This window comes from Molossus molossus, unplaced genomic scaffold, assembly GCF_014108415.1.
Source record: "Molossus molossus isolate mMolMol1 unplaced genomic scaffold, mMolMol1.p scaffold_m16_p_6, whole genome shotgun sequence".
Classification (NCBI taxonomy): domain Eukaryota; kingdom Metazoa; phylum Chordata; class Mammalia; order Chiroptera; family Molossidae; genus Molossus; species Molossus molossus.
Genome location: NW_023425399.1, coordinates 91,795,886 through 91,867,974, shown reverse-complemented (window position 1 = coordinate 91,867,974; position 72,089 = coordinate 91,795,886).

The following is a 72,089-nucleotide window of genomic DNA, read 5'->3' as shown; positions in this document are numbered from 1 at the left end:
TCCTTCACCAAGTTTGGAAAGTTTTCTGTCATTGGTTCAAATGTTGGTATACTTGAAGTTGTCCCAGAGGCTCCTTATAATGTCCTCATTTTTTTTTTTTTTTTTTTGGATTCTTTTTGCTGTTCTGATTGGGTATTTTTTTGCTTCTTTTTATTTCAAATTACCTATTCTAGTATTGATTCCCTGTAAATTATTCTTTATTTCAGTTAGTGCATCCTTTATTTCTGACTGGTCCTTTTTTATGTTGTTGGTGTTCTCACTAAGTTCCTTGGAGTTCTGCTTAAGTTCCTTGAAGTTCTCATAAGTTCCTTGAAGGTTTCACTAAGTTCCTTGAGCATCCTTATAACCAGTGTTTTGAACTCTGCATCTGATTGATTGCTTATCTCTACTTTGTTTAGTTTTTTTCCTGGAATTTTGTTCTGTTCTTTCATTTGGGAAATGTTTCTTTGTCTCCTCAATTTGGCTGCTTCCCTGTGTTTGTTTCTATGTTCTATGTATTAGGTAGAGTTGCTATGTCTCTTAGGCTTCATAGAATGGCTTATTATAGTAGGTGTCCTGTATTGTCCAGTGGCACAGCCTCCATGATCACCCTAGCTGGGCCCTTGAGGTGTACCCCTAGTGTGGACTGTACACACTTCTGTTGTAATTGAGTCTTTTTTTTTTTTTAATCCTCATCCGAGGACATTTTTCCATTTTTTTGTACAGACAGAGTGGGAGGGAGAGAGAGGAAGAGAGAAAGAGGGAAACATCGATGTGAAAGGGACACATCGAGTGGCTGCCACCCGCACGACCATCCAGGGCCGGGGACAAACTGCAACTGAGGTACGTGCCCTTAGCGGGAACAAAACCCGGGTCTCTCCGGACCGCAGGCGGACGCTCTAACCGCTGAGCCAAACCGGCCAGGGCTGTAATTGAGTCTTGATTGCTCTTGGCACATCAATGGGAGGGATTTACTCAGGCAGATCAGTAGCAAGGACTGACTTTGCCCACTAATGTCTGGCCTCTGACTACCTTGGAGGATCAGTTGTGCAGGGGGCCAACACATAAAGAAGACTTATTTCAGCAGGGTTTTGGTATCCACTTAGTCTACTCATGGAGAGTGTCACTTGTGGACATGGTTAAGTAGTGGTGTTTTGATGTGGTCAGAAGCTGTCCACTGGGTGTCCTGGCTCTGGGGCAAGGTCAGCCACTGCCCGTGTTCTACCCCAGGCCACCCAGCATAAGCTACAAAGTGATCTGCAGATGGCTGCTTCTTGTGCTGGGCTTGGAGGTGCCCAGGAAAAGTCAAGTTGTGAACCAAAGCTAGCTGCTTCTAGTGCCAGGCCTTGGGCCACTGAACGAGAGGTATGGGGCTTGCTGAAATCAGATGCTGCTTGTTTGAGAGATTTTAGGAAAATCTGAAGCCAAGTCAAAATCTAAAGATCCAAGACAGGCCAATCCTATGGTAAAGCCATTGGAAACAGCTTGGGTAGGCCCGAAAGTTTGGTGGTACAAGGCCTCAAGCAATCACCAGGGCAGGGCAAACAGTGTGAGCCAGGTTGCTGGAGTCCCAGATATGGTGGCATCTACCACCCCAGGGAAGGGCTTACCGAAGGAACAATGGCCTCTCACAGCAAGTCTGTCCAGGAGAAAGTTGCCCTTTCAGCTCTCACCCCTATGCCAAACAATTCAGTTCTTCCCCATGTCTCTGGTGCCTTTCAAGCTGCCTCCCCAATGCTGGAGCCCAGAAGGAGCGGGTCCAAATAAGTCCATGCATGGGCCCTTTAAGAGGAGCTGCCTGGGGCTCTAGAAGCCTCAGCCTCCCTCAGCCTCAATTCTCGCTGGTTTTACAGCCAGGAGTTATGGGCACTTCTTTTCCTGGCACTGGAACCCTGAGCTGGGTGCCTGGTGAGGAACTGGGTCCCCTTACTCCTCGGGGAGGACCTTCCCAGACGAGGTGTCCCCCTGATTTTTGTCCGGCACACATGGGTGTGGGACCAGCCCGTCTGCGCCTCTGCCCCTCCGACCAGCCTCGATGTGGCTTCTTTAATTCCGTAGTTGTAGGACTTTCATTCAGCTCAATTTCAGGCAGTTCTGAATGATGGTTGTGCTATCGTTTACTTGTAATTTTGATGTGGTTGTGGGAGGATGCGAGTACCGCGTTTACCTATGCTCCGTCTTAACCGATTTAGTTTTTTCTAAAGCCTCTCTCCTTGGCCATAGAAGCAGAGGAAATTGGGACACAAAACACACCGGGGATCTGTACACACCTAGGAAAGATTCTGTGAGGACAGAGCAAGGAGGCCATCCCAAGACCAGGACAGGGGTCTCCAGGAAAGCCAAATAGACCAACACCTTGATCTTGGACTTTTAGCCACCAAAACTACAAGAAAATCAACGGCTGTTGTTTAAGCCGCACCGTGTGTGGTATTCTGTTATGGCAGTATTAATAAAAATAATAATAATAACAATAATAATGTCTCTGTCCCAGTCTTTTCTTTTTACAAGAATACCAGTCATATTGGATTAGCCCTCCCCATACTGCCTCATTTTACCTTCATTAACTCGTCACCGGCCATGTCTCCACATACAGTTAGTTACGTTTTGAAGTATTGGGGTTTGGACGTCAACATATGAATTTGGGGCTGGGGAGCACAGTTCAGTCCATAATACGTTCTTGTCACATCTCCTCATCCCTGCTCTTGTTCCCTAGGATCATTCTGTGAGAAACCAGTGGCAAGTTACTGTTTGTCTCAGGCCCTGCTTTGAGGAGTCTCAAACAAAGGCAAATAGTTAAAATGCCTAGAGAAGGAAAAGAGGAAGTTGAAAACATTCTAAAAAATTCACAGAAGAGAAGACCAGGAGAGAATGAGGGAGAGGTGTTTGAAAATATAGTGGTTTACAACTTTAATAAATTGAAGAACAATATGAATTTTCAAAATGAGGATTTCATCAATTTCTGAGTAGGATACATAAAAATAACCTATTTATAAATACATTTTATTAGTTAGGAAAAATTAAATTGCTCTATAAGCAGATGCTAAAGTATTATGGTTTAAAGTCTTTTGAAGCTTATTTCTCTGTCACAAAACCGTTCAGGGCAGGTGTTCTTGGTTCATGAGTGGCCCTCTTCCACGTAACAATTTATAGACCCCCGTTCCTACCATTTTGTAGCTCTACCTTAGGGAAGACTTGTTGCCATCCATAACTAGCCAATGAAATGGGAAAGGTCATGAAGAAGACATACATGCTTTCTTAAAGCTGTTTCATTGTAGAGAAATTTGTCCCTTGGCCACATTCAACTGCAAGGGAAGCTGGGAAATGTGGACTATTCAGGTGTCTGGCTATAGTATTATTGCTATAAAAGCAGGAAATAATAAATTTTGGTAGATACCAAGTGTTTTTGCCTCATGCTTCATATTGGCATTACAGCATGAAAATTACAAAGCCAAAAGCAAAATAAAAACCCCGAAAATATATTACACATCATAGAAAGAGACGATTTACAAAGAGACAGCAATTAAATGATAAAAGACCTTGCATTCCATTTAATCTTCAAAATTTTGAGTGAACTCACTTTGTGTTCTATACCTAAGTAATCAATATAGACAAGTGACAGTGAAGTAAAATATAGATACTAAGGAAGATATTATTGGATCAAACATACACTATTGAAAGCTAAAACGCAGTCATCACGACAAATTCGGGAGTGATTAAACAAGTTGTATCTGAAACAGTTGAAAACAGTAAATATCCTTTTACATGTGAAGAACTGGTTTCTTGCTATATTGAGGGATGTGTTGTGTTAAATGAAAATGTTTGGATTTTATCAAATGGTTTTCTGTATTTCTTGAAGCCATTTTAAAATCATTCTTCTTTAATCTGTTAGTGATTTGGATTATATCAATACATATTCTCATGTGAAATCATTTTTCACCTAATGTAATTCCTACGATATCTTTTAAATATATATCAAACCTAGAAATCCAAAAATAGTGAGTACACCTCCTTTTAGGTATATGCAAAAATGTTTACAAATAATATCTCCACTTATTAGACCACAAAGAAACATATCTTAATAAATTAAAAATGGAAACAAAAATTACAACAGAAAAAAATAGTAATTAATAGAAAAATTTAGATGTCCTTCTACTAGAATTGTAAAAAGTCTACTAAATCCTCTGGAATAATAAAAGACAAAGAGAAACAAAGTTTCATAATTTCTAGAAAAAATTGTTAATAAAACATGTTAAGATCTATGAGATATTGCTAGAGCAGTGCTTAGAAAAACATTTATAACATTAAATATCTGTATCAGTGAATGAATTAAATATCCAATTCAAAAATTTGAGAAAGAACAAAATTGTAAAACAAAAGGAAGAAGAAGGAACGCAGTAATTAAAACAAAAGCAGAAAGTTATGAGTAGGAAAATACAAAGTACATAAAAAGATGACATTTAAAAATCAGTCAAATATAAAACTCACGTTTAAATAATAGAAAAGAGGAGATGTAGCAATTAAATAAAATAGAGAAATTTCAAATAAATTGCAAAAGTGGAACTCTTTATAAAAAATTATCAGTCTTTTTTTTTTTTTTTTGGTACATGCGCCTAGCGGGAACCGAACCCAGGACTCTCTGGTCTGCTGGCCAACACTCCAACCACTGAGCCAAGCCAGCCAGGGCATCAGTCACTTTTTTGCACAACTGGTACATTTGAAAATCTAGATGATGTGGATACTTTATAAAAAAATATAATTAAGGAAAATTGGCAGTATAGATTATCCAAACCTACAAATAACCAGAAAACAATTTGAGGAATTATACTATCAAAGAGATTGCTCCCAAAGAAGTTCCAGAAAGTGTTTCTCAGGGCAATTCTGTCAATTCTATAAATATCAGATAATCCAGAAAGGAGAAGAGTAATGAAAACTTCTAAATTATTATATAAAGCAAATATGCTATGGATACAAAAACATGATTGATAACAAACACAAAACAAAACTTTTAACAAATTTCAAAAATGTTAAGGAAAATATAAGCAAAGAGAATGCAACACCCATGAATATATATGTTGACAAACTGAGATTGGTCCAGAAATGTAATACTTTTTCAATATTAAGAAACCAGTGATATAAGTTGATATAATAGGTTTATGGAGAAAAATAATATAATGATCATGATACATTATTACAAAGTACTTGACAAAGCTCAACATAGTTATAGATTTCAGCTTTAAAACATTTTAGTAAAATTTGTAGGAAAAAGTTAATAAGAAAGGTGCAAACTCATATAAAGAAAACTTTAAAACATTGTTAAAACAAACTAAATTATATTTGATAAAAATGAAATGAAAGTTTTTTTTTTTTATCCTCACCCGAGGATATTTTTCCATTTTTTGTACAGATAGAGTGGGAGGGAGAGAGAGGAAGGGAGAGAGAGAGAGAAACATCGACGTGAAGGGACACATCGAGTGGCTGCCACCCGCACGACCAACCAGGGCCGGGGACAAAATGCAACCGAAGTACATGCCCTTAGCGGGAACTGAACCCGGGTCTCTCCGGACTGCAGGCCGACGCTCTAACCGCTGAGCCAAACTGGCCAGGGCATGAAAGTTTTTTTTTGTATATTAAGTGCCTTTAATAATTTGGTATATAATAAAGTTGCCATCCCAAATCAACAGTTTAAATTTGCACAATTGAATAATCCTCTAAAATAAAATAAAATCATATTCAAATATGATACCATACACTAATATATATTTCAAATAAATCAGAAGTCTAAATGTAAAATTAAAAATATAGGAGATTTAGAAAAAAAGATGAAAGAAATCTATCGTTATCTGGTACAAAGGAAAACGTTATGACTCAAACAGAAAAAAAGGTGATAAAAATATATACTTCACTTCAGTTTTTAATGGAAAACTTTGTACGGCAAAAACATGACATACAAGTCCAAAAGAAAAAGACAAACAAGTAGAAGATATTTGCAACTTATATCGCAATGAGCTTATACCTTGATATATCAAAGCTTCTAAACATCAAATAAAAATATGGGCAACAATTTAATTTTGAAAAAATATATCAATAGTTCACTAAACAAGAAATAAAACTTATTACATGTGTGAAATAAACACTCAACTTCATGTATAATAAGACTAAAATTTATTAAGTCATGTTGATAATAATTCATATTAGCAAAATGGCCCAAATCTAAAAGATTGAGAAGTATTTTATTGACAAGACTATAGGGAAGTAAATATATATATAGTTTTTGAAAATATTAAAAAATTTTGACACATTTAACTAGAATAAATAGGGAAAAAAATTAAATTGCCCAAATTAGGAAAGAAAAATAGGACATCGTTACATACCCTATAGAAACTAAAAGCACTGTAAAGGAATACAATGACCAAGTTTATGTTAACAAAGTAGACAACTCAGATGAACAAATTCTGGGAAGAAACAAATTAAAAATTGACAAGAAGAATTAGAAAATCTGAACTGACTTAAACAATTAATGAAATTAAATAGTAATTTAAAATATTTTTACAAACAAAAACCCAAGTGCTGATGGCTTTGCTAATGAATTGTGCCAAACATTTAAAAGTGAAATAATAGCCATGTTTCTGAAACTCATCCAGAATTAAAAATTGCATTTCAAAAGACATTATTTAGAAATTAGAAACTTATGTTTGACTCAGAGAAAATATTTACAAGTCACAAATACAATAAAAGACTGTGTCCAGAATTTGAATTTGAATAAGAAAATGAATAAACACTTTGCAAAGAGGGACAAAAGGAAAAAAATGTTCCCTATAATTTGTTATTAGGAAATGCAAATTAAAATTACAATTATGGTACCATTTTGTGCCCCCTAGAATAGGTAAAATAAAGAAGACTGGCAACAAATATTGATGAGAAAGTGGAGAAATTGTAATCCTCAGATGTTCCTGGTAAAGCCACTTTGGAATAAAGGAATACAACTCTCTTAAAAAGTTAAATATAAATTTATCATATGACCACCAATTTTACTGGTAGGTATGTATTCAAGGAAATAAAAACATATATCTACAAAAAGGCACATATTCAAATACTTATAGCAGCATTATTCATAACAGCCAAGAAGTGGAAATAATACCATGAAATGGTGCATGGATAAAGAAAATGTGGTATGCTTGAATACTATCCAACAACAAGAATAAGAAGTACTGAAACATCCTCCATTGTGATAAACCTAAAGACAGGCCAAGTCTGGAATAAGCAAAACTTTCTCTCTGAAGGGATGGACCATAAATTGTTTAGATTTAGCAGTCTATAAAATTTCTGTTGCAATTACTCAGCTCTGACCTTGTAGGCAGAAAGTAGCCATAGATGTTATGTAAATAAATGAGCCAATACAGCTTTATACACAAAAGTAGGAGTTAGAAGAGATTTGTCTGTGGCCAGTTTGCTGATTTGTGTACTAAGACAAAAAGCCAAATACTGTACAAAAAGCTGCTTACTGTGTGGCTCCATAGGTGGATGTCCAGAAATAGCAAATCTGGAAATGGGGATTGGCTGCGAAAGGCAATGCAAGGGATCCTTTGGGGGTGATGAAGACAGTCTACACTTGAGTTATGGGGATGGTTACAGAACTCTGAAGACTTACTAAAAATATCTGAGTTGTGAAGTTACAACTGACCAATTTACGATGTACAGATTATGTAGCAAAAATTAGCATTTGTTAAATATGTGGAGTAGATATATGACTGTAATATCATTTGGTGCACTTTTCTATATTCTTGAAATATTTCATAATTAAAATGTTAAAGGGAAATTATGTTAGGTTCCAAACACACATACTGAACAGAATTAAAATAAGACTCAGAGAAGCTTACCTCATTCATTCAGAATTGTGTAACCAAGTAATACAGAGTCAAGACTCAGATTCAGGCCTCTTTACGTTCACTTCTCTCACAATGGATTTCATTGTTTTATTTACAAAAAAGGGAAAAGAAAAACATGGAGGCAACAGTGAGTATTGCGTTCTTTGTTCTTCGTCTCCCCCTCCCCCCAGGCCCCAACTAATTTCTCCATGTTGCTCTGCTAAGTAAGAAACTTACTCACAGACACAGAGTAGACTAGAAGTTTAGAGGGGCAAATTTAAACCTTAGATATGTAAATGCTACCTTTTGGTGGTATCTTTGGTCTCTGATAACTCTCTGTAAACATTGTTTTGTTAATCTAGTAAGATTTTGGAAGACATTTCAATAGCATCCTGAGTCTTTTTTATTTTTTAATCATTGTCCTTCAAACCTTTAATGTAGTTTAGGTACTAATTCAGTTAAATCAGTGAGGCACTAATTCAATGAATCAATCGAGGGTGTATGTTATTCAGAGGGTATGTGCGATTCTTTCATCTTTTAAACACCTGATCCCCCCAAATAGTTTTAATTTATCCCTGTTTGCATATGTTTTAAAAGTTTTAGAATTATTTAAATAGTACAATATGCCAGAATACTAAACCGAAATTTTGATGGAAAGTTCAGTACCCTTGATAGTTATTTATTACTAGTCATATGATTGCATTCCATTTATATGTTTGCCTTTGACATTTCTTTAAATTGGGAAAAGTCATTAATGAGATTTCTTTCTATGTTGATTTATATAGCTTGTTTCCGTGCTTGGTTCCAGGATACTGACTTTATTTCTCATGACGGATACTACAAATCATAAAATTTAGCAATCTGTATCCCAAAAGTTTTGTTCCCAAATCATTTTATTAAAAAAAAAAAAAAATTGTAAGAGGTTTGTTTGCCACATTTTCATATATTAGTCTTCAAAAAAGAAAAGAGGAAGGTTTAGGGAAAACACAAATCAATTTCTGTGGCCTCAGCAGCTGTTCCTCCCACTGAGCTGACCCAGAGCTATGCCGAGGGAATGAGACTTGGGCATGTTTGGAGCAATTTTCCACTTCATACTTTTCATCTCTCTCTATTAGAAAGTAAAAATACAAAATGAAATGAAACAAACAAACGAAAAACATTAAAACCAAATAAATGCAAATCAGGAAAATGCGTGCAGGTGGTCAGGGGGAAGTATTTAAAATTTTATAGAAAAACCCAAGTTTATTGAGTGCCAAGCTGAGTTAATTGGAATAAAATGCTGTTACTCATGCTATTCTATTAGGTAGGATTTGAAATTATTACCGCAGGAGATTAGGTTCGTGTGTACTTCAGTGCTAGCCAAATTTCATTTAAGTTGTTTATTTTTACTTCTCTCCTTTAACTGTGTATGTATATGTATATAAAATAACTGACTGCTTATGAGATTTTAAATTGGTTTTAAATTGCTCTTATTTGCTAAGGTTGTTTAGTAGCCTGGATAGCCGAAAATTTGTGATTTAGCCCTCTGTCCCAGCAATACCTTTTTACTTTTTTATTATTATTTTATTTTGTAATCCTCACCCGAAGATATTATTCTATTTGTCTTCAGATAGAGTGGGAGGGAGGGAGAAAGAGAGAAACATTGACATGAGAGGGACACATCCACTGGTTGCCTCCCGCACGACCTGGACCAGGGCCGGGGATGAACTGTAACCGAGGCACGTGCCCTCGACCGGAATCAAACCCGCGACTCTTTGGTCCACAGGCCGACGCTCTAACCACTGAGCAAACCGTCCAGGGCCCAGCAATACCTTTTTAAAGATGGAAGACATTCCTTTGACTTTTCTACACAAAATGGACACTGATTTGGGGTCCACTTTACATGGTAAATAAGCTTTAAAATATCGGGTCAGCTTAACTAGCAGTGACTTCTAAAGAAAAGCCAAAATAACCAAAAACCCCCAAACCAGAAAACCCCAAAGTTTTGTTTTCTCCTGAAGTTTAAGTTTATTATTGATTTACAGGGAGTGGGAAAACATCCTGAATTTTGGACACTCCGATAAGCTGTTTCCGGAAGGCATTTGAAGGGGGTAGCAGTGCATTTTCAAAGCTGGCGGGTACTTCTCCCTCCAGCCGGAGAAATGTTCACACTGTTGTAAGGAACGTCTGACAGAAAGGCCTCTGGGTAGGGCGGGAAGGTGGCAGGTGAGATCCTCGCCACGTAAGTGCCAAGTTTGTCTCATGACATGTTACCTGCTTTGCACCCACAAATGGACTGCTCAAGTTACTTGTCTGTATTTTCTAAGTCTCAATACTGGCTAATTTATAAAGAGTTTTACTTAGTATTTTGACTCTATCACAGACACTATTTAAAACCTTTACTGTACAGACATACCTTAGAGATAGTGCAGGTTTGGTTCCTCTCCACCACAATAAAGTAAGTTTCAAAACAAAGTGAGTCTCAGAGCGATTCAAAATCTTTTTTTAAAAATTTTTATTTATTGATCCTAGAGAAAGAGAGAGAGACAGAGATATCAATTTGTGTTCCACTTACTTATTCATTCATTGGTTGATTCTTATATGTGCCCTGACTGGGAATCGAACCTACGACCCTGGTGTATTGGGATGATGTTCTAAGGATCAGGTCATTTGAAATCTTTTAGCTGGTGGTGGGCTTTGCCTTCAGCTTGTAGAACGTGCAACATCTGTGAAGTGCAATAAAGCAAAGCGCAATAAAATGAGGTGTGCCTGTATGTCAGTTCGTTTAATTCTCCCAATGATTCTAGGAGGTAGGTACTATTTTTTTTTTTTTTTCTTTATTGATTTTACAGAGAAGGAAAGTGAGAGGGAGAGAGAGATAGAAACATTGATGCCTCCTGCATGCCCCCCACTGGGGATCAGGCCCACAACCTGAGCATGTGTCCTGACTGGGAATCAAACTGGTGACCTCTTGGTGCATGGGTCGATGCTCAACCACTGAGCCACACCGGCCTGACGGTAGGTAGTATTTTATTCAAATTTTACAGATCAGGAAATGAGGCATACAGAAGATAAGTGACTTGTCCAAGTTCATCCCAACCTTAAGAGACAGAGACAGGATAAATACAAACGTTTTCATTTTATTTTACTTTTTAAAAATGTTGAAACAATTTCATAATAAGGAATATTTGAAAGGCGAAACAATTTCATAGTAAGGAATATTTGAAAGGCAACATCCAGACGGGCCTTCCAGCTATGGTTGGAACAATGTAGGATATTCAGGAGTCTGTATCCTCTCAGGTTTGTATTTTCTAAGAACAACACTCCTCTGGAAGCCCAGGCCTCAGGTGCTTTCGAAAACAAAAGCTGCATCACCTTTGCCATCCCTCTGAACTTGTAAAGTGATTCTTTCACTGGGAAAGTACCCTTCACCAGACTGTCTCTTCACCCTCCAATCCCCAAACCACACCCACACTCCACTCCAATGCAAACTCCTTTGCTCTGGAAGACTTGTGTAAAGCATCTCACCTCATTCCAATCAGCAGATCTTGACCCTGCAATTTGTCACTGGACTTAAAGCCCACGAGGACACTGAGTGGAACTTTCTCTAACTTCGGTCTGAAGGCTGCTCTGCCCCTGCCATCCATGTCAGTAGGCCAGAGAGTCAGCATGTACAAGTCCAGATTCTTTGACCCCTGGCTAATCAGAAAGGAAGCCTGGATAATGAGAGCAGATTAATGCAGATCCGGAGACCAGCCTGCATGGACACTGAGCTTCCCACTCTGGTCAAAAAGCAATAAGACTCTTTCACGGGTGGTGGGGTCAGTACTTACTGCTGCTCTCTGTAGCCCTTAGCTTCCAGCTCAAACCCATCATATTATATAAACGCCATTATTCATGTAAAATCGCCAAGCACAGCTCTGCAGTGTTTGACTCGGTGACCTATTCTTAAAGTGACTCGCAGGGGTTGACTCCATGCTGTGTACAGAGAACAATTTTTTCCCCTGTATTTGTTAAACTTATTTCAGTCATTAACCTCTCGCTGTAACCCTTTGATCTCGCCTTTCCACTGGTTTCAGCATCCGAATGAGAAATAATTGACCTGTTTTCTGGAATCATCCTAATAGGAAACCTCACATGAAGCCTGCTTAGAAGCAATTTCCCTCGTTGGGCATAAGCTCTCCTGACCAAAACCTCGCCTTAATGTTCCCTTCACCAGGGGCCAATTTAAGTGCCCTTAGCTGTCCAGCTACTTGGCAAGTCGTTTCCCCGTTTACTCCAGGGAGGGAAATGCTCACACATCTGCGGTCCGAGTCACATTCTCAGCTCTTAACAGAGCTTTCTGACCAAGTTTTCTGAAATGAAAAGGAAGGACAATATTTTCAAACAGAAAGTTGAACAAAGCCTCTTTTGCCAGCCAAATTCCCTGCCTGAAGAGAAGGCATCCAAGAAAGGATATCCGGCCTGTGTGGCTCAGTGGATTGAGCATTGATTCATGTACCAAGAAGTTGCCGGTTCGATTCCTGGTAAGGGCACATGCCCAGGTTGTGGGCCCAATCCCCATTGGGGGGCGTGCAGGAGGCAGCCGGTTGATGTTCTCTCTCATTGATGTTCCTAACTCTCCCTTCAAAACTCAATAAAGAGCCCTGGCCGGTTTGGCTCAGCGGTTAGAGCGTCTGCCTGCGGTCCCGAGAGACCCGGGTTCGGTTCCCGCTAAGGGCACGTACCTCGGTTGCAGTTTGTCCCCGGCCTTGGTTGGTCGTGCGGGTGGCAGCCACTCGATGTGTCCCTTCACGTCGATGTTTCTCTCTCTCTCTCTCTTCCTCTCTCTCCCTCCCGCAAAAAATGGAAAAATGTCCTCGGATGAGGATTAAAAAAAAAAAAAAAAACTCAAAAAAGAAAAAAAAGAAAGGAGAACATACTAGAGATGGAGCAGGCAGAGCCCAGCCACATCTAAGGGCAGAAGGGTCAGTGGCAGGAGGCCAGGCTGCTGGGGTCAGGCACTGGGTGCCAGATCTTTCCTCCTTAACCTGAAAAAACATGCAAAAGCCCTCTGAAAGTGTCCATACAGAACACTTGGCAAAAGCACAACATCCTCTCAACCTTTGGCTGGTCATTGTGCTACATTCAGTTAGCGGGGGAGGCGGGAGGATCATCCCTTTGGCACCAGCGAGTAGTTGATTAATATTTGCAGTAAAAAAAAAATACTTTTATTCTGCAAATATTTAAGTCTTCTAATAAACTTTAAATTTATCTAGGCTTTTGTGACTTCATTTGTCAAATTGGGAAGATGGACCAGTGCCAGGGATTCTTAAAGGCTAGACCCAGAAAACAACAGCATCAATATCATCGGGACATTTGTTAGAAATGCCCATCTTCAGTTCTCACCCCAGATTTATTAAAACAGAAACTTAGGGGCTGCTTATTTCCTGACATGTTTCTGGAATCCATTTTCTACTGAAGAATGACTGGGTCTCACCCCCCTGCGCTAGCTCACTGTGTCTACACCTCAGCTACATTCAAAATAGCTCCCTGGTGATCTGTGGTTGATAAAGCTTTTAAACATCTCTAGAGCCAAATAAAAAAACTCCAGATTTCCAGGATTCCCAAGGGAACCATGGTATGATAATAAAGGTGTTGGGTTATGGGTATGTGTGGGTGTGAGTATGTAGCCTGTCCATGTGTCTGTGATGATGGTACAGTTGAATAATTTACTATACAGAATGTAGCACAAGTAATGGCCTATTCAGTTTCCTTATAAGTTCATCCCTTACCCGATTTGGGTTGTAAAAAATTTACTTTTCTACCTATCTATTGTCTTGAGTTAGCCTTGATAATCACCAAGTATTAGGTTATGAGGCCCACAAAAATACCTCTTACGTTCTCTGGGGTTCTGTAGCCCATCTGGCATCAGTGAACTAGGAAACCAAGATCTCACAACTACCTTTAAGGGCACTTTGGGGTAGGTGATGCAGTTGTAGACCATGAAACGGTCCATCCTTCTTGGCTTGGGACGAGTTTTCTGAGCCTGTTCCCATTCAGATTGTTGGTTGGTAATGACATCAAAGAACATAGGAATTTGGGGATTGAAGAAGTCTGGAAAACAACTTGGACATTTTCCCAATTTTCAGAACCTAGAGATTTTTAAATCCTGGCTTGGTGAGGACTGACTAACCATTCAACACTTAATGTTTAATATACATTAAATTACTTTTGCTGAAAAAACACAAACACAAAAGACTGCAGTTCTTCTTTGAGAAATCTTTAAATTTTAAAAACTTTAAAGGAAACTTTAAAACCCTTACAAGAAAGTTAGTGCTTTGTTCTCCTTCTCATGCTATTTCTTCTGACTTCTCACTTTTTATGCCTTTTTACACATCACGTATTTCTCCTTCAGGCTCCTGGGCTTCTAGGTTGTCTTCTTCTCACAGTAGTTAGTGCGTGGCCAGGCCCCCGACACCCAGCTCCTGACAATTCCATTCCCTAGATCTCCCTTCCCCCTTTCCGGACTGCTTTCTGTCAGAAGAATTAATTCTTTCTCTCCATGCTTTAGTGCCAGCTTTCTTAAACACTAGCAAATAATTTTCCTAATTGTATTAGTTTCTTTATTCAAATAGGGCGTATTGAACCCTACTTTGTATAGGGTGTTTTTCTCAGTGCCAGGGCTACTCAGAGAATCAGGCCATTGTAAGAATGATTGCAGGGAGAAGTCTACTTTTACCCAGGGTGGTCAGGGAAAGCCTTTTCTCTAGGACGACGTTTGAGATGAGACTGTGGTGTTGAGGAATCCTCCAAGGGGAGGTCTTGGGGAGAGAACTCTGGGAGGTGGGGGGGAGGAAGATGCAAGATCCAAGCTGCTGAGGTAGGACCAAGCTTCTCATGTTAAAGGAAAGTGAGTTATGTCCCATTGGAATGAGGTATAAAGGAGGACTCTTTATTTTATTTTTTTATCCTCCAGACCTCAGGCCGACGCTCTAACCGCTGAGACAAACTGGCCAGGGCTATTTTTTTATCCTCACCCGAGGATATTTTTCCATCTTTTGTACAGATAGAGTGGGAGGGAGAGAGAGGAAGGGAGAGAGAGAGAAACATTGATGGGCCGGGGAAAAAACTGCAACCGAAGTACGCGCCCCTAGCGGGAACCGAACCCGGGTCTCTCCGGACCTCAGGCCGACGCTCTATCCGCTGAACCAAACCGGCCAGGGCAAGGAGGACTCTTTAAACCTGAAATGCCTTAACTCCGATGAATGCATTGCCAATGGAACAATTCTCTTTAGGGGCACATTAGGGCAGGTGTCTTTTATAATCCCTCAAATAACACCCATAGATGGATCGAGTGCACTGTTTAATGCTCAGTGACTCACTTAACCAAATCCAGCCTTGTCCTCCTCGGCATGGCAAACAAAGCCTAATTATGCTTGCTAAATGACTGCAATTTACTGAGAAATAGATAACAAAAAGCCGAGTTACCAGGAAAAAAAAAAATTGGGGTAGAGAGAAATAAAAAAGAAAGTAAAAGTGCATCAAGTAGCCACATCCAGATTTAGGGCTTACAGGTCTCAGGTTCCTTGACCACCATGGTCTGCCCACAGTCTATGGTCTGCAGGCAGCTTGTCCAAATGACGCACAGACCCTGCAAATATCCTTTGACCTTCCTATCACTTTCAATACAACCACAATAACAACTGCAGTCACAGTAGCAGAAGCCATTTCTCCCCTCCCCACTTAGGGCAGTGAACACAAAGGACAAATCTGTCATTAACTATTTGCAAATGATCAGTTACCCAGTGCAGCTGTTTGCTCACCAGATAGCCATGCCAAGCACAGCTGCTCAGCCGCGCCGGCCCAGTTTGGCTGGGCCACTCACCATCCACCCCAACGGCCTCCCCCCAACTGTCTCAGGAAGAGCAGGGCAGGCCAAACCCCCAGTTGGCAGGATGCACTGTGGCTTTCCACTTCCAGTGGATCTCAGTATTTCCACGTCTCTGGGCCTTCTCAGACCGCGTGGCAAGACCGGCCGAGAGGTGCTTGGCTAGCAAGCGGTCTCACCTCCCACGATGCTGCTAGTCTGAAAACTGAGGGGTGATAACTCTTCAGAGGCTACCAGCCAGTTCCTAGGAAAGGCAGCCGAACTGCTGCCTGGGTCCTCCGGGCTGCATTTTTGAAAAGCAGGCAGCTTTGTGCTTTCACTTGTTAATTTTCGCCAGCTTCTAAAGGTCAACGACCTGGCAAGTGGAGATTCACAAATAACAGGTGCAGAGACTCTGCTGCCTGCCTCCGTGGGACATCGCTCTGTCACTTTTATTTACTGAATCAATCCACCAGTGTCCAGCAGGAGAACAACAGCTAAATGGCCATTAATTGTGGGCTGATGTACAGATGAAACAAATCTCCAAAGGGACTATAAACCTTTGTTCCTTCACCTCCCCCTGCTCTTTCTATGGGATCAGCAGTAAATCATTCAGCAGACTCATCTTCTTATTATAAATTTACCATTAGGGGCATCTTAGGGGAGCTGGTGCCAACCTCTCTCTTTCTCTCTCTCTCCTCCCCTATTCTCCCTTCCCTTCCTCTCCTTTTCCTCCCCTTTTTTTCTCTCTTTGTCTTAATCTTTGTGTGTGTGTGTGTGTGTGTGTATCCCGTCTTTCTGTTTCTCTATATTTTTTCTCTTACACACATATGCTCATCCCCAAACAGAATGGCCTTATTAAAGTTACTTCTTGCTCCAGGGAGCATTCTCTGCCCACGCCAACATCCGTCTCTGCCCTTTTCCTATGCGTATATATAGACACACAGGATGGATACAGCTGGGATTCCTGTGCAATAGGAAAAGGCAGAAAAACTTTTCTTCAAAAGGAATTTTTTTCTTCTCGCTTCTGTCATTCTTTAGAAAAGCTCTTTAACTCCTCAGAGTCCAAGAAAAGCTTAATTAACCTGTAAAAGGGAATTTGGAAGTAGGCAGTAGACAAAGAAGGAAAACAATGACTGCGAGCTCTGTCCAAGAGCCCAGGGAACGCGCCGTGAGATGTTCTACCAGCTCCAGGACGTGGACGGCGCTGCCGTGGGCCCTGGCGGCCAGCCACTGGTGCAGTTTGATTTGAGAGGCATTAGGGAGGCAACCCTGAGTCTCAAAATGAAACGGCAAACTGGTCTTCACACTGAGCACAGGTCCATAATAAATTTAGGTCCATTTTACATCTTTGTATTAAGCATCACCTTTTCCACGTGTCCTTTAAAAATACTGTATGTTTTATGTGAATCGGTCATCTATACCTTGACATAGAGATTTCTTTCTGCACGCATAGTGGGACTGAGAGAGCAAGTGAGTACAGAGAGAATGGTTGGGAACAGAGTGGTTTAGGACCCAGAGAAGACCTGTCCTCAACAGAGAAATTGTATGGAAAAACAGAGAGGGGGAGGGCTCAAAAAGGGTAAAATTTTCATACTCATAGCAAGGCTAAGAAATAGCTCTGGGAGTAAGTTCCAATAAATCCATTCTCTAGAGTTGGGGAAGAGGGTGTAAGTTACACTTGCTTAGTGATTGCTGCTATTAATAAAGTCCAATTACTGATGGACTGAGTGCATGCCTGGTGAGTTATTCAAGACACATTTCTTTTTTTTTAAATTAATTTATTTTTGTTACAGATGTTTCTCCTTTTTTCCCCATTGACACCCTCCTCCCCATCCCCTTCTACCCCATCCCATCTTCGTTGTCCATGTCCATCAGTTATGCATACATGCATATAAGTTCTGTGGTTTGTCTCTCCCTCCCTCCCACCCCCTCTTCTGAGGGTTCTCGGTTGGTACCCCACTTCCACGCAAGACACATTTTTATAGGTGCGGACATAGCATATTGCCTATACACAGGAGAAAGTGAAAGTAACTTGCACAGGTGTCTACGAAAGGCTGTCCATAGTCACAGAGGAAATTTTCTGGTTAGCCATCTTAAAAAAATTTGTACTGAAACTGTGTTTTATTGTTTTCCTAATAATGTTGATAAATGTTTTTGGAGAAGAAACACGGGATAGTTTTAAGAATATTGTTTCTAAATTGAGACATTCAAGTTTATATTCCACCTCCTCCATGTAGTCATTGTGGGACCCTGTGTATATGGGACTATCATTAATCTAGGCAACAAATACTAAGAATGTGTGGTTTCCAGAGCTAAACCAGGTAACAGAACAATGGTCCCGCCTCCATGAGACTAACAGCCTAAAGGGAAAACCCTGACTCTGTGACACGCCAAGAGGTACAAGGTGTAAGACAGGACAATTTGGTTTTCACCTATTAGAAAGGGGTGAATGATTAGTAGTATTTCCCACCTCTGCAGTGTGGGTACAATTTAGTTACAGTTGTGCCCAGAATTTGATCCCTTTGCTCTCAGCGTGACTCATTTTATTTCAGTGTTTTGTTTGTTTGTTCTTATCATTTTCTAGATATACCACATTATGAAAGTGGTTGGAAAGAATAAAGTGAATGGAATATTTTACTGAAAAATTGATTATTAGGCTAAAATCTAACTGATGACTAGACATTGAGTAGCTCAGAACAGGCATTGTGGGTGGGTTCTAAGCAGAGCATGTTTGCTGGTCTGGGAGAGAAATGATTAGGATTTCTCCAAAGACAGTGGAAAGCCCAGTGACAGGAATGCAAAATGAAGTGTAGCAAGGGTTCAAAGGAGGGTGAGCAGAGGTGGAGGCCTGAGGAAGCAGGGCCTTGTGGGGACCACATTGCAGATTTTGGCCTCAGTGCAAGAGGAAGCATTTAACACAAGGGCAACTGGCAAAGACTCACTGAGCTTTCCACAGCCTCGTAGCCATCGGATATCGTGGGACATTGAGTTCCAGTATCGGCTTAGCTAGAAGGAACTTTCTGAACGTTGTTCAGCTAGATAGCATCTTTGTTTCTCAGTTTGCTCACCTCTAAAATCAGAGATTTTAAATATATTTTCTCTAAATTGTTTCTAGATCTATAATTCTGATTATCAAGTCTATTGCTAGAAATTCAAAAAGGTGCAGAAGATCTATCTGGGAGATAATCCCAGAATGTATCACAAAATTTACCTTTCTTGATTTCTAAATACATACTGGCAATAAGTAATTGTGCTACTTAAATCAATACAACAACAAAAAAGTAGCATCTTCCTTTAGACATAAAATGCAATTATTAATGACCACAGAAAAAGGTCTAGGCTTTAGTGGAGGCTTTATCTCTAGATAAGAAAGTCTATACAATTTCTTAAACTTCTTAAAATACAGAAATAAAGACAGAAATTCCAAATATGGAGCTCTTTTTTAGTTTTAGTTTTTTGTTTGTTTTTAAATACCCTCAGTTAAAGCAATCACAGAATTGTGGGCAGACAAAAGACCCGGGGCCACTCAAAATCCTAGAAGAAAATTTTCAGCCTGCGTTCCATGGACACCAGCCAACCTTTGGAGCTATTTATGTGTTGAATACAGCTGAGTTTAGACCAGTGATGATATATGTGTGATTCCCAGTTAGACATGTATAAAGTTGAAGATATTTCAGTGTTCATATCATAAGAAACCATTGGCTAGACAAACCATTGAGCATTTTTAAGAATCAGATGTGGGAAAGAGAGAACACATGGTTAAGATGTAAATCATGTGATCATTCTGAACTGAAGACATCTCAGATACTGCATAGCTATGTCCAAAGTCACCTCAACATCCTTGGAGGTAATACAATTTTATTTTTATACTACAGAAGGAGAAAAACAACAACATGTTAGCAATCTTATTAGGGTTAAAAAAAAGTTCATCTCTCCTCTTACACCAATGTTAGAAATAGCTGCAGTTAATCAGAAAACCTACCTAGATAATTGTGGAAACCATTCATTTATTTAATACTTCATTCATCAAAGAAAATCTAAGTACTTATCACATTCCATGTGTGTGATGCTGACAGACAAGACAGACAAAGTGTCTGCCCTCATGAAGTTTATAATCTACCTGTGTACTCAGTGTGGACATTGGTGAACATAAGAGTGTGTAAAAAGGAGTCCTACCTTACTCTCAGAAGGCAGGAAAAACTCTGAAAAGCAATGTGTAAGGGTAAGAGTCCACAAACAATACTTGGAAACTTAGGAAAAGTTTCAACTTCCTTGCAATCGGGGAGCCAATCAGTCTTGAAGTTTTTTCTTCTTTCAAGATACCATCAAGACACAAACCAAGCTTTGACGAGGCAAACTTTACTTACAGCGCTTTTTAAAAGTCTCCTGGGTATCTCCACATGTATTTCAGCCTCAGCACTATTAAGGGATTGGGCATGAATATTCTTTAAACCTTTGATAATTTCAAGAGGGTAGGATGGGATAGGAGGAGTCTTTCATGTTGGAAATTCTTATGTCATTGTCCAATGTAATACATAACACACCTGTCATCTTCACAGGAAAAAGCCCAGTTGCCTTTTAAAAATTCAGCCCTAAGGGTCTCTCCTGTGATACGTGACCTAGAAGACAGATAACTAGGAGGATTCTTTGAGTGAAAGAATCCTGGGTTTTATTACTTTTGGATATAACACCTCCAGAGCTGTGGAAGGAGTTGCTATTTAATTAGAGAGATTAAACCAGAAATGTACTTTTCTCCCAACAAAAGAGAAAGACTGGGGCTCAGGGGACTTCTGGGTGTCTATACCCTGCCCAGAAGGCAGAATTTTTAAAAGGGACTCATCTATATGTCTGGATTTGGGCTCTCTATATTCACCTTGTTTTACTCATACTTAAGAATAACTATGCAGTATTCAGGAAAGAGTGGGCACATTTACTTATCTGTCCTCACTTATGTGGTTCAGTTTATAATAAAAGGTCTCTTGATTGTTCAATAGAAAAACCATGATAGAAGTCCCTGTTTACATAAATGAGGGTAGAAAAAAATATGACTACATATTTTTGTGAGATGCAAGAAGGATTTTGACTTGTGAAATATATTTTTCCTTGACACTTGTTTTTCATCATTGAGAAAAAAGCAATATACAGATTTAAGGTACACAGGGGATGCAGGTAAGAATGAGACATAAAGGGTTTGAATGAGAATAACTATGTCAAGGGATTTGCAATATACTCTGCAGGCTACAGAGATTATTCTCGATTTTGGTCAGGAGATGACCATATCCCAACGTTAGTTTACGTAAATTAACCATGTTAAGATCTGCAGCAAAATGCAATACAATGGATCTGAGGACACTTTCGTACTGATGAGATCTGTATGCTGATTGGAATTCCGGAGTAGCCCAGATGGTCTGGAGGAAACTCAAATAACAGAAAGTCTAGTTGTAATGGACACTATCTTGCTGCATTAGACACATTTAATCCCTGTTCCTTGTGACCAGTGCAGCTCCTGATCATGCAAATCATTCAGCACTTAATTCCAACGCAAATCCTATTTTCATACTGTTTGAGACCTCTCATCAAATAACCTCACTTTATCCCTTTAACCTCAGCGATTGCTTCTGCCCCAACTGCATCTCAGGATCCAGTTCTGATAAAATCTTTGCTTGTTTTAACTGTCATGTACTTTCAATTTTCCAGGCCTTTGCACATAGTGTTCCTTTTGCTCAGATTTCCTTTTTTTTTTTTTTTGTTTTGTTCTTCTTGTCTTCTGTTAGCAAACTCCAACGTGTCTTTAGAACTCTGTTCAAACACTGCTTCCGTTTTAAAGAACACTTCCAGTTCTCTCAGTTAAGGTTCGTATTTCCACTTCCGCAAGATCATGTGTGTCCCCATTTCAGCACTTCATTTATTTAGCAAATTTTGTTGAGTAACTATTATGTACCAGATACATTATTCCACTCACACTATTACGTTGAGCATGCAATACTCCAAGTGAATGTTTGGTATATGACTTCACTAGAATGAATATCTTGATGACAGCACCAGTTGTAATTATCTGTATATTCCAAGTACCTAGCATGCTTCCTTTAGTAAATACTTGATTTATTAATTGATAGAATAAGTATATTTTTATGATGTCCTGATTATGGGCACATTAATAGCATCTGCATCCCTTGTTATCACACTACTGACCTCTTCAGTACCTTATGTGTCAGGGAGTTTGTAAAAGTATTTATTCATCCACTGATCAAGTAAATTTTAAGCACATAATTCAGATCTATTTTTTTCTTGTTTCCTCCTAAAGCCTTGATTGTTCCTTGTTCTCTAGGCCATTTCCTTAGGGGTCAGCCACTGTGAACCATTTTTACCTCTGAAGTAATGAAGTAGTAATAAGAGGTTAAAGAGGGCATTTTAAAAGTATGTATTTTCACTGTACAATGGAACCAGGAGTGGTGAATCACATAACAGGACATTTCCATTTCAGGCTGAGCTAGCTAGAGTTTATAAAATTAGGGGGTTTTATATTTGAAGAGATTTTGCAGGTTACTTAATCCCATGCCCTACCAAAGGTTTCTAGTTTATCCCTCATAAGATATCCAGAGTCTATTTGAGTTCTTCCAATGAAGGAGAGCACACTGTGTCTTAAGACACATTAAGCATTTTAATGTTTTTATTTATTAATTTTTTTTCTTTTATTGATTTTTAAAGAGGAAGGGAGAGAGAGATGGAAACATTGATTGGCTGCCTCCTGCATGCCCCCCACTGGGGATTGGTCCCACAACCTGTGCACGTGCCCTGATCAGGAATTGAACTGGGACCTCCTGGTGCATGGGTTGATGCTCAACCAGTGAGCCACACTGGCCAGACCATTTTAATGTTTTTGAAGTCATTTCTGTTGTTGTTTTTATTAGATCAAAAGTCTGTCTTCTTATAATTTCCTGGTGCTGGAATGTCATTAGAATAAATAATAATTAATGTGTAATAAGTTACCAAATATTTTAGGAAAATTCCCTCACCTTAGAGAAAGGTTGTTGAGGTGAACTTCAAAGTCAGTATGCCAGTGTCTAGGCTGAACTCCTACCTAGTTTTGCTTCTACGTGACCCAAGTAAATGGCAAGGGCTAATCGTCTTCAAAGTAATCAGTGACTCTTTGCAAGTGTCTGCTCTAACTCACCCCCTCCGGGTAATTAACTTGCCTGTTGGATCTTGGCCATTGACCCATTTTACTTTCCTCCTCTGTGTCAGTTAATCAACACTTACAGAGTGCCTACTGTGACAGTTCTCTGTTCCAGGCTCAGCAGAACCATTAACCAACAGTGGCCACGGCAGCCATAGCTCTTTTAGAGCAAGAGTTTGTGTTAGAGAGAGATGCGGAACACAGCGCTCAGTTTCTCATTCTTGGTCTTCTTTCTGTGAACTTTGTGGAGCATCCTACTGAGGTCAACAGCGTATCTCTTCTGGGAATCTCTGGGGTTTAGCTTACAGATACTTTATTTAAAAATCCTTTAGGATACGGCCACATTATTGTCTCCCAGCATACACATGCATATATTACTGACTGTTCAGCTCCATAGAGAAAAGGGCAGGTGTCTGACCACGTTGGCCTCCGACCCTGAATTTGTCACTCAGCAGAGATCTGGCTGCACCAGAGTCCTTAAGCCAAGGGCCACAGATCCATGTTATGTCCACAACTGGGCTTCATCATTTAACCCTCCTAGAAGTTAAATCCAAATTAACGTGTATATTAAATTTTCAGAATGAGGGTATTCTTGACTTTCATCAGAAAATAAATGTGAATAATGCAAGCTACATCAAACCACAAGACAGAAAATAAATCCATGTTTACAGAAGGTAAACATGCACATACTCTATTTCCAATAATTCTTTATCTTTCCTTCTGTGGCTTTGTTTTATTTCTGTGCTGTACCCAAAATGCAGAACAACAAAACCAAACATTGAGAACATAACATAAACAACAACAAAAACATCTTTTGGTACAGCTTTCTATTTACACCACTACGAAAATACTGGAAACAAATTAAAAGCAGCATTATTCAGGTCTTTAAAACAAATAAATATGTATTTGAGATGAAGTGCTGGATGCCTATATATTCAGCACTGAACTTGCGGTTCCCTATCATTACTATTTACCAGTGGAATATAAATATAGATCTTTAAATGGAACAAAAAATAGAAAAGAAAAAAAAAATGGCGTTATGGTTAAAGATAGTGACCAAATAGGTCAACTATCAAAGCTTTGCTTGATAGATTTTTTTCCTGTGTTTCATTATTTCTGGGACCTGTCAGTTGCTCTGGGGACAGAGAAACAGTGTGTTGTTATGAGTTTTCCCGAGGAGGAAAAAAAGGCAGTTAAAAGGCTTTTGAGTTCAACAAATGTGTCCTGAGAGCCAAATGGAACAGGGGTGAAATCCTAGCTAAAACCTGTGGGGAATAATTTGTTGTTAGCAGCATCTGGAAAGAAAGTGTGGCAACCACCACAGAGTTTTGTTTAGAGAACAAATGGAAGAAAAGGGGCTTTAAAAAGGTAGGTTTTGAAGGCAGGAGGGGGAAGGGAGAAAGTGACGGAGGCCTCAAATGAGTTTGGGGATTTAGGAAGGAGATTTAATAGACTGAATAGCAGGTCACCACTAAGGAAGTAAAAAGCTGGGCGAGAGATATCAGTAAAAACGCACGGTGTTAGTGAATGTGCTGCGAACCTAAAAGCAAACTGAAATTAAATAGTTTATTATTCCTCTGGCTGCTCCCACCACTAATACTGTGTTTTCCCTCCAGAACTGACTATTTTGAAAATCCGTATTAATCATGGAGACCAGTGTTTGTACTTATCTGTGGGCGACCTATTGTGGAAGCTGCCTTAATGTTGGCCTCTCCTGCTTCCTAGGAGCAGGCTAGAGAGAGACTGAGCTGAGGGCTGTGGTGCTGGACCAGCTGCAGGGCACCTGCTGACCACGACCGGGTAGTGACTCCTGGCTCACATGGGACAGAGCCCGCTGCTTTTATGTAGACAGTTTATTCATCTGGCAGGTGTCCTAGGTATTGTGTTTAGTGTTTACATACATTGCTTATTTTATCTAAACGATGTCATGTAGTATGCATTTTACTTATCACCCAGTTTATATCCTAGATTAGTAACAGGTAGAGCCAATATTTGAACTTGGGTCTGTTTCCAGATCCAGTGCCTTCCTCACTATGCAAAGGCTCAGTTACAAAGAAGTTATAATATTAAAATTTCAATCATAATGACACCGACAGAAGGTATTTTAGATGTCTGATAATGTTTTAGATAGTTGACAATATCTTTTACTTTCTACTTGTTTTAATTATGTAATCTGATGTTAAGCATTTTTAAAACCATCAATATTACATTTTACTTTTCTAAAAGAACCCTATGACGCATCTTTGATTATTATTTCCATTTGACAGGTGTCTAAGGGTTAATGCGTTGTTGTTTTTTAACCTACACACACTTTCAGAGCTAGTAAGTGATAAAACTTGTATTTACAGCCCTATTTAGAACCCTGATTTTTACCAAATTGTCTCATGTAAAAAATGGCAACCTCTGAATTTTCAAAAGGCGATAATTAAACATGTTGATATATTAAGTGGCAACTAGCTTTGTTGATGACTAAAGAAACCCAGAAATTCTTGGGCATTTATTTACATTCAGTAAGACAACTTGTGAATCTTTGATACTGAATAAAAAGGGTAGCATTATAGGTTCACATCCATGTGGACCTAATCTTCTGAAGCAACATTGTCATCCTTACAGTCATCAACATCTTAACGGTAACCTAATGAGCACTGTCCTTTATACATTTCTAAATAGCCTCATGTGCAATATCTAATTTCTCTTTCACTACTTATCTTTGAAACACTTAGTATTATTCCCATTTGAGACAAAAAGAACCTGAGACAGAAAGGGCAAAAAGACCTGTTAAAGCAAATAAAACTACGACCAAATCTCTTGATGACTCACTCCATTCTGTTAACATTTATTTTGCTCCACTTTTGAAAAACATACAAAACAGGCAAACAAAACAATAGACATTTCTCTCCCCTATTCCTCCACCAGTAACTCCTAACTAGTGGTGGAGATTTACTCTGTGTGTGTGTGTGTGTGTGTGTGTGTGTGTGTGTATATATATATGAAAGGAAAACCATGTAGTAGGATAAAATAATACAAAGTCTTTTAATTATTCTCATTTTTAGTTTTAATGCTTTCATTTAGAAAACATGCTTGGGCCTGGCCGGCGTGGCTCACTGGTTGAGTGTGGACTCCTACACCAAGAGGTTGCTGCTTCGATTCCCAGTCAGGGCAGATGCCCAGGTTGTGGGGCATGCAGGAGGCGGCCAGTTGATGTTCTCTCTCATTGATGTTTCTCTCTCTCCCTCTCCTTTCCTGTCTCTCTAAAATCAATAAAGAAAAAAAAAAAAAAAAAGCACACATGTAATGTTTAAAAAATAAATGAAAAGAAAACATGCTTTGGCAATTACTGCATATGAGCCAGAGTTTGTTTACAGAACTGACTAGATATGATGGTCATAGCCTCTGATCTTGAGGATTTGAAAGTCCATGAGTAAAATAGATACAGGTACAAATCACAGTGACATAATATTGTAATAGAGATGTCAAGCAGGGCTGTGGAACTGGTAGAAATGAACAATGAATTCTGTCTCAGAAATCTAGGGAGCCTTCAGAGAGGAGAAGGTGTTAGATTTAGGACTTGGGATATTACTGTAACTCACCAAGCAGAAGAGGTTGTAAGAATGTGTAGGTGAAAATAATAGTGTATGCAAAGAAAGGCACAGGTTCATGAACATTTCTCAGGGTATCGCTCCTGATTAGAAAGGGTTCAGTGTCAATTACTGTCTGTAGCCACAACCAATACTATTTCGTTATTCCATTTAAGAAAATGACTTGAAAATATAAGCCTGGATATCAAGAGAATATCAAAGTCTCTATTCCTGACTTGCCACTAATTGGCTATATGGCCTTTGGGGAGTCACCTTACTTCTTAGGACCTCTGTTTCCTCATCTGTAAAACAAGAGTGCTGGTCTGAGTTCTATAAAATATTTTAATATCAGTGGAAAATCCTCCAAGTCATTTTCCCCCTACCAGATTCTTCAGGTGAACATGTGATCATTGGACCCAGGTGTTTTTGTAATTCTGATTAATTGAACAAATACTAAATGCTCAGTGGCCTTCACAATTCACTACACCACCTGTGTGACAGGCTGCCCTTCTAACAGAAGAAACCACCTAGCCACTGTACTGACCTACTTCTACTGCCGTAGGTATTTTAGATACAGAATTTTGTGACACTTTAGTAGGCCAATCAATTTCTCAGAATAAAGAGTCTATCTATCTATCTATCTATCTATCTATCTATCTATCTATCTATCTATCATCATCTATCTATAGATTTCTCATATTACATATGTGTATATTATAGATATACACATGTAGTTTTTGGAGTTACACATCTTGATTTCCTGTGGAAAGATTAATTGTTCTGGTAATTATTTGTTGAGCATTTCGTCTATAACAGCCATGTCTTTTCATATTACAGCATGCTTGTCACTTGAAGTTATCATGAAATAACAATAGAACAATATCTAGATGAATGCTGGAGATATAAGTTACTTTAGAACAATATTGTGATACAAGAAAGCCCAGGAGAATAAAACAAGTTTATCTTGATATAAAGTTTATCTCTCCTCTGTTCTTTTCCCTCCCTTCTCTTCTACACCATTGCCATCACTACACCACCACCATAACCCCTGTCTTGGCAGAATACTGGGAGAGATACATGTGCAGAGAGGAGGAGTATAACCAAACAAGTGTATATTGCTCTCTGGGAATTTGCCCCCATGGCTCACTCACAAGAACACTGCCTTTTTGGTTAGGCTTGTTAGATCTAGATTTACAAAACTAGATCTAACCACTTAGAAGTAGACTTAAAAATCTACACTTTAAATAGTCATAGGGATGTAAAATACAGCTTAGAGAATATAATCAATAATATTGTAAAAACTATATATGTTGTCTGGTGGTTGCAAGACTTATCAAAGGGATCACTTTGTCAGGTATATACATGTCTGATCACTATGTTGTACACCTGAAACCTATATAGCATTTAATGTCAACAGTAATTGAAAAATTTAAACATGAAAGAAATAAAAAAAATGTCTCTCACACATACTTATACACATATAATATATATGTATATATACTGCTGAAATTACACAAGTTCTTTTTTGTGACCTACCACTAGCCAAAAACGATAAATTTTGTTCATTTCAACGTGTGGCTTATATAATAAAAAAGTAATTGACAAGAATGTATACAGTTCATAATCCCAACCAAAACCTAGACCTGCATTTGAAATTTTACAACTGACATTGAAGAAAGTTACATGTTCTCATGGGATAAAATAATCTAGGGAAAGAAACAAAAAAGACTAAGGGATTTACCATGTGACTATGTTAAACTGGCCTAGGCCACTTACAGGCTTTTTAGAAGAGTCATTATTTCCCAATGGGTAGATAAGGTAGACTTTCAGGGACATGGCTCTTGATCAGGAATCTGATGAATGAATAAGAGAGAAGAGGATAGAAAATTCTGATCAGGAAGAAAAGCAAGAGAAAGACTCAGAAAGGCCAATGCCCTGGACAATTTCCAGGATATAGAACAGAGTACATCAAAGATATGTAAGAGCAAAGGTCACAGCAACCCATGACACTTTTGAGCCAGAAGGAACATCACAGTTAATGTTCCCCATCGGGAGGATTAACATGGGAGCAAAGTGTAAGATGCGTCGCATATGGCAGTGGTTGGAAGTAGATACACCGGTCAGGAAGCCAGTGAAAGAATACGGTAAAAAGGAGGTAGTGAATGTTACTTAGACAATTAAAAGGGAAAGCCAGACAATGAATAGGAGCTGTTCTAGGAAGGCCGAAACTACTGAATTGAAATAAAGTCAGTGTTATGGACAAGGAAAATGAAAAACTGGAAATGATACAAAGATGAGAGTTCAAGTTTGAGATCCTGGGAGGAGTGGTGTGTCATTATATAGAAAGGATTTGTGTAAAATTATATACTCATTCTTAAATGTATTAGTTGAAAAAGTCTATAGAACACCCCAGATAAGAATTCCTGTGGAATATTAGAAATGTAGAAGGGGTAGTTCAAGAGAAAGCTTAGAATTATAGCATTTCTCATAGAGGTGATTTTAAATTTACATGGGTGAATTATACTTTTCAGATAGCTTGTACAAAGGGACAATAAAGGGAAGTGGGGAGATCTTTATGAAACATATATTTAATCATAGGAAGAAAGAGAGAAGAAAAATAAAAAGCTAACAACAAGAAAGTATGTCAGAGAGAAAGAAAAAAAGAAATATAACTTGGCGGGTACAGAAGGACACAGAAAGATGAAGGATAATGGAAAATTAGAGAAAAGAGAAAAAATATATTTTATATTTAAGAGTAGTGTAACCTTAAAAAAAAAAAAAGAGCAGTGTGTTGTTTGAGTAGTGAGAGGAGAAACCAGATTGTAAGAGATTAATACATATTTGGTCAATAATCAATGTAATACATAATTTAATTTGTCACTCTACCTACAAAGGTGCTAACAGTCTGAAGATGAGGAATCAGTTAGCTCTAGTAGTTGGTGATATTTTTTACTTTGTGCATTTGATTTGAATTGAGTTCAGGCCCATATTCTTCAAAAGTGATGGACAACATGCTCTGGCCAGTTTGACTCAGCAGTGAAAGTGTCGGCCTGCAGTCCAGAGAGACCTGGGTTCAGTTCCCGCTAAGGGCACGTACCTCGGTTGCAGTTTGTCCCTGGCCCTGGTTGGGTTGTGTGGGTGGCAGCCACTTGATGTGTCCCTTTCACATTGATGTTTCTCTCTCTCTCTCTCTCTCTCTCCCTCCCTCCTTCCCACTCTATCTGAACAAAAAGTGGGAAGATGTACATGGGTGAGGATAAAAAATAAAATAAAGTGATGGACAACAGCAGTAATGGACAAAACTGATTCCTAAAATGCTTAAAAACTTAACTAAAATGGTATGGACTATAGAATAAAATGTGCCACAAGCTGTATCTATGGGACACCAGCAGAGGTCAATTACCCTTCTTAATCAGAACTCTGTGTTCTCAGTATACAAAACAATACATGTACTATGTATTGTTGAGATAGAACAAGTTAATTTATTACAAATTTTTCATTTTCAAAATATATTGTTCTTTTACTTGCATATCTTATTGGTTATTTCAACAGGTGATTCTAAACAAATTCCAGTATCTGTAGGATGTTAATAGCTGAGCAAGGATAATGAGGATAGTGATGGTGACTGTGATAATTGCTACAATTTCAGGGGCACCTACAATATTTCAGGTAGTTCATGAGATGATTTATGCATGTTATGTTCACCTCCTACTTGAGGAATAAGGATGCTATGCTTTTTCTAGGAAGCTTGCATTTGGTAGGACCATCTGCCTCTGAGTTCATTAGCCTTTAACAAGCTTGACACTACAATAATACTATTTAGCACTTCCCATCTTCAAAGTACTGGGCAAATATTAGCTAATTAGTTCTTCAAACACTCCTGAGAGTTGTCTAAGTGTGTATTATTATTCTTACTACTCTGTCACAAATGCAGGCCAGGCATCTATATAACTTTCCCAAGGAAGTGTAGGGTACTATTAGAAAAGCCAAGACTCTAACTCAGTAATATTTAAATTTTGATGCTAGCTCTGGACTCAGGACTATGTGCCTCACTTTCTATGGAAAATGTGTACTAATATGATGTATTAGTCATGTGACTATTTATAATTATACCTGAAATATGACACCCTAAATTTATTTTATAGTAACTTACAAAGTCCCCCACCACCACCACTTCCCCAACACACAAAGTGAAACTTATCTTTATATGTTACGTGATGATTTAGTTTCTCTTACTGATCGTTGAGGCGTTAGCAAAGCCTCATATAGAAGAAGAATCTCATCAGAGCTGTGGATGTTCTTTTTCACTGTCCTCTCCGTACTAACGAGGTCTTGTCTCCACCATATTTTACACCCTTTTGACTAAGTAAAAGATTCAATAGAAGAAAAGTTTACAGTGAAGGATACTGTCATTCCCAATCCCTAATAAGCCGGATTCACTTTGGACTCTTACTACATACATAAGCTTTTATATAACTTGATCAAACTTTCGAGCTACCGATCATTTCCCTTTTTTACATATCTGAAGGACAAAATTAACTTTCTTCATAAACTTCAAAATTTTCATCTCCATGTTCATTTCTTTAACCTCTTTCCCAGTTTTATTTTTGTGTCTTTCAGTTTGACATGAGCTCCAGTGAAGCCCTAATCAACTTGTTTACATTCTTCATGTGTCATGTCTTCTCCCTTTCCTCTCTCTGTGGTTATGTCTTTCTCCAGGTTGCCTGGACCCCAAACACTGGATTTCTACTTTCTGTATATCAACTTAAATTCTCCCTGCAAAATAAATAATATCAAGTCTTCACATTATACCAGTTCTTCCTTCCTTTTTTATTCTCATGCCTATACACTCAGGACAGGCACATAATAGTAGGTTCCTAGTTAGCATTCAAAATGTTTTACCATGGGTAAATAATCAAAACTTATATATAACCCAGTTGGAATAATCCTTTGTTACTCTAGCAGGTTCAGGTAGAGGTAAGCTAGAAGAGGGTAACTGACTAACTTTCTGTGGAAGCTAATACAAACTTTATCAACGGGCATGTAAATGCTCCTCAGCTTTCAACATCTCTCCTATGCTGAAGGATATGTTCTCTAACAGCCTGGTGGGTAGGTTCCTAGTCTAGTGATACAGACTCCTAACAGCCAAATGTAAAATAAAAATTAAAATTAAAATTAAAACCAACAACAAAAACATAAAAGAACCCAAACAAGCCATCACCAGAAACAATAAAACCACGGAGCCAGAAACATGGAAGCTGCTGTTCCAGAAACTTCCCTAGGGATGTATTATCAGAATCCAGACCCCAGGAAAGGAGATTCTCCATAGTTAGAGGGATGACAGGGAGGCAGTTCTTGTATACTCAGAGTTCTTGTATATGTGGGTTGGTATCTGTTTTCTAGTATCATTTTCACCAGATTTATTACTTTTAATGCTGTCCTCACTGACTGTCCTCGTTATGTTCATTTCGTGTTGGTTTGTTTGGGGTTTGTGTTATTTGTCTGTTTCAACTGGATTTCAACTATTGTTTTGTATTTTCTTCCCTAGAGAATCTGGTTCCATTGTGAGGCCTTGGTAAGTCTGCCTATGGTAACTGAATTCTAGATGGAAGACCCCATTGGGATTAGGGATTAGTGCTTATATCAATTCGCATTTCCACAGATCTAGAGATAGTCCCCAAGATTAGGCTAGCTGTGTGCTCACACCAGAACAGTATTTCTTTTTCCTTTTATTTCTGTATGTTTTTTTTTTCCTTCCAGCTTCTTATTTATTGAAATTTTGTGGAAAAACAGCACCAAGGAGAAAATGGCAGTTATTTGGCAATCTACTAACATTAGTTGCTTTCTTGTTAATAGGGTGGTTGTGTGTATTCATAAACATTTAAGATATTTCCTTTTCTGTTACATAGTTTGTTCTCCTTTATTAGTTCAGTGTCAGACTTTCGAGTGTATGTTCTTCAAGGAATGTCACATTAGTGCAGAATTTAGCATAACATTCATGCTAAATGGACCTGGACAACATTATAGATTAGCAATAAATTCTTATGAAATGACTATGTGATATTGTAGAGAAATCTATTATGCAAGCCTCGATTTGGGCCTAGTCTTATCCCCAGGAATCATCATAAAATAATGCATAAAACTAGTTCTTATAATTAGGAAATGCTTGAGGAGAAAGAAAGTATATATATAAACCAGAAAATTTTAAATAATGCCTGGAAAATATCTTGGTTGTGTATATATAGCGGAGTATATACCTGAGTGGTTAATGAATTTAAAGTATAGAAAAAAGTCAGTGTGTTTTGAAGACAAAAAATTATGAAAGGATAAAAATAAAACATATGATCCAGAAAATTTAAATAAAAGTCTAGCCCTTCTTTCTCCTCCTCCCTATTATTTCATCTTTCATGATATCCTGTACTTATTCATATTGATCAAGTCAATATCTTCATAAGCATCCTATTGTAGCGATGCTATATGTAGATATGTGTGTTTTTAAGTAGGTTGTAAATTATATTCATTTCTTTAATACTAACCTAGAAGCAAAAAGGGCTGCTGTTATTGTAGGTTATTATTCTGCCTAAGAGATGACAGGAGAGGCAGAAACTATATGGAGCTCCTTCTGAATTGCAATTTTAACCACATCTGATGTAGTACATGTCTGGAGGTGGCATTTCTAACCTTTTTATCAACTGGGTTCCATGGATCAGAATAAATGATAACAATAGCTCACCGCCTTCTGCTGGACAGATTTGCTACTTGAAAAACGATCAGGGCCCTATTAAGAGAAGCCACACCGCCCTAATGGGGAGCGGATCACAGGCCAGGTCTCTCTGCGGCTGTATCTCTCTGTGTGAGGGGACATGACCTCGCCTGTCTTTTTCCCTGGGATCAGTTGAATGATAGACTTCTATTCTTTCCCCGAATTGTTACAGCATGAAGAGAGGAAGGATTGCAGATTTTTTTTTCTTTCCCTTCAGAAAAGAGACATGGCCCATTTTAACATCCCCATTATCTATGTGTCGGTCCACAAAAGATCTGTTTGAAAAGGCCCTATGGTTTCACAATGATGACAAGCCCTTTCTAATGCCACTCTCACTGTCCACAGAGTACCTGGGGCTCCATTTTCATACTTGGAATGGCGATTCATTTACTAACTGCCCCCAAACCTTTCTCACTCTGACCCACCCCTCAGATTTTGTTCCCTTTGATGAATCATATCCTGTCCCTCCTTTTATGACCGCATATTGTACTTCTCCTTCAAGACATAATTCAAATTCTGCATTCTCTCTAAAGCAATGCTGTGCATTCTGATACACAATACTATCTCCGTCTTTTGAACTACGATATATTATTCTTAAGACCCAGTGTAGACACTGAAACTTCTTATACTGCATTTGTTTATTTACGGTGCAAGAAGGCAGTACCTGATCTTGTTATATTTTATTCCCTTCATCCTCTGTCCCTTCTTCCATCTTCCCTGCAATTACCCAATTTTATGTGTTTCCTCTATAAACATAAAAGTGTACATATGTATTACATTTTAGTGTTATTTTGTGAGTATATGAGTTTTTTAATAAACAAATACATAAATAGTGTTGCACAACATTTCTTATTTTCTTTCTTCTGTATTACTCTAGAGTAAATCGGTAGAAATTAGATAGCTAGATGATAAGTAGACAGATAGCAAGAGAGATTGACAGAGAGATGGACAGATGGACGGTAGGTAGTAGAGCTGGATTAAGGAAACCTCACAGACTCATTTCAAAGTTTCAGTGGAACCAGTATGGGAACAGAAAGCAACCAAACTCAAACTGCCGTATTTACTCTCTACTCCTCATTTAAAACTTCAAACCAACCAACAAACAAATGAAGAATCTCTGGCCAGGAAAAGTCAAGGGTTTCCAGGAAAGATACATGACTCAAGAGAGAACAAACGAGTTATGCTTCTGGTCCCACTCGTACTGTCTGACAAGAACCATCAGACTATCTCAGACAGACCTCTCTTTGCCTGCATTTGTGGAAAAGTCAGTATGTGTGCCTGCCCACACTCCGGGCATGACTGTGAAATGTTCACATCTGAGCCTTCCTCCATCCCAGGCTGAAAAGGGTGTGCAGATTCCGAGAGGGTCAGAAGGGAGCCTGCTTCAAATAATTTTTCACATTGAGGAAAGGCAGAATTGCATTAAAATTGTGTATGCCTCTGTGGGCCTCTTCCTCCATTTTATAAAAAACAAAGATCAACCAACGATACTTATATATTTAACGACTCTGTTGGTGTAAGATGAGTATAAAAATCCAGGATGGTTTTTATTATTAGACATGTATTACTGTTATATTCATTTTTATTCTGATTTTAAAACAAATCATAGCTAAATATTTTCCTGACCTCTAAAAATTTGTGGACCTTAGGCACAGTGGCTGCTGGGCTCAATGAATAAGCCAGCTCTGAGTGAGGGAAAGGAAACAAGTTATCAATCCCTCCAACAATATGACCAATTCACAGTAATATTTTACACTTTGTAGGCCATTTAGACATTACCTTATTTGGTACTTATAAAAACTCCATGCTGTGGGTATTGATGGCACCAGTTTTAGAAATGCTGACACTAAAGTTCTGCCATTCAGTTTGTAGGGCTATCACGACTAGCAATCTATAAGCAACTAAATGCTACAAGAACTCCTATCTTAGTTCTTAAAGGGCCAGTACAGTGTTCTCCCATTGTAGGATCAGTGTTATATTCAGCGTTGCTTCTCTTTTAAGTGTGGCCATCTCAGTTAATCACATAATAGATGAATTAATCTCTCCTTTTGATATAAAAAACAGGCTTTTCTCTCCTCCCTCATATTCGCTTGATCAGACATAAATATGCCTATTTATTGAGTACATAAAGATAAAAATAAAGAACACTCTTTTCTTAAATACTTTTAAAATTAATTTTAGAGAGAGAGGAAGGAAGAAGAGGAGAGAGATAGAAACATTAATCTGCTGCCTCCTGTACACCCCGCCCCCCCACCAGGGATTGAACCCTCAACCTGAGCATGTGCCCTGACTGGACTTGAACCAGGGATCTCCTGGTGCATAAGATGATGCTCAACCAACTAAGTCACACTGGCTGGGCAAGAATACCCTTTATAAGTCTAACATTTTATTCTTTTTTTTTTTTTTTTTTTTTTTTTTTTTTTTTTTTATAGGGGAATTGCATTTTTTTTTTTTTTTTTTTTTTTTTCTTCAAATCTTTATTGTTGGATGTAAAATGTATTACAGATGTTCCACATTTTCCCCCCATTGACCCCCCTCCTCCCCACTCCCATACCCCTCCCACCTTTTCCCACACTATTGTCTGTGTCCATTGGTTATGCATATAAGTTCTTTGGTTTATTTCTTTCCCCCCCCCCCCCCCCCAACCCCTTTCCCTTTGAGGTTTGTCAGTCTAGCAATGAGTTTGTGCTTCTTAATCCCTTCACCTTTTTCACCCATTCCCCCAACCCCCTTCCCAACTGGCAACCAATAAAATGTTCTCTGTATCTATGAGAATGTTTCTGTTCTTCCTGTTCATTTTGTTTGTAGATTCCATTGTTGATAGATATGTATTCATTGCCATTTTGTTTGTTCATACATTTTATCTTTTTCTTCAAAAAGACCCTTCATCATTTCATATAATAACGGTTTGGTGGTGATGAACTCCTTTAACTTTTTCTTGTCTGGGAAAGTTTTTGTATGTCCATCGATTCTAAATGACAGCTTTGCAGGATAGAGTAATTTTGGTTGTAGGTTCTTGGTTTTCATCACTCTGAATATTTCTTGCCACTCCCTTCTGGCCTGCAAAGTTTCTTTTGAGAAATCAGCTGACAGCCTAATGGGTACTCCCTTGTAGGTAACTAGCTGCCTTTCTCTTGCTGCTTTTAATATTCTCTCTTTGTCTTGAACCTTTTGCATTTTGATGATGATGTGTCTTGGTGTGGGCCTCTTGGGGTTCATCTTGTTTGGGACTCTCTGTGCTTCCTGGACTTGTATGTCTGTTTCCTTCACCAAGTTAGGAAAGTTTTCTGCCATTATTGTTTCAAACAGGTTTTCGATTTCTTGTTCTCTCTCTTCTCCTTCGGGCACCCCCAAGATGCGAATGTTGGCACGCTTGAAGTTATCCCAGAGGCTCCTTACTCTATCCTCATTTTTTTTAATTCTTTTTTCTTTTTGCTCTTCTGATTGGGGATTTTTTGCTTCCTTATATTCCAAATCGATGGTTTGCTCCTTGGATCTACATACTCTATTATTGAAGCTGTGTAAATTATTCTTTATTTCAGTTAATGCCTCCTTTAATTCTAACTGTGTATCCATGATTTCTAACTGGTACTTTTTTATGCTCTTGATGCCCTCCCTAAGTTCACTGAGGTTCTCACTAAGTTCATTGAGCATCCTTATAAGCAGTATTTTGAACTCAGTATCTGTTAGGTTGCTTATCTCCCTTTCGCTTAGTTCTTTTATTGGGGTTTTGTTCTGTTCTTTCATTTGGGACCTGTTTCTTTGTATCCTCATTTTGGCTCCAGCCGCTTCAGCTTCCCTGAGCCTCAGTTCCCGCTGGTTTTTCCAGCCAGAAGTTATGGGGACTTCTCTTCCTGGCACTGGAACCCTGAGCGGGACACCTGGTGTGGGACGGGGACCCCTCAGTCCTCAGGAAGGACCTTCCCAGCCGCGGGATCCTCCTGATTTTTATCCACCACGCTTGGGTGTGGGACCAGCCCGTTTCGCCGCTGCGCGCTCCGCTGCCGCTGCGCCGCCGCCCCCCCCCTCGCGCCGCCGCCCCTCCTACCGGTCTGGATGTAGCTGCTTTTTTTTTTTTTTCCTTAGTTCCGTAGTTGTACGACTTCCATTCAGCTAGATTTCAGGCGGTTTTGAATGATGGTTGTTCTGTAGTTTAGTTGTAACTTTGATGTGGTTGTGGGAGGACGCGATACCGCGTTTACCTACGCCACCATCTTGACCGGAAGTCCTAACATTTTATTCTTAACAACTGGCAACGTTACCCCACCACCCTCCAAAAAAAAAAAAGGAAGTAAAAACCCAAACTTAGAGGAACTTATTTTTGAAAAATTGGTTGCATCTCAAAGCTTCAACTAGTTATGGTATTGGCCTCATAACACACTGTGTGCTTGGGAAAAACACAACAACTTATTTTTGTAAAATGTCTGAACTCTATAAATTTTGTTGCTCAGTGAAATCAGATAACACAAGTTCGAACGTTTTTAGACATGTGCCTAAATGTGAGGGCCTTTCTGTGTCTGAGAGCAGTACCCTTGTTTCTGTGGAGGAAACTACATGTACCACAGACTCTGGCCTTCTGCGATGTACACCACCACTCATCTGTCGAGCTCTTTCATTTGAAAATAATGGGGAGCCAAGAGTTTGAAAGACCAAATCTATTAAGAATATTTATGCAGAAAAACTATCACTAAACACCTCCATTCATTCATGTAATGAGATTGGCATCACGATAAAATTCTTGTCGTGTAAGATAATGATCTTATGGCTTTTTCTGGCTCTTAAACCAAAGATAATTGGGTTAATCTCTGTGGGAAGTCCATCTGTTTCCAGTAAACCATTTTAATTGTGGATGACTTTATTTGAGAAATGTGGGAAAGGTCTTGCCACTCACTTCCTGATCCTGGGAGATACAAGAATGGATATCAAAATTTAGTAGGTGTGTGGAAAACAGGACTGCCACAGTGGATCTGACAGTCTGCAAATACTGTCACCAGCAATGCATTGTATGTGTTGAGTTCTTTTCATTAGGATTTAAATATTATGTTTTTGGTGTAAATACTTGTGCTGCATGACTGAGACAAGGACCGAGAAATGTATGAAGGTAACACGATATGAAATGCAGGCAAAGTCATACAACGAAGACCATACATTGTGTTTGCAAATCTTCCATATATGGGGCCATGCTTGTGGAGTTTGGTCATATATTACAATAGAGTGTGAGATGTTGTAATTGTTTCACATGCGCGAAGCCAATTTTTCTAACTCTATTTTGTAAGTTCTTTGAGAGTAGAGATGAGGTATATGCCTCACTCCTAGCCCATAGTTGTTAGACATGTATTAGATGCTTCTACATTTAAATTTTTTATTTCTGAACAAAGGATTAATTCCTAATTGAGTTAGATAAGCCATCATTCTTTTAAAAATTCAATGGATTTACATTATTTTTTTCCTTTTTATTGAATTTATTGGGGTGACAATGGTTAACAAAATTATACAGGTTTCAGGTGCCCAATTCTACAACACACCATCTGTACAATGTATTATGTGTTCACCACCCCGAGTCAGGTCTCTGAACATCACCATTTATCCCCCCTAAACCCACATCTATCCTCCCTCAATCTCCCTCTCTCTCCCTGGCAATCACCACAATGTTGCCTGTGCCCACGAGTTCTTTCTCTTTTAGTTCTTTTTTCTTCAATCCCTCCACCCACCCCTCTCCCCACAGCTGGTAGCCTGCTCTCTATCTATAAGTCTGTCTCTATGTTGCTTGTTAGTTCATTTTGTTCATTAGATTCCACACATGAGTGAAATCATATGGTACTTGTCTTTCTCTGACAAATTTACATTCTATGTTAGAAAAAGTTCTCAAATACATTTCCTTCATTTATGTTTTCTTTTCATATGTGCTAAAACATTGTTGGAGGTAGGGAAAAATTAGTAGATTTAAGAAGAGATTGAAGAAGGAAGAATTTATTGTCTCCAATGAGCTTGCTATCTATTGAGAGACCTAAGAAAAATATAAAGCATAATAATGCTAATTTATTGTAATAATTACAAAAGCTTTGTACAGATACCCAGATTCAACAGATATTGATTTGATAGAATAGTGACTGGTGATTGATTGGATAAGCAAAATATGGTTCAGATGGGAAAACCAGACATAAAGTGTGAGAGAACAAGATAATGCAGCATGATCAAATGTTAAACCTTGGGACTCAGACAAGACCCACAATAGCTATAGAAGTTCTGATAAGGGAAACATGAATGAAAGATGGAGTAATCAGGAAAAACTTCATGAAGGAGAAAGGGCTGAGCTGACATTGGTAAAGAGGTAGGATTTGGTTACATGGAGAAAAAGAAAGCTTATCCCAGAATAGACAAAGTCATTGTTAAGAAAATGCCAAATTAGTCCAAGACCACGATAAAACTTCAAAAATGAATGAGAACTTTCTTAAGGAAAGAGAGGCAATGTTTCCACATATATTTAGACGATAATAAATAATGTAAGACCAGAAAATCAATTTAGTGAAAGACAATCGTTCTTTCAACTTATCCCCAGTATGTCCTAAAATGGTCGTGTTAGACACCCTTTCACCCTGAAATGACTCCATGGGGATCAGTGGAAATCTTTTCATTTGGAGCAGCAGCCCCAGCTCAATGCAAAGATGAGTTACTATTTTCTAACTGAGTTTAATAATGTACTTGCAAGTCTAGAACAAATAGCCAAAACATAAACGTTTTCTGTAATATACTGAAAAACTCAGATCTGACTGTCAAGGAGCTGAAGCTACTTCACACTGCCAGGAAAATTTCATTAGTATCTGGAGTAACTAATATCAGTAGGTGAAGGAGATAAGTAATGAGGCAGAAAAAGAAAAAGAAGAAGACTGGATGTACAAAGCAATCCATGGTGAGGCAAGGTATTGATTTAAAATTACAGTTGATTACACTGAAAAGAGACAAAAAAGGCGGCATTTTCTCAGATGTGAACAAGTGACATTTCAAATCACTTTTCATGTGTTTGGACTCATACCTCTCATTGGGTCCCATGTCGGCACAGGGAGAGGAGAGAGAGAATTGTATGAGTTCAGCTCCCTTTGTTTGGAAAAGGGCACATCCTGGTTCAAATCTCCATTTGGGCCTAAGAGGTGAAAGAATGTTATCATAAAGCTATAACATTTTCTTTTAGCTTTAATTATAAGTTTCTCCATTCTAAGCTTCATTTTTATATAGGCTCCATCAATTAGTAAGTTATAAATGACTTCCTCATTATATACTGGTGCCCACAAAATACTGGATCAGACAGATAACTAAGCACAGACTATAGTATTATAAGTTGAATGAATGGTAAGAAAACAAGCGTTATGGGACTTAAAAAGCCACTACGTGCTGATGGGATCAGAGGTGTTACACAGACCAGATGGACCGTGAGCAGAGTCTTGAAGGTTTAATAACACTCTCTCAGGTATAAGGGGAAAACTGTGCTTCAAGGTGGAGCATGTGAACAAGGAAAGATGAACATCAGTGTTTCCGAGGGACAGTTAGAAGAAAGGTGTCTTGGGACCATTTCGTTCTCTCAGGGAAGTCCTGGTAGGAAGATCAGAATGAGGCTCTGTGAAAGGAGTGTAGACTCTCAGGCTACAAAGAGAGTGTGACTTTATCATACATCGAAATACAGGGCCTCAGTGATTGTTGAGAATGCTGGAGACGTAATAGAAGGTGGTGCTTTAACAAGTTTGACTAATGGGAAAGAGGTAAAATAGGAGACAAGTTGAAGTCAAAGGGCTAAGGTTGAGAGTTTTTAGCAGCAGTCAGGTATGCAGGAGTGATGACCTGATTTATAGGTCAAGTAGAGTTCGAGGAAGGAGCAAAGAGTGGTCAGCTTTTCCACCCCTGGTGAAGCCAGGCTCTGATCTCAGGCAAGGTGGGCATAGTAGCCTGTAAAAATACTTGCTAAGGAGTTAAAACTATAAAATAAACCCTTTGGAAGACAAGTATAGGAGGTAGAAAACGGAGCCCACTACTCATGCAGAACTTCCAATGGAACTCTTGAAGTTGTATAAAGATGAGGCCCTGAAGACAACAGAGTGTAGGGAGGTCAGGTGCATGGTTCTTCCATTGGTGACAGAAGAGGGTAGAACTGTGGTTAGATCAAGGGCATCAGTCACAGTCGTTCCTCAGGGCCTAACTTTTTTTGTCAGCCGAGGCTGCTTTCTCATGGGAGCACATTATACCTCAGCAGCCCCCTCGAAGAAGTTGGCTTTTGTTATTTAAGTGCCTACCCAATTAAGAGTGTTGATTCCACAGAGATAGATATTGCTGGGATTTACATGATGAAATTCTTTCCTGAAACACAGTGCTGGCTATCAGAAGGCCAGGATCTTCAGGGAGGACTCAAAATGTTCTCAACCCTCACTGAAATTTTAGAACTACCCCCAGGCTTTAAAAAATGTGATAGGATGGGGGCTCCCCATGCCAATTAAATCAGAGTCTTAGGGGTGACCAATAGCATTATATTTTAATTGCTCAGTTGATTCAAAGGGGCTGACAAAGAGAGATAGACGTCTGTTTCATCATGAATCACACCTGACTCACCTTGGGCAGATTCCTTATAGTCTCTGCTGGTGGGATCAGCAATCTGCATTTCTAAGAGGCACTGTATTTTGAAAACTTGTAGCTGACAGGGATGCAGATGCACTTGAAGATCCCTGGTTGAAATAAGGTCTGGAAAGGGAGTCCTTAAATTCAGATGTTTCTCTGAGTCTTTACTTTGGGATTCTGAAATGGCAGACATTTTTAAAATTCTTCTCTGAAAATATGTAATGGTATCACTGGGTCATGAGGTTACATCCTGAGTAAAGTCTGGCTCCTTTAGCTGCAGAAGAGTTTTCCCTAAAGCTGCCACATCTTTTAAATTAATGATGACTGAAATCCTTGCAGTCCTGAAGATATTAGTGGACTTAATCCTAAAGAGTTGTATCTGACAGCATCTTCACCTATAGACATTTACTGAGCATGTCCTTCATGTAGGGCACAGAGAAAGGCCCTGGAGATACCATGTGTGTGAAACATAAGCCCAAGCTAAGGGATAGTAGAGCTACATTAGGGAAGAAATCCAAATACAGAAAATTTAAAAATGTAATTTTTCTAACTTTATATTTCAACATTTCAAATTTGGAAGCAGAGATCAATAATTTGGTTTATTTAGTTTTTTTTTTTTTTCATTTTATGTAAGCCCCGTTTGACTTATCACATGATCTAATATTGTAATCTTTCTGTGGCTAGGACAACAAAACACATGGTCTGTTTGAATAACCATAGGTTTAAAAATGTATAATTTTTGTCGAATAAAGAGGTCCTAATCTAATGATTATGACGAGTACAGTCAACCCTCTCTGGGTATTCCTGCCTTCACTATAGTCAAAACATTGATTCAAGAATAAGCCTGTAATTCACTCCTTGCAACATTTTAAAATGTATTGGCTTTATCATTTTTACATCGTGCATGCAATTTCCCTGCCAAGAAATCAAGTTTTTTATTCTTCCCCCCACCCCATTTACATTCTAGAAATAAAACCCATTGCTTTACCATTTTCTGTTCTCATTTTCTTTGCTTGTACTTTTTAGCATGCTTAAATTGCTTCCCCTTCCCCACACAGTTAGTAAACAATCTCCTACATAGATGAAGCCATTTAATGATCAAATATTTTATATTTACTGCCCACTGGAATCTAAATCATTATCATTATCATTAGCCAACTGCTCCGAAGTATGAACCAGTCTAGTGCATACAGAGAGAGGGAAAACAGCTTCCAGCCATGGGCAGTGGCCAGTGGCCAGATGAGCTCAGTGTAAAGAAGGTTGAATACCAGCGTAACAGCAGTGAAGGAGTTGGTGCCTGCCTTCCTATTTGTGCCCCCAAGAAGTTGATATAAATCCAAGGGTTTAGGCAGAACTTGGTTTCACTCATTACCAGAAACACTGCCAATCATTTCGAGTTGGTCTATCTGATCTAGAATGATTGCATAGCCCTGTTAACAGATGATTTACCAGTCAGATAAAGCTCTTGTCCCTGGCAGAAGTAGGATATCACCTTCCACTGCTCATCGTGAAATCTGTTTATATTAAGTTAGTAAGTGACTGAGATAACAAATACCTGTGTGTTTGTTGTTTATTTTTGTTTTATGTCTGGTTTACTTCAGTTACTGCTGTGAGTCTCTCTCACATTGTTAACTGAGATGAAGTCTGCATGAGTATTAAGCAAAACAAAAACACTACAAATGTTCTCTCTTCTCTCCTCAATTTTTCTTTCTTTACATCTCCCTCTCCTCATCAACCACCTCTATTTCAATTCTGCAACTGTCTGAAAAAGAAACACACCCACACACCCCCAACACACACACAATTTTATGGGAAGAAACTTATCCCCGGTATAAATCTTTGTATTGGGTTTTGTTTTTGCTTTGCATAAGACATCCTCTTCCAGCTCAAGTGAGAGATACTGAGACTTAAACTAAGCACTGAGCTAGATGATGAGAATCTTCACATCAGCAGGTTCTGTTTGATATGAACATCACATGAACAGAACATCATAGCTATATGAATTATCTTTTCCATAACATTTACATATCAGACATCTCATGTACATCTTATACCTCACTTTTTATATTGGCATTAGTACCATGAAAGCAACAGTATATAATGAAAGGCCTAGGGATCAAAGAGCAGAAAGTTACCTATTTGATCTTGGGCAAGTCATGACTTCTGTTATTCTCAGTAGCCACTTATATTGAGTTGAATTAATTTGCCTATCTCATGGTGTTGTGGGTGAAGATCCAACAATAAAAAAAAAAAAAAAAGAACATATCAAATTATTTCCAAAAAAGAGAGGTTATAAATTAATAAATGACAAATGTAGATTAAATATCATTAAATAATAAAAGTATAATAAATGACTATTGAAAGAGATATATTTTTGCAGAGGACAAATGAGCAACTTCAAACTCCATGCCATGTGTCTCCATTCTTATACACAAAGTTATTTTTGTTACATTTCAAAACTGAGACTTTGCCCAGGATAAAAAACCTATTTTCTTTCTTTTTTTTTTTTTTTTATCCTCACCCAAGGACATTTTTGCATTTGCATTTTTTTGTTCAGACAGAGCAGGAGGGAGAGAGAGGAAGAGAGAGAGAGAGAGAAACATCGATGTGAAGGGACACATCGAGTGGTTGCCACCCGCACGACCAACCAGGGCCGGGGACAAACTGCAACCGAGATACGTGCCCTTAGCGGGAACTGAACCCAGTCTCTCTGTACCGCAGGCCGACGCTCGAACCGCTGAGCCAAACTGGCCAGGGCAAAAAACCTATTTTCTATCTCATAGCATTTCGGTCGGTTGCCAGTAACTTCTGGGAGGGCCGATGAATGGTTCAGATGCTAAGTGTGAGCTCCAGGGGGAATGTCCAAGGCAGTGGGCACGGAGCATCAGGATGTCTTGAGTGTGAGCTGATACCTGAGGACCCTGATCTAAAGCATGGGCACTGAAATCAGCATCATAGTGTGAAGCCCTCATTTTTAATTATTTTTCCTAGTTTTTCTCATCTATTATATGATCGATTTCAAAGAGAAGACCAAAAGGCTCTTTTGGTTATCTGTTTTAGCTGTTGAGTTCCCTGAGGAATGAAATGACTATCTGGCTAGTAACAGCTCCTTCCCACAATTTGAGTTGCATCTTGCCAGAGAAAAATGAAGCAGATAAAAAGCACTCAGTCAATGCCTTTAACAAGTAAATAATGAGCACTCTCTATGAACATTGACCTCAGACTAGATATTGGGGAAGTTGTTGTAATAAACCTGCATAGGAAGAATACATTCAACATAAAATATTTTTTCAGATGTCAAGACTGAAGTCTTCAGACACACACTAAGCTAAGGGATTATGAAAAAGTTTGTAACTTACATGAGGCTGCCCAAGGAGAGCAGAGCCAGCCTCCCAAGCTGGTACAAAGTAGCTTGAGTAGCAAGAAAACAAGACTGGTGTGGAGTTTTTTTTACGGTGACGAGGTGGAACCTGAGTGAAAGTTCTCATATGTGAGCAAGACTTGAATTTCCTACCAGCAAAAAAGAAAGGAGTATCTGCCCTTTCTTATTCATTTGCCCAGATGTAGGGTAGAATGAGGAAGAGAGAAGAATGGGGTTTATAAGCTAAGGTCATCAATGATAAGGAAATGAAGTTGAAATCTATCACAGAACTTTACATTCCATGGCTAAGAAGCTTTAAAATGTAATCACTGTAAATCACAGTAAAAAAAAAATTTAAATAATGGACAAAAATTGCCAATAATGTCAACTATTCATAACTTGATTAATTATCAAAGTATTTTTCGGATAATAGGCAATTTAGAAACTTTGTCGATAGCCAATTGTACACTAGAGTGGTCAGGAAATATTCTAGAAAGTAGGTAAAATAGACAGGGCTTGAAACATGGTTAGGATGTGACAGGCCAAGAAGACAGAGGAACATTGTTACGGCAAAATGCCATTTTCAGTGTCTACTAAAATATATTCATTTTGTTCATGTCTTTTTATTTTTTTTAAAGATCCAAGTACACACACTCACACACATAGAAAAATAATCAGCTTTGAACAAAGTTTATGATAGAATATATGGCCCACTGTGCATAGCATGCTCAGACAGAGACAATAAAAAAATATTTTAACTTTTGAATTGAGAAGTTATTATTTTTATTATTGCTTTCCTTTTTTCTTCATTTATTTTCCCTTTGCACATCTGTTTGACGATTCCCGCAGATAGGTGAGAAGGTGGGTAGGCATAGATGTCCAAAACATAAAGCAACTCTCCCTGGGGTCAAAGCAAATCACTGAATAAATCAACATACATGAGAATTTCACAGTGTCTCAGCCTCAGGAGGACTTTTGAAAACTGACATGCTGGAGCCTTTCAAGTCGCCTTTGTATAATTTGCAGGGTATTCTCAGCATTACTTCCCCACTACTTCCTACAGAATTGTTAGAAAACTTCAGATGGCAGCTTTTGCCTTTGAAACTTATAGATATATTTCTACCCATAGCTTTGTTTTTGAACCTTGACTGCCATAAGCAGCCCTATAAACTGGATTCCCAGAGCCCAGGGACAGTGCATGCCCGGTTGGCCAAATATGAAGGAGATTTTGCTGAACAAATCTCCTGGTAGGTTCACCCCACCCTAATAGAAAGATTTGGAAAGGACTCAAAAGTCCTTCCTCTTCTCTCAAAAACCGGGCTCACATGGCCTTGAACAATTTGTAAAACACAACAAAAGGAATCCAGATAAAGAAACCCATGTGCCCTCCGGCAGTGTTTTATGCATTCAGACACGATTTCCGTGGGCGTTCTATAGTTCCATGGAGGGCGTTGAGCCGGGAAACGTTTTCTTGCTTTCGTTTATTTGTGTGTTTATGTTTTGTTTTTGAGAGAAACATTTCCATTATTTAGGTGTTAAATAGAGAAAAATGTATTTGAAAAAAATCCTAGTATAGTGTGTTTCAGCTTAGATGATCAGTGGGAGAGTGTGGTGGAAGTAGTCATTGTGTGCAAGCAGAGTGCAGGAGCAAGGATAGAATCAGTTTAGCCCTCTGATCCTGGGTAAGTGCTTCATTTCCCAAGTGAGAATTTTTAAAGTCCCTCTCAAAGAACCTGATATGACAATACGGTTATTGTTATTTTTGTTTTATAAGAAAATAACTTAACTGGATGCGATAACAAATTATGTTAAGGATTGAATGTTTTGATTTCCAGTTTCCTGACTTTTTAGGTGAATGCTCTTTTAAAGTAACTTTGCTTTAGCCAGGAAAGATTTGATTGGATTAGAGACAAAAGAAGGGTCAAGATAGAAAATAGAAACAGTCTGCTTACAGAGATGTACATTTGAGTAATTTGATTAAGCAGGGAATTTAGGAAAAAAACCAACAACAGTGGCCTAATCTTGACATCTCAGTGATGAGCACATCAGAAATAGTTTCTAATCAAATGATAAAATATGCAAAGTACAAATAAGCAATGTAATAATGGAATATAGAATAGTAATATGCTATAAAGCAAATTATAGGATCATACATTTTGAATATCTGATAAAAAGATCCAGTGTGGATGAGAGAATTACAATGAATCACAAAGGGTATATGTTTAAAGCAAAAAACAAATGGACAAAGGAGTTAACAGTGGGAAGTAGGAAGGCTATTTCTTCTCAGAAGTGGCAGGAATGGAAAGGCGCAAGGGTAACACGTATGTTAAGATTTTTAAGTGGAAAAGATGGAAATAAAAGAATCTCATTTCGGATGGTATAAATAGCCTCAGAAAGTTTAGAAGATGAGATATCTAATAGTAAATGTTTCAAAGATGAGGTGTAAGACTGAGAAAACTGGAGAAAGTTTGGAATATATAATGTGAGGGATGGGACTAAAAAAGATGGATAAAATCATTGAGGAAGTAGATGGATTCGGTCAGTGTATTGGGTATCTACAATTATACCAGACCAGAAGCAGAATATATGAGAATGGGAGATAAATGTCCTGGTTCGGAGCATTGTTTTGGACTAATGTGAAAAATATTGGCTGGTGGTAAGAATGATGATAGTGAAATGAATGGATTTCTAAGAAGCAAGTCTCAGTTGTAAGATGAAATGAACTTAGTTGTGATGGGAAAAAGAAATTGTGTTTTGTTTTTCAGAAGTAAAGACAATAGAAGTTTAGGAATGAAAGTAATGAGTGTCTGTTACAATAACCTTAAATTATAATAAAGACACTAAATAATATAGCCCAGACAAAATGTGAGTAAAACATAGTTGGCAAAATATCTTAGAAATGTGAGAAAAATTGATAGATCCATAATCTTAGTGAGGAGTTTAATTTACTTCTATGAGAATCTAAAATCTGAAGAGATGGAACATAAATACCTGTATATAGAATTTTAATTGCAAAACCAATGCATTCACTCTATTAGCCATAACTATGTTGTAGTCAGCAAATAAAGACATCATTTTTGTGCATATGAAATTTAAATTCAATTATATACTTGGTTAAAATGGAAATTTTAGTACATTCCTTTATTTTTTCAATACATTCTTGAAGGTAGAGAACTGTGATCTGAAAGCCCTCACCACAATGTTTCACAGATAGAAATGAATAAGAAAGTAATCACCAAATGACTTTAAACATTTTTACTTCAAAATAACCTGTTTGTTTTGTATCAAAACTTAGAGATGTGGCTAAAGGTTTACTTAGAGAAAAATGCTGAACCTTATAAATGGTATTATTAAGTAAAAAACTGAAAATAAATATGGTGAGCCTTCATCATGAGCCACTATAAAGAGAATAATGATATTATAAAATAAAATAATAGAATATTAATAACAAAATTGAAAATTTTGATTTGAATTGTAAAATAGAAAGTATATTTGGTTTTAAAACATTTTTAAAAAACAATTTAAGTAGGCCCTGGCCAGTTTGGCTCAGCGGTTAGAGCGTCGGACTGCGGTCCAGAGAGACCCGGGTTCGGTTCCCGCTAAGGGCACGTACTTCGGTTGCAGTTTGTCCCCGGCCCTGGTTGGTCGTGCGGGTGGCAGCCACTCGATGTGTCCCTTCACATCGATGTTTCTCTCTCTCTCTCCCTCCCACTCTATCTGTACAAAAAATGGAAAAATATCCTCGGGTGAGGATAAAAAAAAAAAAAAAAAAAAAAAAAACAATTTAAGTAGAACCTGAATATGAAATATATCTGTAAATGTATTGTGTGTGATTAAAAATAGAATCTATCAATCAAAAGAAGTCATTTGAATTAAAAAGGATTATAAGACTTTATAAATTTTTATTTACACTAATAAATATTTTTCCATTTATCTTTATTTTATTTAATTAATTTTTGTTACAGATGTTTCTCCTCCCCCATCACTGATTCCCCCATCCCCCTCTCTCCCTGCCCTGTCCCCAGCTTTGTTGTCCATGTCAATTGTTCATGCACACATGCATATGAGTTCTATGGTTTATCTCTCCCCCACTACCCCTTCTTCTGGGGGTTGTCAGTCTGTACCCCACTTCCACGTCTCTGGGACTACCCCATTCCTCAGAATTTGATGTTCATTATATTCCACAAATAAGTGAGATCATGTGATATTTTGTCTTTCTCTGCTTGGCTTATTTTGCTTAGGATAATACTCTCCAGGTCCCTCCATGTCGTCTCAAAGGATAAGAGATCTTTCTTTCTTACAGCTGCATATTACTCCATTGTGTATATGTACCACTGCTTTTTTATCGATTCATCTACTGATGGACACTTGGGCTGTTTCCTGCTCTTAGCTATTGTGAATAGTGCTGCTATGAACATGGGGGTACATATATTCTTTCGGATTGGTGTTTCAGGCTTCTTAGGGTATATTTCTAGAAGAGGGGTCACTGGGTCAAATGGAAGTTCAATTTTTAATTTTTTGAGGTAACACCATATTGTTTTCCATAGTGGCTGCATCAGTCTGCATTCCCACCAGCAGTGTACTAGAGTCCCCTTTTCTCCACACCCTCGCCAACACTTGTTTGATGATTTGTTGATGGTGGCCATTCTGACAGGTGTGAAGTGATACCTCATTTTTGTTTTAATTTGCATCTCTCTGATGATTAGTGATGTTGAACATTTCTTCATATGTCTCTTAGCCATTTGTATGTCCTATTTGGAGAGGTATCTAGTTCTGCCCATTTTTTAATTGGGTTCTTTGTCTTTCTTTTGTGGAGTTGTATGAGCACTCTATATATATTGGAAATTAACCCCTTATGTGATATATCATTGGCAATTACGCTCTCCCAACAATGGGTGACCTTTCCATTTTGGTGCTTATTTCTTTTGCTGTGCAGAAGCTTTTGAGTTTGATGTAGTCTCACGTGTTCATTTTTCCCTTTGTTTCTGTTGCCTTGGTGATGTATCAGTGAAAATTCTGCTGTGTATGTCTGAAATTTTGTTGCCTACATTTTCTTCTGAGATTTTTATGGATTCATGAGTCACATTTAAATCTTGTATCCATTTTGAGTTTATTCTTGTGTAAGGTGTAAGTTGATGATCTAGTTTCATTTTTTTGCATTTTTTCCAGCACCATTTATTAAAGAGGCTGTCCTTACTCCACTGTATGCTTTTGCCGACTTTGCCAAATATTAACTGAGCATATCGACTTGGGTCCATCTCTGGGTTCTCTGCTCTGTTCCAGTGGTCTATATGCCTGTTCTTATGCCAGTTCCAGGCTGTTTTGATTACAGTGGCTCTGTAGTATAACCTGAAATCTGTTAATGTGATCCCTCCAATTTTGTTCTTCTTTTTCAAGACTGCTGTGGCTATTAGAGGTCTTTTTTGGTTCCATATGAACTTTTGAAGTATTTGTTCTGGTTCTGTGAAGTATTTTGTTGGTATTTTGATGGGAATTGCATTGAATCTATAGATTTCTTTGGGTAATATGGACATTTTAATGATGTTAATTCTTCCAATCCATGAACAAGGTATGTGCTTCCACTTTTTTTATATCTTCCTCTATTTCTTTTTTTAATGACATGTAGTTTTCTGCAAAAAGGTCCTTTATTTCTTTGGTTAAGTTTATTCCTAGGCATCTTAATTTTTTTGCCACGATGGTAAATTGGATTGTTTTCTTATTTTCTCTTTCTGTGAGTTCATCGTTGGTGTATAAGAATGCCATCAATTTCTTGACGTTAATTTTATATCCTGCTACTTTTCAAAAATAATTTATTAAGTCTAGTAAATATTTGATGGATTCTTTGGGGTTTTCTACGTATAGTATCATGTCATCTGCGAATAATGACAGTTTCCCTTCCTCCTTTTCCATTTGGATCCCTTTTATTTTTTTTTCCTGTCTGATTGCTGTGGCTAAGACTTCCAGTACTATGTTAAATAAAAGTGGTGAAAGTGGGCATTCTTGTCTTATTCCTGTTCTTAAGGGAAATGCTTTTAGTTTTTGCCCATTGAGTATTATGTTGGCTGTAGGTCTTTCTTATATGGCCTTTATTATGTCAAGATATGATCCCTCTATTCCCAGATTGCTGAGCATTTTTATTAGAGATGGGTGCAGGATTTTGTCCAATGCTTTTTCAGCATCTATTTATATGATCATATAATTTTTATCATCCATTTTGTTTATGTGGTGTATCACATTTATTGATTTGCAAATATTGTACCAGACTTGCATTCCTGGGATGAATCCCGCTTGGTCATGGTGAATAATTTTTTTGATATATTGCTGGATTCAATTTGCTAGTATTTTGTTCAGGATTTTGGCATCTATGTTCATCAGGGATATTGGCCTATAGTTTTCTCTCTTTGTAGTGTTTTTTTTCTGGGTTTGAAATTAAAATCATGCTAGCCTCATAAAACGAGTTTAGAAGTCTTCCTTCTTCAATTTTTTGAAATAGTTTGAGGAGAATAGGTATTAGTTCTTCTTTGAATATTCAGTAAAATTCCCCCATGAAACCATCCAGGCCTGGGCTTTTGTTTGCTGGGAGAGTCTTGATTACCTCTTCAATTTCTTTTGTTGTTATTGGTCTGTTCACATTTTCTATCTCCTCCCGGTCCAGTTTTGGGAGACTATGTATTTCTAGAAATTTGTTTATTTCTCTTAGATTGTTGGATTTGTTGCCATATAATTGTTCATAATATTTGTTCACAATCCTTTGTATTTCTGTGGTATCAGTTATTATTTCTCCTCTTTCATTTCTGATTTTGTGTATTTGGGTTCTTTCTCTTTGTTTCTTGGTGAGTCTAGCTAATGGTCCATCAATCTTGTTTATCTTTTCAAAGAACCAGCTCTGTGTTTCATTGATCCTTTGAATTGTGTTTTGGACTCTATGTCATTTATTTCTGCTCTGATCTTTAGTATTTCCTTCCTTCTACTTGCTCTGAGGTTTTCTTTTCTTTTCTTTTTTTGGTGGAGATGCCGTGAGGTTTTCTTTTTGTTTGCTTTCTAGTCCTTTAAGTTGTGAGGTTAGTCCATTAGAAATTTTTCTTTTTTCTTGAGGTAGGCTTGTAGTGCTGTGAACATCCCTCTCAGAACTGCTTTCACTGCATTCCATAGATTTTGTGTTGTTGTGTGTTCATTTTCATTGGTTTCTAGAAATGTTTAAATTTCTTCCTTGATCTCCTCGGTAACCCATTCATTGTTTAATAACATGCTATTTGGCCTCCATGTGTTCCAATGTCTTTGCATGTTCTTGTTGCAATTGATTTGCAGTTTCATGCCATTGTGATCTGAGAAGATGCTTGATATGATTTCAATCTTCTTGAACTTGTAGAGAGTTTGTTTGTGTCCTAGCATGTGGTCTATCTTTGAGACTGTCTCATGTGCACTTGAGAAAAATGTGAATTCTGTAGTTTTGGGGTGTAATTCTCTATAGATATCTATTAAATCCCTTTGGTCTAGTGCTTCATTTAGAGTCTCTGTTTCCTTGCTAATTTTTGTCTAGAGGATCTATCCAGTGATGTCCGCAGGGTGTGAAAGTCCCATGCTATGATTGTATTGCTATCAATTTCTCCTTTGAAGTCTTCCAGAAGATTTTTAATATATTTTGGTGCTCCTATATTTGGTGCATATATGTTTATCAAGGTTATATCTTCCTGTTGGATAGATCCTTTCAATATTATGTAGTGGCCTTCTTTGTTTCTAGTTTTGGTCTTCATTTTGAAATCTATTTTTTCAGATATGTGTATTGCTACCCCAGCTTTTTTTCCCTTTCCATTTGCTTGAAAGATTTTTTTTCCATCCCTTCACTTTCAACTTATGTGAATCGTTTGTTGTGAGGTGGGTCTCTTGTCATGCTTTACTACCCAGTCAGCTACTCTGTGTCTTTTTATTGGAGCATTCAAACCATTCAAATTTAAGGTGATTATTGATATGTACTTATTTATTGCCATTTTTGTTTAGTGTGGTTATATTTTTCTTCATATTTCTCCTGCTTACTACAGCAGACCTTTTAACATTTCTTGCCATGCTGGTTTGGTGCTAATGTATTCCCTTAGCCTTTTTTTTGTGTGTGTCTGGGAAGCTCTTTATTTGACCTTCTATTTTGAATGATTGCCTTGCTGGATAGAGTAGTCTTGGATTCAGATCCTTGTTTTTCATGACCTTGATTACTTCATGCCACTCCCTTCTGGCCTGTAGTGTTTCTGTTGAGAAGTCATCTGAGAGCCTTATAGTGTTTACTTTGTAGGTAACCTGTTGGTTATCTCTTGCTGCCTTTAAGATTTTCTCTTTGTATTTAATTTTTGGCATTTTAATTACTATGTGTCTTGGTGTTGGCCTGTTTGGGTTCTTCTTACTTAGGGCTCTCTGTGCTTCTTGAACTTGAATGCCTTCTTTCTTCATGAAGTCAGGAAAGTTTTCTGTCACCATTTCTTCAAATATATTCTCTAACCCTTGCCCATTTTCTTTCTATTTGGGGACTCCTATGATGTGAATGTTATTATATTTCCAGTTATCCCACAGTTCTCTTATGCTATCTTCCTGTTTTTAAATAGTTTTTTCCTTTTGGTTTTCTGATTGATTGATTTTTTCTACCCTGTCTTCTAATTCACTGATCCAGTCCTCAGCTTCCTCTACTCTGCTGGTTAGTCCTTCGAATGTGTTTTATTTTTCTGCTATATCATTCCTCATTTCACTTGATTGGGTTTCAATGTTTTTATATCTTTATTCATGGTGCTGATGTCCTTACTCATGCTGTTGAGCTTCCTCAAGATTATGTCTCTGAATTCTACCTCTGATAATTTGCTTAGCTCTATTTCATTTATATCATCTTCAATAGTTGCCTTGTTCTTTCATTTAGGGTTTGTTTCTTTGTTTCACCATTTTGGCTATCTCAGTGGGTTTTGGAGCCTGCCAAATTTTCCCGGTGGGTGTTGTTGTTCTCCTGTTTGTGGCTCCCTCTGCTGGGTTTGGATGGGCCTGGGCGTGCCCACGTTAAGCATTATTTTCAAGTCTTACTTTCCTGGGTAGATTTGCAAGTGCAGGAAAGATTCAGTTATCCTCTAGCTTTTTCCTGGTGGCTAGTAGTCTCAGTTTCTCAGGGCCTTGGTATTCTGCATAAGAGGATTTCCAGTGTGTGGGATAGATGCTGGTTGTTAATTAGCCTCAATTTGCATTTCTTGACCTCACCTGGGAAAGGCTGAATCTCCAAGGGTGGGAGGGGGAGGGCTGCTGCTTTTCCCCACAGCTCTGGGAAGGAGCCCACTGGCCACTGCCCTCTGTGGCCACAACTCAGCAAAAACTCTGAGTGCCCTCCAAATCCCAGGTATCCCCACAGAGTTCCAGCCCAGTCTGCCCATCTTCTGTGGTATCCCCCAGGTGAGTGGCTGTGGCCATTTTAGCTTTCTGTCCTGGCTCTCTGCGCTGTGCAGGGGGCTTGGTCTTCATTCCCCCAAGGGCGCTGTTCACAGCTAAGACAGCTGATGTCCCTGGGCTCCCAACCCACCACCCTCTCACACTTCCGCTGATCCTACCAGTGTGTCTGGTTATGTGGTCCTGTCCTGCTGCTTTTCTGTAGCTTTTTTTCAAGGATTTGTCTTTATTTTAGTTGTAATTCCTGTTTGGTCTGGGAGATCATCTGTGTAGCTTCTATTCACTCTGCCTCCATTTTCACATCCTCTAAGCCTATCTTGTGCACAGCTGGGTTGCATAGGCCTCTCTAGTGCTTCAGCACCCCGCAGTTCCCGTGGGTAATTGGATGGCACAGTCCCTGCTGCATCACAAAGGCCTCTCAGGTGCCCCTGCACCCTGCAAATCCTGCGGGTGTGCAGCTGGATTGCACCAGTCTCTGTTGGGTTCTGGCTTCCCTCTGCTCTTGTGAGCTGCTGGATGGCTCAGGCCTCTGTGGAGCTCCAGGTCCAACTGCTGGTGGCTGGGGAGTGCTGCTGCCCTGTGGGGCTCAACTCCTGCTCAGCTTTTGCTGTAGTTTTTGGGGATGGGTCTCAGCTGCTGGTCTGTGCTTCTGTTGCCTGGGGATGGATGTCTGCCCCCCAGCCTCTGTTGCTGGGGGTATATCTCCACTCTGATGGAGCTGCTACTATGGGGGATAGTGCTGGGTTTCCAGATGTCCGCGACTTTCATGACTGGCACCTTGGGCGCTCCACTACTGTGCATTGGTCTGTGTTGACACAGAGTGTCCACTGGTCCGATGGTGCCAGGTGTGCTGGGGGGTCAGGTTGCTGGGCCCTGGCCGCTCCCACTGCCTCCTCCCAGGGAAGACCCGGGATCTTCCAAAATGGTGGGACCTCCCCGCGGCGCAGGGAGAAGCGCCCTGAATGACCGCTTACCATAATAGCCGGCTGCTCTGTCTACAGCACAGGAACCTTCTGCTCCACAGCTCTGCACTGCTTGGGTTTGGTTGTCCACCTTCACGTCCACTCACACACTCTCACACACTCACCCTTCCTCTGGTCCTGCCACCACCATCTTCCAGCACTAATAAATTTTTTAATAAAAATATATATAATTAAATTGCCTTCAGAAGAAATAAAAAACAATGAGAGTTTTAAAAAAGAACTCTATAAAAGTTTTATTAAATGATTGGCATATTTAAAACATTGTATTGAATTTATTGGGGTGACATTTAATAAAATCATATAGGTTTCAGCTGTACAGTTTTATAATGCATCATCTGTATATTATATCGTGTGTCCATCACCTAAAGTCAGGTCACCTTTCATCACCATTTATTCCCCCTTTACCCTTCTCTCCCTCCCCACCCCCTTTCCCTCTGGTAATCACCATAATGTTGTTTGTATCTATAAGTTCTTTTTTGCTTCATCCCTTCACCTTTTTCACCCAAATAATGGGTATTTAATGACACCAAACCAAGAAAGATTTAAAATGAGTTCTCATTTTCTAAAATAATGTCTAAACTGTTTGAATTATTCCAGGGCATAGAAAAGAGTACAAAGACTTTATCAATTCATTTTGGATAACCTAAAATTAATTAAAAATTATGTATATAATATATATAGTATTTTTACACACACACACACACACACACACACACACACACACAATTCTCACTTGTGAACTAGGAGGCAGAAATCCCAATAATAAGTAATAACATTAGGTTTGTATATAATGTTGCACACAATTTTATAAATATTTTTATTCTTCAGTTAGCCTTTTGATTATGTGTATAGCCATTATCAGTCTCAGTTTATAGGTGGGGAATTTATTCAGAGAGCTATAGTAACGTTTCCAATCTTCCATAGTAGGAAAGATGCGAAAGTGGCACCTCAGTGATGTCTAGAATCTGCTTCGGTCTCCGATTGTGGGCATGGGGTGAAGGCTGCAGTCCATGTCTTTCCAGAGCTGCTGTGGTTGGCTGGGATAGATGTTTTCCTCCCACTGGTGACATCAGTCAAAATTTTGCCCATTAGACATCAGCACAATTGCAAACACTGGCTAGTATGTCTCTGTCACTAGCTGTTCAGAGGCAGAATAAGAAACAAATCATAGAAGACGAGATGCAAGGGGACCCACATCAGAGTGGAGGAAGCGAGTTGGTTAGTAGTCATTTTACCACTGCGGTCCTACAATCTCCAGAGTTTTCATAAATGGAGGTGGGGGGACAGAAACAACCTGTGGGAAGGGTGTGTTTGCTACTACTCCTTAGGTGAGAGTACAATGGGGTGGCAAAATAAACATGTGGATCAGCAATTAGAAACTTTTATTTGTTGATTTAAAATATATTTATTAAGAACCCATTATACGTGTCATTTTCTGCTATTAATGAATGAAATATGCTTGCTTCTTGCTCTTGTGGAATTTAACTGATAAGGGGAAATAGACAATAAACAAACAAACAAAAAAATCTAATAAAGTTTTGTTCTGATACCGGCTGCTGTACAAAAGGCCAGCTAACACCTGAATGCACTTTAGGTCATGAGAGTCCTTAGAAAGTGTTTCATCTTTCCAACCTTCTATTTTCTTCTGCAGAATGGAAATAATAGTATTAGCTAAACCTATTATGGTCCTGATAATATATGTGAGAGCATATTTAAAGCAAGCAGCATTTGTATTAATAAAAGTCATTATTAATAATGGTATTATTTTCCAGATAATCAAAGATAAATATACCTGGAGATTATAAATTAATATTTGACACCCATGTGGTGATAGTATTTTTCATTATTTATATTTATGAAATAAACTACTACTAACATTGTAATATCACTGTGGAATCATTAGATGATAATTATAAAAATAAAGAAAGCATTATTGAGCAAGCTACACATTTAACAAATATTAAAATAAATGAGTGGTGATCCACCAGCAATTTTTGTAATTATTACTTTAATTTATTTTGTTTTCAATTTTTGTTATCCAACAGGTAATTAGTGTTTCCATGAAGATAAGATGGGTAAGATAAGATATGATAAGGGGCTAGAGGATAAAGTAGAATTTAGACTAATTGCCAGCTAATGTGTCCATGTAGTTCAAAAGAACTGAAAACAGTTTTAAGAAACCCTCATTTTTGTCATCTAGCACTAATTGGTGGAAAACAATCCACATATGTAAATGAAATTAGAAACCCTTGGGGGAAATGTCAAGGCTAAAATGAAAGCAAACTACGTAGCACACATTACTTACATTGAGATACCAAAGGAAAACAGGACAATGAAATCACATGAGCAAAAGAAAAAACTGTATTTTTGTTTGAATGTTCAGTCACCTAACATTTGACCCTTCTGAATTTACTCATTTTTCCTTTTCCATTAGTTTAATTGACTACATTGTAAAAGCAAACATCATTTTTTGTAAATAGTTTTATGAAAACAGTCTCGTTATGAGTTCTATGAGTATCTTGATAGCATTGGCCAATGAGAAACTGTATCTTAGAATGAGACTACAAGGCAAAACGAGGAGGATGTAGTGTTTGTAAAGGGATATTTAGAATATATGTTTGAGCAAATTTTAAGCCATGAAATGCTAAAATTTGGAGGTACTGTAAAACCATCCCCTCAGACACCGATTCATTTTTGTCTTTGTACAGTATAAAAAGCCTTGCCTGATGACAAAGGGGCGTGGGCACTTCTGTGACTTCACCACCTGAAGATTAGGGCATATTTCTACAATTATCATTGTATAAAAAGTAACACCTCACATCTATGTATTATTTTATACAGCAGAACACCCTTTTATGCATGTTACTTTTTTAATTTTCAAAAGTATTTCTAAGCCTTAAGAAAAACTATAACATACACAAATTGAAAGTTAATTTCCACAGACAAAATCAAGAAAATATTACAGACAATGCACTAGTAACATTGCTTTTAGTCACTTGAGGTTTCGTTTATAAACTGATTTTTCCTTTTAGCTATTTTTTTCCTGATCCTTCATAAATCTGCACTGTTTTTCAGAAAATCTTTATTATTAATACCAGTTCATTAAGAATGTTTTTATTATTAACCTTTTCCCAATTCTATCCTAAAATAAATGCATTTTCTTCCATTAAAGTAAATATATGCAAATTATTAAAATCTTGGAACTATGAAAAGGATATAATGAAGAAAAACATCCTCCCTCCCACCCACAGCTTACCACAGGGGGAAAATTACATTTAAAATGTATTGGGCTCTGGCTGGTTTGTCTCAGCAGTTAGAGCATCAGCCTGTGGACCAGAGAGTCCTGGGTTCAGTTTCCACTAAGGGCACGTCCCTCTGTTGCAGTTTGTCTCTGGTTGCAGTTTGTCTCCAGCCCCGGTTGGGGTCGTGTGGGTGGCAAACACTCGATGTGTCTCTCTCACATCAATGTTTTTCTGTCTCTCTTTCTCCCTCTCCCCCTCCTGCTCTATCTGAAGATAAATACAAAAGTATCCTCGGGTGAGGATAAAAAATAAAAATAAAAATAAAATGTGTATTGAGCCCTGGCCAGTTTGGCTCATTGGTTAGAGCATCAGCCCACAGACCGAAGGGTCATGGGATTGATTCCGATTCAAGGGCACATACCTGGGTTGTAGGTTCAATCCTAGCCCTGGTCAGGGTTATGCATGAGGCAGCCAATCGATGTGTCTCTCTTACATCAATGCTTCTCCTTCTCTCTCTCTCTCCCACTCCCCTTTTCTCTCTCTCTAAAAATTGCTAGAAAAATGCCCTCAAGTGAGGATTAACAAACAAACAAACAAAATGTATATTGGTATATTTACTCTTGGAATTTTTTCTATGCATGTTTGAACATTGGTTAATGCAATATTGGACACAAGGAATTCTCTAAACATTATGTTTATTTGTCTTATAAAAGTTTTCCTCTTTTTTTTTTTATTTATAAATACAACATGAAAATATATAGGGTGAAGAGAAGCTGTTAAGCATTTTTTCTTCTCCAGCTCTCAATTTTACTTCTATACTGAAGAATATATCTCATAAGCCTAAATCTGATGGTACATCTGAATATCGTATCTATTATATAAAGGGTAATACTTTGTTTAAAACATGGCTTTCTACATTTTTTAGTCCATAATATTTATTCTTGACTCATTTATCACAAGCTTTGATTACAGAACTATGTGCTGGAGTGCCCAGGATGCTACAACTAACTCACAGGGACACCCAACTTCTTTTAAATTGTTGAGAGAGACATATTAATATCTGTTAAACACTATCAACTTGAGGTAGTTCATAGTTTCAACATTATTTCACATACCTATCTTTGTAAAACTGGGTTTTGAGAGAGATGCTGTGATAAAGAGCAAATCTTGCATTATGATTAGGATTCCAGTGAAAATAAGGGTGGTGGTATTATTACTGGTGGGGTGCTCCCTGTGTCCCTACCTGCTATCAGCTGAAGTGGAGTTCTAGGGGTGCTGCAGGGAAAATATTTTTCTGAGCCCCCCACAGGAAGATGAGATATCATGGAAAAAGCTTTATTGATGTTGTAAAATTAAGGTATTTTCTTCCAAATTCTCATCTTTCTCCATCTTGCAATAGAAAAAGTCAAGCATTGTCTAGAGCAGGGCTAGGATTGTCTCTGCTCTATATTAAAACACAGTCTAGTCCAACATCCTGTTATGAAGTACATATGACCATGGGCCATGTGGCTTCTAAGGCCACATGGCAGGCTAAGGCCACATGACAGGCGAGTACATGGGGCAAGTGTGGGTCACGGAGCAAGAGAGGAGCAAGTGTACAAGAGTGAAGCAAGAGAGAGAGATTGTCTGGGGATTACTACTAGATACTTAACCAATTAACCCTTTGGATTTAGTGTGCGTGCAGTGGCTGCACCCCTCTAATCTGTCATCTTTTCCCCAGGTTAGACTGACAGGCAAGCACCTTCCCTATGTCACCCTGACACATGTGTCCATGTTCCCCTTTGTTGGACCCCTTCCCCCAGTGATCTGCAGGGAATGGACCCTTGGTTCCCTGAGGAGTGTGAAGTTGCAGCTTTCTGGTGAAGCTGTCCAGATGACCATGCTTATAATGTTTGGCCTTCCCTTGGCTTTCTTCCTATAATTAATATCAATAATGAGCTAATTATGATGATAACAGTATATCCAATCTGATGCTAATGTTTAAGAAGTTGTATAGTGCCCAACATGTGCAAACATACCATTAATAAGTAATAATTGTCATTTAATAGTGAAATAGAAATTCTTTTAATTTCTGTGTATTATTTTTAAGACAGCTCTGTTTTAAAACCTAAATACTCAAATTATTTGAATCTTATTTTTTTTTTTTTAAGTCCTCCACTAATTTTCTTATTTATTTTTAGAGGGGAGAAGGAGAGAAAGAGAAACATTAATGTGAGAGAGAAACATTGATTGATTGCCTCCTGCACATGCCCCAACCAAGGATAGGGATCAAACCCACAACCTAGGCATGTAACCTGACCAGAAATCAAACCCAGGACATTTCAGAGTATGGAATGATACTCCTACCACCTGAGCCACAACAGCCAGGGCTGAATCTTATTTCTTAATAAACAGAACCACTAGGTATATATTTTGGTAAAAGTACTGTGAAAAATTACTTAGACAATGAGGTGTCACTACTGGGAAAGGTTGGAAACTTATGGCCTAGAGCATGTGTTCAAGTAACATTTTTAAAATTATTAATCAGTTATAATTATTTAAGCCTTTACCCATTAAATATGTATTTCCAATGATTTATTTGTTCAAGATCATTCAGATGGATATAAAATTTTCTCTCTCAAAACACTATCTATTACTTTCTGTTTTAAAACACCGAGAGAAGAGGTGCATTCATTAGTCAAATGTATATTTATTTTGAAAAATTGTTTTGTGTTAGTGAAACAAGTGTTAAATTAGAAGAAAAATGGACAGAATGGAGAGACTATAAATTATCTCAATACATTTCAGTATTAATTAAGATTTCTCTATAAGATCAGCATTAATAACCCTGAATCTATAAATCCATGGAAATAATGTATGTTTTTGTATGATGTACATTTTTCTTGACAGGAGCCTCAGTGATTTTCCAGTTGAGTTCTGTCATCAACCCTGCCTTCCACTAACATATTTTTCCTCTACCTAGTTCTATAATTTAACAGAAGCTAAATCAAAAGGTGTGCATTTTATTTGATCAGAATCATTATATTTTTTAACAAACCTCATTTTATTTCTGCATTTCTTTTACTGAAATTTTGTGATAAATAAATTGAACAAAAGTCATGTGAATTTTTTTTCCAATCCTCTGATTTTCTTACTGAGTGAGAGTAAACATAGATAAAAATAAATAAAATATTATCTTTCTGGTAAATTTAAACATTGTTCTTCTTTGTATGTGGCAAAGTAAGAAGCAATCATGGAGAAGGAATGTTTTGACCGAAGTATTCAGTAGATATGACCACAAATGAAAAGCTTGAAAAAAGAATTACAGAGAATAAGGATTATAGAGACAGCTTGTTATAGGAAAAGCAATTTTCTATTCTCCAACTTGATCTTTAAAACCAGTTGCCAGTCCTGAGTAGCTTCTAAAGACATTTTGGTTCTGGCAATGCTATGCTGCTAAAAGTCAGCATGCTGAATTCATTGATATTCATTTAAAATACTCATTTGGACTCCCAAGAGCCTATACTTCAGTTTCGTTTTGACTTTCAGGCATCACTGAACCAAAAATAAAAAGCAAAAAACAGCCAAACCCATAGCATCTCATTTCATTTGGAGACTGAATTTGAAAATTTGCAAGAGCAATGATCTTGACAGAGAGAAATGCCCAGGATTATTGAGAATTCTTGTAAAAGCCAAGACCCTTTTCAGGAATTGAGCCTGATGATTTGGTTGATAAAATAGTAAAGAAACCAAGTAAATACCAGGTGATTACCACCTGGTTTGGGGTTTTGCTCCAAATGTTTTGCAGAGCTTTGACTGTAATGTGAATTGGTCATGCTACTGGAGCAGAAAATCAATAAAACGAGGTTCCAAAAAGAAAATATTCTTTTGGAATATTGCTCTGAACTAATTAGCAATGAGTCATTTAAAAGGACTTACTTATCATTAGGGGAAGAAAAAAGTATTTACCAAAACCAGTTTTCTAACAAAACAGTTTTTGAGATTGAGGAGAAAAAAAGATTAAAAACTTTGATTTACAAAGTGACTTTTATTTTGACAATAAATAACACAGAAGTCACATTGCGAAATGAGAAACTTAATCATTTTCTGTCATGTTATTTGTCAAGATATAGAGAGGAAAAATAACTTGTAAATAAAAGGTAACTATTTCTTTTTTGCTATTTGAAAGACATAAGAATTTTTTTTTTTAAAAAGCTTCATTTGCTAATTTTTTTTGGATCACATACAGGCAGGATGAAAACAGATCACAGTTACTGTTGAATTTTGTTTGAAGTTAAATTTTTACCCAAGCTCTCCAAGTATATAAAAATATTTTTTTAATTTAATAAATCTTGTATACTCCATTTTAAGAGTAAAATTTAGCATTCTACATATATAATATCCACATGGAATGAGATTTATATACCTATGTATATTTGGATATATATTAAGTTTATATACAGTTAATGAATTTAGCATTAAATATTACCTTAAATAATTTTTAGATCAGTTATAGGTGCTTCACTTGATTTTTTTTTTCCATTTTAAGAAATTGTCTTTAAAATATGGAATGTTCATAAGTCTTAGAACTATTTGAAAGGAACACAGTCTATTTACCTCTATACATTCCACTAATGTGGGCATGAGGGCATGGATGCACCATGTTTCTGATGGTTTTATTTAAACAGAATTGAAATTGAAAGAAAAAAAAAAAAAGAAATGTACTTTATACTTGTATTCAAAAAAGATCGGTGCTTCTGTTATTTTGAGAGTTTGCAGGTTCTCAAAACAAAATGACAACTATTATCAAGCAGTCTGAGAAACTGTGATGACTCAGGAGAAATAAATATCTATCAGTTCTTTCTTTTTGTTGATCTATCCCTCTGTATTTCCCACCAGGTCATCTCTTAAACATGAAAAATAAACAGCTTAATCGGGATCCTTCCCTGCATCTACTCTTCTCCAATTGCCTCTCTCTCCTGTTCTCCTCGTCTTTTGGTCATACACGCCTGTATTTCTCCAGAGGGGCTTCTGCTCTGATTCTTCATTACAGATACTTCGGAGCCTGAACCTACTGACCCCAACCACCCCATCTCCGCCCTCCCCCTCGGTCTCACATATCCGCAGTCTGCGTGTGTGTGCACATCTCTTTAGCAGGCCTGGCAGAGGGGGATTTAGTAGATTGAAAGAGAGACAATGGACTCAGAGCAGCTGGAGGCAAGTGGGCAGTGGGGCACAGTGGAGAGGGGCAGACAGTAGAGACAATCCCAAATTCTGAAGATATTTCTGGTAAAAGAGCTCTGGTTTTAAAGTTAGAAATTGTCAGAAACACTTATCAGGCCCAAATATCAGAGCAGCATTTTGTTGAGAATTATTTAATTTAGAAAATACGTGGGACACTGGAGCATATTCAGGACATTCATTTGTTAATTCACAGCAGAAAAACAAACAAACAAGCAGGCTATTAAAAACTTATGAGCCTATGGGAAGAATTGCCAAATTTGATCATATATATGATCAAATATATATAAATGGCTGCCTCCTGCATGCCCCCCACTGGGGATTGGGCCCACAACCTGGGCATGTGCCCTGACCAGGAATCGAACCAGCAACCTCTTGATGCATGGGTTGACACTCAACCACTGAGCCATACCAGCTGGACGATCTCATATATTTTCTAAAATTTAAAGAGAGCCACCAACCTGTTTTGATACATTTAGTAGACTCAATTTTGCAAATAAGCTTTTATTAGAATTTAAGATAATTTTTAGAAATTTCTCTAAAAATAATTTTAAAAGAACTCTAAGCTTGAGAAACGACAAGAAGTTACTAGCTAACGTAATAAAACAAAATGCTGCAAAGAATCAGAAGGTGTGAAGGAGGAAAGCAGAAAGAACAATGTTATTATAAGCACAGGAGAGATGATTATATGAAGCACAAATTGTATCAGATGAAGGATGGCAAAATGAACTGATGAAATGAAATACTATATGAGGTGTACTTTATATTTAATTCATCATTTGATATAGGATTTTATAAAAGCTTGCTTGCAAATTAGTTTAAAGCTATTTGGAATTTTTAAAAATGTCACTTCAACCAAGAATTGACTGAGAAAGAAATGACAGACCCGTGACGAAAGGTAATGTATGCATTTGGGAAAGATGCCAGTGTTAAATCCTGCCTTATTTAATATTTTAATAAATTAGGAATACATGAGATTGCGGATCACATTAAATTGAGGTGATTCTAATCCCATGGAGACTAGATAAATCTTCTTGCTCACAAATCTGAGCTTTCCTTTCAGCATTCTTTCTTAATATCTGTGATTTCATTCTAACTGTCTATGCCTAGGGCAGAGGAGGAAGGCGATGCTACAGGGAAGAAGGAACTCAGGAAACTATGATTAGCATACACAAATTCTTCCAGGGACTCATTTCCTTGTTAGTTTGTAATCTAACAAATCACTTAGATCGTGGGTATCACTATTTTCTTGTGTAAAATGATAGGGACACTATCTTTCTTACGAGGATATTTTGTGTTAAGGGTAACATAAGTAAAGAAATGCCCAGGTCCATTTTTAAAAATTCTATCAAGAAAATAGTGAGTAGTGCTGTTCAATAAATATTAGTTTCTTTCTCCTCTTTTTAACGTATGGAGTCCAATATGATCGATTTTCAGACAGGGAATGGAGACGACTGTTCAAGTAAACTGCAGAACTGGTTGCAGAGGCCAGTCTGCAGGATATAAACCCCACGGATTCACAGGCCAGCAATGTGTCCGCCTTACCATTCAATATTTTGCTTTTGCTTCTTTACTTCTCCCCACCGCCAAATTTTGTCCTCCAAAAGGCTCCCACTGATAAAAGCATTGTGTTTTCTTCACTTCAGTCACTTTTAAGATCACTGGAAGAAGGTTTTATATTCCAGGTTAGTACTTCATCTGCCTACCAGCCATGTCTACTTGAATGTTCTTAGGTCAAAATCATTGTTGGAAAATATCCTAGATATCTTTCTGTCCAAGTCTTGACTGTCTCCCCAAACTACTATCATTGTGTTTATCAACTTTATTTTACCCAGAAGCAAATCGTTAAGAGTTGCAAATTTCACTCCTTCTTTATTAAAGCATTTTCATGAGCAAGTCACATTCTATGTTTTATATAATTTCCCCCCATTCTTACGTTTTCATAACCACTATTGAATTCTGACCTGATCACCTATTCACCTGTAGTGCAAATATTTTCACATTTTAATGGATATCTTTTTTGATGTCAATGATTTCTTTTCAGATACATTTTTTCTTCCTGATATCTCCACCTTTTAAAACAAATGTTATTTTCCACTGCTGTAGGAAAGACAGGCCACAGCAGAACACTGTACAAATAAATGACCAAGAAAGTTAGTATATGTCTGTTGTGCTTTAAAACCCAAATTCTGAGGTTAAATGCTAGATTTTGAAGAATATTTGCTAAACAAGATTATTTTATTTTAATTTTTCTACCCTGAGGAAATACACTTATTTCTCTGTGGTAAATACGATATGATTCAATTATAAGAGAAATAGGATTTTGCTTTCAGTATGGTGGTGTCAGCTTTTCACAGACCACAGATGACAACTATAAACTCTGAACAATATACAAAAAAATGACCTGAAGACTTTGGAAAATAAAAAAAAGAAAAATTTTGATACTAATATGAACTACACAGACAAGGACAGCAAGATGTGACTTTTCCTTTGTTACAGCTTTAGTGTGAAGGCAAACCTCAGGCGTTTAGCCTCAGGGTGGCTAAAACTCTCATAGATAACCTGTTGTCTTTATGGTCTAAAGAAAAGAGGACAGGACCAAAGTCAACACAGACTGTTAGGGTGGGAGAATATATTAAAGGATGAAAGCAGAAAAGCAGAACCCCAAAATCTGTGTATAAACTCTGTTCAAATATTTATCTAATCCCAGTATCGTGAATAAAAAAACAAATTAAAAACACTTTCATATGATAGAAAGAATGCAACTGGTATTTGGGTTGCCCACTCTAGGTAAGGCAGATATTGCTGTTTTAGCTAAGTCAGTATATCACTTGAAAAAAATTTTTTTAAACATATGAATTTAGAAGAATTAGAACAGAATACAGGATCACTACAACTCAATAGTCATAATATCCAGAAAATAATCTAAATTACTCAAAGCATAAGGAACAGAAAAATAGGACTCATTCTCAAATAAAAGAAAATGACATGTTACCTAAAAGAAACAAAAATTAAAATGACTGTGGATTTCTCATCAGACACTATAGAGACCAGGAAGACAATGAAATATTAGTTTTAAAAGTCTGAAACAAAAAAGCAACATGTTTATTAACCCTGAATTCTATATCCAGAGAAAATATCCTTAAAAAATAGAAGCAAAATTAAGATATTTTCAGGTGAAAGAAAACTAAGACAATTTGATGTGAGCAGACTGACTCCAAGGAATGTTAAATAAATTCTTCAATGTGAAGAAAATAATATCACATGGGACATCAGATCTTCAGGAAGAAATTTTAAAAATTGAGACGTGTGTGTATGCATGTGTGTCTGTGTGTAAACACATATATATATGTAAAATAATACCAATTTTTATTAAATACAAATGACTGAGGAAAAACTTATCAGTTAGTGCTGTTTATGATGTATACAGAAATAATACCTATAACATATATAGCATAACAATGCCGAATGACTATTAAATGGACCTATATATTTCTAAACTAAACCAAAACTTTCTACATTTTCACTAAAGTAGTAAAATACCAACTCTAAACAGTCTGTGAAATGTTAAGGATATATATTGTAATACCTAGAGCAACCACTTTAAAATAATGAAAATAGAGCTAAAAATGCAGTAGATGCATTAAAATTCTAAAAAATATTAAGATAACCCAAAAGAACGCAGGAAAGGGGGAACAAATGGAAAACCAAAAACAAAAAGCAAAGGCAACAAATAGAAAACAAATGAAATCCAATTTCATAGACTTAAATCCAATTGTATTAAAAATTGCATTAAATATTGTGGACTAAACAATTCAACTAAATGACAGCATTTCTCAATATGGAGGAAAATGAAAAACGCCCGGCTGTGAAGTTTCAATGAAGAGAGATGACATGGAGTGGGAAGGGAATGATTGTTGCACAGGGAATGGACAGGACCTGCCATGAACACTGACTTGACGACTCGGGCACTGCTCAGGTGAAATAATTTGCAAAAGGTCACTCAACCCATCAGTTAACTTTTAACTTATTAGATTCCTCTATTGTATTTTGAAATAAAATACAAAGAAAATGCAATCCCATTTGGGCAGTTGGTTGAGATAAATGTTTGCAAATGTAGAATTGAATAATAATTAAGAATCAAACTCTGGAGTTTGACATTTCCATCTTTCCAAATTTTACTTTTCTATATAATATGGTAAAAATTACAGTATATGTTTCGGAGGGCTGTTACAAAAGTTTAATGAAATAAAATGCTTGTAAATGACTTAATAAAAAACAAACAAAAATAAAGACATTTAATAAATATAATCACTCTATATATATTGGAAATTAACCCCTTATCTGATATATCATTGGCAATTATGCTCTCCCATACAGTGGGTAGCCTTTCCATTTTTTTTTATTTTTTTTTATCCTCACCCGAGGATATTTTTTGTTCAGGTAGAGTGGGAGGGAAAGAGAGGAAGAGAGAGAGAGAGAGAGAAACATCGAGTAGGCCGGGGACAAACTGCAACCATACTTGCCCTTAGCGGGAACCGAACCCGGGTGTCTCGGGACCGCAGGCTGATGCTCTAAGCGCTGAGCCAAACCGGCCAGGGCTAGCCTTTCCATTTTCATGATTGTATCTTTCGCTGTGCAGAAGCTTTTGTGTTTGATGTAGTCCCATGCGTTCATTTTCTCCTTTGTTTCTATTGCCGTAGGTGATGTATTAGTGAAAATTCTGCTGCATGTGATGTCTGAAATTTTGTTTCCTACAGTTTCTTCTAGGATTTTTATGGATTCATCAGTCACATTTAAGTCTTTTATCCATTTTAAGTTTATTCTTATGTAGGGTTTAAGTTGATGGTCTAGTTTCATTTTTCTGCATGTAGCTGTCCAATTTTCCCAGCACCATTTATTAAAGAGGCTGTCCTTACTCCACTGTATGCTCTTGCCACCTTTGTCAAATACTAATTGAGCATATTGCCTTGGGTTCATTTCTGGTTTCTCTGATCTGTTCCACTGGTCTATATGCCTGTTCTTGTGCCAGTACCAGGCTGTTTTGATGACAGTGGCTTTGTAGCATAACCTGAAATCTGGTAATGTGATCCCTCCAACTTTGTTCTTCTTTTTCAAGATTGCTGTGGCTATTCAAGGTCTTTTTTGGTTCCATGTGAATTTTGAAGTACTTGTTCTAATTCTGTGAAGTATGCCATTGGTATTTTGATGGGGATTGCATTGAATCTATAGATTGCTTTGGGTAATATGAGCATTTTAATGATGTTAATTCTTCCAATCCATGAACAGAGTATGTGCTTCCACTTTTTTTATATCTTCCTCTATTTCTTTTTTCAATGACCTGTAGTTTTCTGCAAAAAAAAAAAAAAAAGAATGTCCTTTATTTCTTTGGTTAAGTTTATTCCTAGGTATCTTAATTTTTTTGCTGCAATGGTAAATGGGATTGTTTTTGTAGTTTCTCTTTCTGTGAGTTCATCATTGGTGTATAAGAATGCCATCAATTTCTGGATGTTAATTTTGTATCCTGCTACTTTGCCAAATTCATTTACTAAGTCTAGTAAATATTTGATGGAGTCTTTGGGGTTTTCTACGTATAGTATCATGTCATCTGCGAATAATGAGTTTCACTTCCTCCTTTCCAATTTGGACCCCTTTTATTTTTTTTCTTTCTATCTGATTGCTGTGGCTAAGACTTCCAGTACTATGGTAAATAAGAGTGGCAATAGTGAGCATCCTTGCCTTCTTCCTGTTCTTAAGGAAAATGCTTTTAGTTTTTGCCCATTGAATATGATGTTGGCTGTAGGTCTTTTACATATGGCCTTTATTATGTCTAGATATCATCCCTCCATTCCCATATTGCTGAGTGTTTTTATCAGAAATTGATGCTAGATTTTGTCAAATGCTTTTTCGGCATCTATTGATATGATCATGCGGTTTTTATTCTTCATTTTATTTATGTAGTGTGTCACATTTTTTGATTTACAAATATTGTACCAGCCTTGCATCCCTGGGATGAATCCCTTTTGGTCATGGTGGATAATTTTTTTGGTGTATTGCTGGATTCGATTTGTTAGTATTTTGTTCAGGATTTTGGCATCTATGTTCATCAGGGATATTGGCCTGTAGTTTTCTTTCTTTGTAGTGTCTTTTTCTGGTTTTAGAATTAGAATTATGCTGGATTCATAAAACAACTTTGGAAGTCTTCCTTCTTCTTGAATTTTTTGAAATAGTTTGAGGAGAATGGGTGTTAGTTATTTTTTGAATGTTCAGTAATACTGCCCCGTAAAGCCATGCGGGCCTGGGCTTTTGTTTCCTGGGAGAGCCTTGATTACATCTTCAAGATCTTCTGTTGTTATTGGTCTGTTCAAGTTTTCTATCTTTTCCTGGTCCAGTTTTGGGAGACTATGTGTTTCTAGAAATTTGTCCATTTCGCTTAGATTGTCGAATTTGTTGCCTTATAATTGTTCATTGTAGTTGTTAACGATCTTTTGTATTTCTATGATTTCAGTTGTTACTTCTCCTCTTTCATTTCTGATTTTGTGTATTTGGGTTCTCTCTCTTCGTTTCTTGGTGAGTCTAGCTAAGGGTTCATCAATCTTGTTTATCTTTTTGAAAAACCAGCTCTTTGTTTCATTGATCCTTTGAATTGTTTTTTTTTTTTTTTTTGCTTCCAATGTCATTTATTTCTGCTCTGATCTTTACTATTTCCTTCCTTCTACTTGCTCTGAGGTTTTCTTTTTGTTTGCTCTCTAGTTCTTTAAGTTCTGAGGTTAGATAGTCTATTAAAGATTTTTCTTGTTTTTTGAGGTAGGCTTGTAGTGCTATAAACTTCCCTCTCAGAACTGCTTTCGCTGCATCCCATAGATTTTGTGTTGTTGTGTGTTCATTTTCATTGGTTTCCAGGGAGTTTTTGATTTTATCCTTGATCTCCTCGGTGACCTTTTCATTGTTTAATAACATGCTATTTAGCTTCCATGTGTTCAAATGTCTTTGTATGTTCTTCTTGCAATTGATTTCTAGTTTCATGCCATTGTGATCTGAGAAGATGCTTGATATGATTTCAGTCTTCTTAAACTTGTAGAGACTTAGTTTGTGTCCTAACATGTGGTCTATCTTTGAGAATGTCCCTTGTGCACTTGAGAAGAATGTGAATTTTGTAGTTTTGAGGTGTAATTCTCTGTACATATCTATTAAATCCATTTGGTCTAGTGCTTCATTTAGACTCTCTGTTTCCTTGCTAATTTTTTGTCTAAAGGATCTATCCAGTGATGTCAGCGGGGCGTTGAATTCCCCTGCTATGATTGTATTGCTATCGATTTCTCCTTTGAAGTCCTCCAGAAGATTTTTAATATATTTTGGTGTTCCTATATTGGGTGCATATATGTTTATCAAGGTTATATCTTCCTGTTGGATAGATTCTTTCAATATTATGTAGTGGCCTTCTTTGTCTCTAGTTATGGCCTTCATTTTGAAATCTATTTGATCAGATATGAGTATTGCTACCTCAGCTTTTTTTTTTCTTTCCGTTTGCTTGGAAGATTTTTTCTATCCCTTAACTTTCAATCTATGTGAGTCTTTTGTTGTGAGGTGGGTCTCTTGTAAACAACATATAGATGAGTCATGCTTCCTTATCCAATCAGCTACTCTGTGTCTTTTTATGGGAGCATTCAATCCATTTACATTTAAGGTGATTATTGATATGTACTTATTTATTGCCATTTTTGTTTAGTGTGGTTCTATGTTTCTTCCCATTTCTCCTGCTAATTACAGCAGTCCTTTTAACATTTCTTGCAGTGCGGGTTTGGTGTTAATGTATTCCCTTAGCCTTTTTTTGTCTGGGAATTTCTTTATTTGACCTTCTATTTTGAAGGATAGCCTTGCTGGGTAGAGTAGTCTTGGATTCAGATCTTTGTTTTTCATGACCTTGATTACTTCATGCCATTCTCTTCTGGCCTGTAGTGTTTCTTGTGAGAAGTCAGCTGAGAGCCTTATGGGGTTTTCTTTGTAGGTAACCTGTTGCTTATCTCTTGCTGCTTTTAGGATTCTCTTTAATTTGTGGCAGTTTGATTACTATGTGTCTT